The sequence below is a fragment of the Lissotriton vulgaris genome, chromosome 9, assembly GCF_964263255.1.
Source record: "Lissotriton vulgaris chromosome 9, aLisVul1.2, whole genome shotgun sequence".
Taxonomy (NCBI): Eukaryota; Metazoa; Chordata; class Amphibia; order Caudata; family Salamandridae; genus Lissotriton; species Lissotriton vulgaris.
The window spans coordinates 521303887-521375975 of record NC_141697.1 but is presented as its reverse complement, the minus strand read 5'-3'; positions in this window follow the sequence as shown (position 1 = coordinate 521375975).

Below are 72089 nucleotides of genomic sequence, written 5' to 3'. Positions count from 1 at the left end.
TTGACCCCCTAGGTTTTCAGAGCGTGGCTGAGGAGGCTTATATGTGCGGAAAAAAAACCTTTTTTTTAAAAAATTCCGCGAGGTTAGCTTTCGGTTAGCGAACCGGGTAGCGCTCCGGGGAGCGAATTTTGTGGAAAATTAGTGAAAAAAGTTAGAGAAAAATAATAATTGTGAGTGATCAGATGTAGGGTAGCTCTGAGAAGAGCTTTTGGGTTTATGGTACATTTAGGTACTTATAAGTAGGTACCAATGCACAGTCTTAAATTCAGAATGAAAATTCTGTTGCCCTCATCTGAGAAGTGAACTCCATCTCCTCTGTAGATATCTTGCATGTAGTAACGCAAGTTATTGTTGTACAGAGAGCCCATTCCATGGTCTCTCATGTAAGCTGAAACAGATTTGTTTACATGCTTCCTCGCTTTCTCAATTTGTGGACAAAATTGGTTGGACCACCTCCATTTCTGTCTTTGGCATATATTGGAATATACCAAGGCAGTTTGAGGAAAAAGTGCCATTAATTGCTCAAAGGTGTCCTTTAAAAGCATTTCCAGACCTACCCCTGTCAAAGTGCCCAAATCATTACCTCCACAGTGCACTATTAACAGGTCAGGTTTTGGCAAATGCATAAAGGTTTTCACCAATGGTATCAATTGGTGACATTTTAATCCTCTTTGGCCCAACCACTTAATTTCCACATCTTGTAAATTGAGGTTAGGTAAATTTCTGCTCTCAGCATACCTTTGAGCCCAGTGGATGTAACTATGTCCAACAATCCAGACCTTAAACATGGTGGGAGAAGGTTGTTCTGCAGTCAGATGAAGTGTGGTAATGAAAGGGCAGTTGAAACAGTAGGAGTTTCTAAAGAAAAAAAACTGTGGATTTACAATGCTAATGATTCATTAGCAGTGATTGGTGCATTTCCATTTCTGAAAACAGAAAGTTAGGGTGCATGGATGTGTTCTTTGAAAGATGTAATTTGAATGGTCAAGGAAGAAACATTTAATGAAAGATTGCACTGGATACGCAGGTGCACTGAGAGTTCAGAGTTCAATTGAAACATTGTTGTGTGAATTTGCAAACATGAGAGGTCTTCCAGGAGGTGGTTGCTATGGAAACAAGGCAGACAGGGCAGAGGGGGGAAGGGTTTTGATTTGAAAAAAGTGAGGGAAGAGGTATGATTGGCTAATATGAGAGATATGTGAAAAGAATATCTGTATTTCTGTGCTTTCAATAGCTGCAGCCTTTGGAGTGCATCCTTTTTCTTCTGCTGAAGACAATTTGGTGTATTTCTCAGACTGTTTTCAAAACTCAAAAAATATTTGCTAAGGTGAGAAAAGATTTATTTAATTTAGATAGAGAATAGTATGATTTAAGGAGAAAATGATGAAGAAAGCTGTGTTTTTAAAATGTGGTTTTGTCTCTAGTGATATACTAATAGAATTAGTTTCATAGAGAAATTGTAATTGCATATTTGGTGTAACATTCTGGCATGCAGTAACACAAGTTATTGTGGTACATGGAGCCCATTTTATGGTCTGTTATGTAAGCTGAAACAGAGATGTTGCTTTTAAAAACGATTTAAGAAATCAATTTCATTTCTGGATATGTACTGCTAGAGCTTCATAGGTTGTTTTGAGCCATATTTATAAGGTATTTGAGTGTCTAAGATGTTATGTTTTCCTTTTAAAATGTAAAGTGGGGCAAGTGTCTTGTAAATACGCTCCCACTTGTGCTTGGCAAATTTAGATTTTGATTATGGGAGTTACCTAGCCATGTTAATAGTGTCCCAAAAATGGTGCTAGTGAATTGCAGAAAACACTTTCATGTGTCTCAAGGACATTTTTAGTCATTTCTTCATGAATGCAGGTATACAATTGATTTATATGCTGTGTTTAAAAACGAATTTTGAAATCAATTACATTTCAGGATATGTTCTGTTAGAGCTTCATAGGTTGTTTGGGGTCATATTTAGAAGGCATTTTAGTGTCTTTGATGTTATTTTTCCCTTTTTAAATGGAAAGTGTTCCTCATGGGGCCCTGAGCAGTTCTTAGCCATGTTATTTAATAGGAAGTGGATAACATGGCTAAGAGCATTTGCTGGAAAGTGCATGAATATTGCTGACTTTTCTGCGATGTTATTTTTCCCTTTTTAAATGGAAAGTGTTCCTCTTGGGGCAAGTGTCTTGTAAATACGCTCCCACTTGCGCTTGGCAAATATAGATTTTGATTATGGGAGTTACGTAGCCATGTTAATAGTGTCCCAAAAATGGTGCTAGGGCATTCCAGAAAACACTTTCATGTGTCTCAAGGACATTTTTAGTCATTTCTCCATGAATGCAGGTATACAATTGATTTATATGCTGTGTTTAAAAACGAATTTTGAAATCAATTACATTTCAGGATATGTACTGTTAGAGCTTCTTAGGTTGTTTGGGGTCATATTTAGAAGGCATTTTAGTGTCTTTGATGTTATTTTTCCCTTTTTAAATGGAAAGCGTTCCTCATGGGGCCCTGAGCAGTTCTTAGCCATGTTATTTAATAGGAAGTGGATAACATGGCTAAGAGCATGTGCTGGAAAATGCATGAATATCGCCGACTTTTCTGCGATATTCATGCATTGCGGCCGTTTTTTTCACATTTGCAAGCACTTCTTAGCCATGTTATCCAATGGGAGGTGGATAACAAGGCTAAGAGCATTTGCTTCAAAGGTTGTTTGGGGTTATACACCATTTTTGGGAAATTAGTAACATGCCTATCTAACTCCCATAATCAAAATCTAAATTTGCCAACCGCAGGTGGGAGCATATTTACAATAAATTTGCACCAGGAAGAACGTAAAATAGCATACTAGATACTCAAATGCCTTATAAATATGACCCAAAACATCTTATGAAGCACTAGTAGTGCATATTTCCAGAAATGTATTGGTTTTCATTTAATGATTTACTTCATTGGTAGGCCTTCACATGTTTTTTTATTTTGATATTTTTCAGTGAAAATCTTATCTGCAACCATGTGTTGGCCTCACCTCAAATAAACAAAACAGGTGATGGACTGAATGTGGATCAATGACACACATTTACCCCAGTCTAAAGATCAGGGCCTAAACAAATCTTTAGATAGGCTACATCTTATCGTCATCCTGAATTAATGATTTAAAATATTAGGGAGTGATTTATGAGTGTTGTATGCCTTTTTTGTACCATTGAGTGTCATTTTTGTGATGCAGTGCTGGTGGAAAACATTTGCTATGTTAAATAATTAGTACGGCATTAAGTTTTAGATGACTGTTATTTATTTACTGTTTGGTAATAGTGGTTAATAACATTTTATATTATATTTTTCCACAGATTCAACTGCAGATTCTTTTATAGTTTGGAAAATGCCTTCCAAAAGTCGAATACGAAAGGCTAGAAAACGTCAAAGACAGCAGGATGATGTTTTATTGCAGCAGTCCTCTTCCCCAAATACTTGTCAAAACACCAAGAAAGGTCCGGGTAAGAGCACGAAATCATTCTTAAGAAATATTTGTAGTAAAAAAAGTTTTGCTCAAAAAAATGTTTCAGTTCACAAAAAGAAAAGTAATTTAAATGGAAAGGAGAGACCCATCACAAATGTTACTGGTAGAGGAAGAGATAACTCTGTGCATGATAGTAGAAGGAAACAACAGTTTAGGGACATTCGAAATCGAATGTTCCGTAATAGGATATTAGTTAATTTATTGAAAAGTATTAAAAAGAAAGGCCAACAGAAAGCGGCATTTTATAAGAAGAAGAAAAATGTAGAGAAAATTATTGATCATGCTTTTGAAATTAAGCGAAAGTTGTTTATTTTGGTAATCAATAGAATTAGGAAACTAAGCAAGGTAATTTCTGATTTCAAAACAAAAAGTAGATGGAAGAGAGTAGTAAATCGTACTAACTTTTGTGAAGTTTTTTCCGGAGAATGGATGCATAGTTCAAGTTCTGAGGCATTTTTTAATGAGGAGACTTATTTTCAGGATAATGATTTGGTGCATGCAGTTGACATCAGTGGTCGAGCTTATGAAGTGAAGGATGGTTGTCCAGTTGAAAAAGAACAACTTGTGACAACAGAGACAGAAGAGGCGCTAAGTGATGAGGTTTTAGGAAGACGTCCTAAGGGTCCTGTGTACATTTGGAAGTGTAGTTCTATTTGCAGTGTGCGACAGGTTTCCATCAATTTGCTTTGTGATTTTATACGGACATTTAATAAGAAAAGTTTGAAGCAGAAAATGAAGTTGTTGCAAGATTTAGATCCTTGCAGAGTGAGACAAATGACAGGTTTGCGTGGTCATTCACTGGCTTGTCTTTCCAGGAGAGTATGCCAGAGTGTTTTTCATCATTTCAGGATGCTAGCAGTGCATCATAATAAAGTGAGAAAATTAGTGAGAATGTTGTATTATGCTAAGAGTCCAGCAATTATGCTTAAACAATTATGTGCTGCTCTTTTGCATGGTTCTGAAATAGATGTGAAGAATATTTGTGAAGAAATTGAGTTTTGTTACTTTGGTAGTAAAGATGAGAATGTTCAAATTGACCCTGAAGTAGAGGGTAATGTGGAAGATAATGTACAGGTTTCCAGTACAGATAATTTTCAGAAGGAAATTGCCACGTTTCAGATGAAATCAAGTGAGAGGCCTAATTTCACTTGTGTATGTTGTCGACGCACTTATTATAAGAATCAGACTAAGGTAGTGGATTTATATGCAAAAAGTGAAAGGGAAAATAATAGTGAATGGAAGGATTTTGCCACATACTTGATGGTAGAAAATTATTTTGATTTGGGATCGGATCAACGTGTGTGTACTTATTGTTGTAATAAATTAAACCAAAACCAGATGCCTGCTAGGGCAGTTCATAATAATCTGGAATTGGTTGAGATTCCTTCTGAATTGAAGGATTTAAATACTTATGAATCTATTTTGATTCAAAGTATCCATCCCTTTCAGGCTATTGTAAGAATGGAGCCAAAGACAGGGAAGTTGCCTCCAGCAGATTTACAGAGAGGATTAAAGGGAAGAGTTGTTTATTTGCCTCTAGATTTGAAGAAAAACATGAACACAATTGGAATAGAAAAAGTGGAAGAGGAACCTCTGGTTATCTTGGTTAATGGGGTTCCGACAAAGAATAAGAAAATATGGCAAGATTTAGTGGATGTTAGGAAAGTCAAAAAGGCAACAGTGTATTTGAAGAAAAATAATAAGTACTATAAGAATGTATATGTTGCAGAAGAGGAAGTAAGTGATGAAGAGGATAGCGATTTGTGTGCTGGCCAAATTGAGAAAGTAGAGGCCTCTAAAAGTGAAGAAATATATGAACATTATAGTGTTCATCCTTTGCATTCCAAGGAAGTCATGGAGAATGCTCTTGAGTTGTTTCAAATGAAACAAGCCAAAGGGAGTCCCATTAGTGTTTGGGAGGAAAGTTTGGAAGCTCGGTGTTTCCCACAGCTATTTCCCACAGGTCAAGGAGGAAGATATGATGAGCGACCTCATCAAATTCCTGCGTCTGAATACCGGACTTTACGATTGTATGCAGCAGATCCTAGGTTTCGGCAATGCATTCCCTATTTGTTTCATCTCCTGTTTGAAAGCGATCTGTCTGGACTGTCATATGCAGTGAACCACATCTTAAAAAGTGGTATACAGATGCGAAACATCTCGGCAAGTGACTTTATGCATAAAGTCAATGTCCAAGACAGTATTTTGGATTCTCACTTAATTAATCTCATGGCGTGTCAGCGTGGTACTAATGAGTACTGGTACCGTCGTCATGGTGATTTAAAATGTATGCTGAGGAACTTAGGAACTCCAACATGGTTCCTCACTCTGAGCTGTGCCGAGTATGGCTGGGAAGACTTACTTGAATTTCTACGAGAGGCAAATGGAAATATTGAAAACATTGAATTCAAGACACCTGGAGAACTGTGTTCTTTGGATCCAGTGAATGTATGCAGGTACTTCAATCATAGATTTGAAGCTATGATGTCTTTCATCACAAATAAAAAGAATCCACCTCTTGGAGAGGTGTTGGATTTCTTCTGGAGAAAGGAGTACCAAGCAAGAGGTGCTCCTCATATACATATGTTGTTGTGGATCAAGGATGCACCTAAATTTGGAACAGATCCGGATGACTTAGTGATGAATTTCATCGAACAGTATTCTACGTGTGCTGTTCCAAATGCAACGGAGAAGAAAAGTCTAAGAGAACAAGTTCTACGTTTCCAAAGCCATCGTTGTGGAAAGTACTGTTGTCGTAAATTCAGAAACAAGGACAAGTTCTACACCAAATGTCGTTTCAACTTTCCACGACCGGTGATTTCTAAAGGAAGAGTGAACAGTTTGATGTCTTCGCTGCGACATAATGTGACGAGGAAATCACCCAAGAATACATACAATTTGAAAAGGAACGAAGAGTCCAAGTACATCAATGACTACAACCCAGTGATTTTGTCCATGTGGAATGCTAACATGGATATACAGTTTGTGGCTGACAACTGTATGGCTGTGGCTCGGTATGTGACATCTTACATCACCAAAAAAGAAAAGACCGAACTGAAGGATATGTGGGAGGACATTTCTCATGAAAAGAGCCTCAGCAAGAAGTTGTACAGTTTCAGTCTGAAGATGTTGTCGCATCGAGAAATCGGAGCTTACGAATGTTCTGACCGGTTGTCTTCAGCAAGTCTCTATGCCAAATCCAGGAGTCTCGTTTGGGCGAGTCTTGGTCTTGCTGCAACGCGAAATCGAGTTCTAAAACCTGTCCGGGAAATTGAGTATTTGGCAGAAAAGGAACCAAACAGTACCGACATTTTGAAGACCAACATGTTGGATACATATTATCCAAATCGAAGCAGTCACCTTGAGAATGTTTGTCTATATGAGGTTCTCCAAAATTATATATTCAAGAGGAACATCAAAGAAGATATTGAGAAAGGAGTGTATGCTGTAATTGGAAGTGAGGGATGCCTGGTCAAGCAAAGAAAATGCCAATTAGTAAACCATCGAAAATTGAGTGGTGAATCTCCAGAAAAAAAGGAGTTTTTTTATTTAGCACTTTTGCAACTTTTCAAGCCTTGGCGTGCAGAAGAGGAACTGCTTGGAGATTTCCTCTGTTACGAAGACTCTTTCAATGCAGCCAAGGAGTCCATAGAATGTCCTGCTTTTTCTAAATATCAAGAAATGCTAACTTTGGAAATTGAGCAGGAAGCAACGATTGCAGCCGAGATTGCCAGAGACAGTTCTCAGGACAGTCAGAGTTCTGTTTCATTGAGTCAAGATCCACTTGGAGGACCTATTATCGAAAATGAAGCTGCCACTGCTATGAATGAAGTGGAAAGAGCCATGGCACATGCTCAGGAGGATTCAGTTAACTTAGAAGACTTGGAAAAACAACTCAACGTTGAGCAGAGGAAAATATATGATGAAGTTACCACGGAAATTGAGCATGGATTAAGTCATGAGAAGAACAAGTGCTCATGTACATTGTTGAAGCCTGTCCGACTGTACGTGAGTGGAGAAGCGGGAACTGGAAAAAGTTTCCTCATTAAAGCAATCTCTTGTTATTTGCAGGAAAGGACTGAGTCATCGCTGTCTTGTGTTTTCACCGCTCCTACTGGACGGGCAGCACATAACATTAAAGGTATTACTTTGCATCGTCTACTGATGCTGCCGGTGGAGCATGACAACAAATTACAATACAACAAGTTATCTGGAGATGCTTGCTGTGAAGTTTCAAGAATCTTGAGGAAAATGAAACTACTTATCATTGACGAAGTAAGCATGGTTTCCAATGTCATGCTTGCCTTTGTGCATTTGAGAATGCAAGAAGTACTTAAAACTGAATATGATGTGTTATTTGGTGGGAAACACATCATTGTTTTCGGAGATCTTCTGCAGCTGACACCAGTAAAAGGTCAACCTGTGTTCAAAATACTCACGCATGAAGATACCAGGAAGTGCCTAGGGAGCATTGGCAACGTCAATATATGGTTAAACTTCAATTATGCAGAACTGCATCAAAATATGCGTCAGGCAAAGGATGAAGATTACAAGAATATTCTACAAGATATTAGAATTGGAAAAGTGACCGAGCATGGGAAAGAAGCTTTAAATGCACGATTACTGTCAAATTTATATCCCAAACAAGAGATTGTGCCTGAGAATATTTTTCAGAAAATTACTGAGAAGAAATCCGGGATATGTCTCATGCCAACTCTTGCAGAATGTGCCATCTTCAACAACAAAATGTTGAATTTAGAAAAGCAAGAGATTGTGAAACTTGAAGCTATCGACAAATTAGAGCATATGGGATCAACAATTATTTTGTCAGACAATTTGAAATCAAAATTGGATTCATTAGAGAAGACTATATCTAAAACAGCGGGTTTTGAAAAGACTTTGAATGTGTGTTTAAATTGCCGAATTATTTTGAGAAGGAATTTACATGTAGAAAGAGGTCTGGTAAATGGATCAATGGGTAATGTTGTTGATTTTGAGAAATACAGAAATAGAGATGGAATAGAATTTTTAAGAATTAAATTTGATGGCATTGAGGAAGTACAGCAAATTGGTCGTTGTTCTGCTAGGTTTTTGCTTGTTAAAGATTTATATGTTCGCCGTAAACAGTTTCCTGTTTGCTTGGCATATGCGGTGACAATCCATAAATCGCAAGGTTTAAGTGTAGACTGTGCATTGGTGAATATTGGCAGTTCTGTGTTCAAGGAGGGTATGGCATATGTGGCATTGTCACGAGTTAGAACTTTATCGGGATTGTACTTGATTGACTGTGATGTCACAAACATTTGTGCGGATCTAGATTGTGTTAAGGAATACAATAGGTTAAGAAGAGAGTATGCGCCACATTTGCCTCAATATCCTTTGTTTGAGAAACGTGTGGTAGGCCGCAAACGTAGAAATAGCAGTAATAGTAGGGAGGTTGTTGCAAAAAGACTAAAAGTCAATGAACCGAAAATTGTTAGCAGAAAGAAAGTGGATTCTGTTGAAGATGTTGTCGGTTTTCAATTTGAAAACAGTTCTGGTGTCAACTGCTATGCAAATGTAGTGGTTAATGTTCTCTTTTCACTAGAGAGTTTAAAAGAACAGATTCTGTTGAATTCTGAACAAATTTTATGCTGTTTGTTGAATTCTGTTTTCGAGAAATGTAGCACTGATCGAACAAAAGTAGAAAGTGTGTCTGAAGTTCGTTATCTGTTAGATGAATGTTCAGGTCAAACAGACTTCTCTGAAAATAATCAGCAAGATTGTCAGGAGTTTTTAATGTATATGCTTGATATATTGCAAGTTGAGGGTGTAGATGTAGATCACCTGTTTGGGCTTTCTTATCAATGGCAGCATGACTGCGAGAACTGTATGGTATCAAGTACTACTAGTGTAGACTCAGAAAGATTTATATATTTAACTTTGCCAGACAGTAAATCAGTCTCCTTTAATAAGCTAGTAAATGCAGCGGATCACAACATGGAGTGTAGCCAATGTAAATGTGATATGATGTCAACATTATTTATACGTAGATATGGCCAGTATGTCATTTTAATGATCCAACGTTGTAGGCCTGATGGATCAAAATTGTCAACTTTAATAAAAAATTTTGTGGCTTCTCAGCTGTCAATATCAGGGAGGACTTTTGTTACTGTAGCAATTATCTATCACGATGGTCCATCAACAACATCAGGACATTATACAGCTTACTTAAAGTCTGGAAACGGCTGGTCATTCTGTAATGATTCCGTTGTAACGTTCAAAAAAAAATTGCCGTTTGACCTTAAAAATTCTTACCTGGTGTTTTTAAAACCAAAATTTTAAGTAGAGGGAATGTAAGTCTGCAATGCTGTCTAGATTAAAAATCCAACTATATAAACCTAATGCAAGTAAGTCTGCTTCATAGTAAGCAGTATCAGTGTCATAGGAAAAGGAGAACATGAGTGACAAAGAAGAGTAAGTTATTAGTAGTCCAGGATTGTGAAAATAATCTCAAATATTTTATTTTTGAAAGTTGCGAAAATAGAAAATGTCGGGATTTGATTGGAAGAATAACAAGACTTGCGAATCGCGGCAACATGATTTGGCCTAGTGGAAACATGTGATATAATGAGAGAAGTCTTTTTTTCTATGTAACATATTTTACGTATCGATGGAGGTTTTCTTTCAGAAAGTGGCGGGCTGAAAATATTTGTAGCACAACAGAGTGGATGCTGTTCATAGGAGATCGTTCGACGTCATTGAAAGTAAGTTAATTTTAAGGAGTTTTGAAATCAGATTTCGAAGGTTGTATGGGTTTTTTAAACACAGTCATTTTGATTGTGTTTTTTTTTCCCCGCTGTTACATGATGAATACCTTCAAGTCACTGATTTAAGTGAAATTTGATACATTCTGAGAACAGCAAAAAGAAACCATTTAACATGTATAATTAATGTTATGCTTTTTGTCCTTATGATATACATTTAGAAATGTGAGGTACATATGGGTAAGCTCAGTTCTGTAAATATCAATTTTAATGCTTTCAGTGCTGTACTTCTGGGTAGTGTTTTTTAAAAAAAAAGAAAAGAGGCCTCACCTCAAAGAAAGCTCTTGAAAGCACACATCTTATTTGCATCCTAAATCAAGCATTTACAATGTTAGACACAATTTTATGATGGCTTTACATCTTTTTTGCGCTGCTATTGCATCACTATTGTGAGACATTAGCAGTGCAAGAAAAACATCATGTTCCAAAATAGGCCTCAGTTCATCAACATCAAGATACAGTTTCTTTAGAATATATATCTTTAGGATTGTGTAGGGGACGTAGAGAAGCAGAGACTTCTGTAAATGTCAAAGTTGTTGAAAAACTGTTTGTTTTTGAACCTTTTCCCTTGTCTTTTCTAATTTTTAAATACATGTTTTAATATTTTTGGAAATGTTTGTTCTTTTTTTTACAGATTGAAAGTATGAAAAAATATTTTAAAAAAAGGTAACAAGAATTATAAGGTAAATGTTTTCTACTCTTTTTACCCGCAATGCACTGCTGATGATGTCATTGACAGTATCTCTCATTTACTCTCTATAGCTGTCTTTCTTTTTACATTATTCTCTGTTTACTTCCCTTATACTAACTCTTCTTTTTTTAAAAAAAATATTTTTTTAGTTCGCTTAAAGTTCGCGAACCGGTCAGCGAACTTGAAGCGAACCAAAAGAAATAGAGCTTGCCAGAGTGATAAACATTCTAGCAATTTTGATTGAAAGGGGAGGTAGTTCTGAAAATAACTGTTTTTTTTTGTTTTTGTTGTTTTATTTATTTTATTTTTTTTTGAACATTTTTTGATTTTTTTGTATTTTTAGAACTGTTTTATGTTTTTTTTGTGTTTTTTATGGAGGGGAGACAACAAAAAACAGGCATTGAAAACGGCTCAACTGGAGCAAAAAAAAAAATTACTTCTTGGGTGCATTAGGGCATTTATGATTTTCGAACGCCATGTTCATCAGGTTGACGCTCATGTTGCCATATGACAGCATAGCACCACAGTATATACAACTTAACTTCATATGCTGGAAGTTGGGTTGAATGTTTGGCACAGTTTCTTGTGCCTCTCTTCCCGTCAATGACATTGTGGAGGTCGATCTGGCCACAGGAGTTGTCGTGGGATTGTCTTGAAGGTCCCTTAACTCAGCCCGGCTGTAGTTTAAGGGATGCCACCTGCTCATGTGTCGATGCATCGTATAGTTGCCCATACTGTATTTCTTATCTGTGCCTCTCGACAATCTGTAATCACAGATGAGGCAGGTGGCATATTTAGCATTCACCTTCTTTGATCCAGGAGGGATGGAGAAAAACTGCCAGATGAAACTTGTTTTTCGCTTTGAAACCCGGGGCAACTCTTCGACAAATTGTTGTTCCTCTCTGTCCTCTTCTTCTTCTTCCTCCTCTTCCTCCTCTCTGTTAGTGATAAATTGACTAGGTGGTCCTCTCTTCTTATGAGGAGGTGGAGGTGGTGGTGGGGTTCCACCAGCTGCAGCAAGTACAGAAGCCATTGTTCAATTCTAGCAAAATGGTCTTTCTCTCACCAAGATGAAAGTCAGAGTGAGGAAATAAGGAGGGGTTTACATGATTTGGGGAAAGCAAAAGTTCTGAACCAATGAAAAGTGTTATTTTTAGGTCACATGACCTAGTCATACATCATTTGGAAACCAAAAGTGAAATGAACCAATGAAAAGTTTGATAAACAAGTCACATGACCTGTTCCGCTTACGTTACGCGGCGCGCGCCGCGTCCCAGATCGCTTCCGGTTCGCGGTCCCGAGCACTTCCGGGAGCGCTAACGCGGCGCGTCATTAGACGCATTACGCGATAACGTGATACGTCGCGCTTCCGCGACGCGTCACAGTTCCGCTAACGTAACGTTGACCGGTTCGCGGACTAGATCGCGGCATCAAGATGAGCTAACGGAAAGCTTCCCGGTTCGCGAACTAGAAGCGAAGAAAAAAAAAATTATCAATAAACATCTAAATATATTTTGGGATTTAAAGAAGAATACATTTTACAGCTACAGATGTTAGCTTTTAAAAAACCAATGAAATTCACAGAAAAAACCATAGGTTATAGACCATATATAGTTAGAAATTTGCATTTAAAAAACCATTGAAATTCAATGAAAAAACCATAGGTTATAGACCATATATAGTTAGGGATTTGCATTTACAAAACCTTATTTTACTCGCATAAAACCATTGAAATTCCATATATAGTTAGTTGCGCTAACTATATATCGCGCACCCGCAATCCACTGCTGATGATGTCACATATTACATCATTCATGACATGGTCAGTGACATCACTGATGACATCACTGATGACAACATCCAGTGACTGTATGTTTCTGTAAAGTGTAAATATGTCTTACATATTGAAGAATGAGTGGATGTATAAGTGTTTGGATGAAGGATTTAGTAGGTGCATGACTGACTGTATGAGTGAGTGATTAAATATGTCTCACTGAGTGCATGGGTTAGTGACTAAACTGTCTTAATTTGTGCATTATTATGTCTGTTGTTCTGTAAACTGCTGCATGTGTTGATAAGTAGCTATATGAGTAACTATATGGGTTATTGATTGGTAGCCCAGGTATTTGTATGGGAGACTGAGTGTGTGTGTGGGTGGCTGGGAGGTGTATGACTCTGTGCATAGATGTGTGAGCAGTTGATTCACTAGATGTATGGTTTCAAAAGTGCATGTGGAAACAGCTGTATGGGCGGTTGACTGTGTGCATGAGTGTACTGGTGAGTGAATGGATATCTCAGTGCTACATGTCAAAGTAAGTACATATGTAAAACACAGTACATGTGAGAGTTGACATATATAAATAACTGTGCATAAGAGCCAGTGAATGTGTGAGTGGCTGTATGGATCATTGTGAACTTGTATCAGGGATTGTATAAGAGAGTAAATATGTGTTAGTATATGTTTGAATAAGCAACCTTTGTATAACTGTATAGTTGAGGAAATGGAGGTGTGATTGATTCTTTGCATGACTGACTAGGTGTGTGAGTAACTCCATGGATGAGTGACAGTCTGTGAGTGTCTGTTTACACTGATTGTATCTAAGGTTATATTAGAGTCTGAAGAGGTTCATCGTATTATCATATGAATGATATCATCAGTGATGTGATCAGTAATGTCAAATGAGATGTCATCAGTGATGTCATCAGTGATGTCATTTGAGATGTCATCAGTGATGTCATTTGAGATGTCATCAGTGATGTCATCAGTGATGTCATTTGTGATGTCATCAGTGATGTCACTGACCATGTCATGAATGATGTAATATGTGACATCATCAGCAGTGGATTGCGGGTGCGCGATATATAGTTAGCGCAACTAACTATATATGGAATTTCAATGGTTTTATGCGAGTAAAATAAGGTTTTGTAAATGCAAATCCCTAACTATATATGGTCTATAACCTATGGTTTTTTCATTGAATATAGATATAGATATATATATATATTCACTGAAAAAACCATAGGTTTTAGGCCATATATAGTTAGGGGTTAGCATTTACAAAACCTTAATTTACTCGCACAAAACCATAGAAATTCGCATATATAGTTAGATGCAATAACTATATATCGCGCACCCGCAATCCACTGCTGATGATGTCACATATTACATCATTAATGACATGGTCAGTGACATCACTGATGACATCACTGATGTGCGAGTAAATTAAGGTTTTGTAAATGCTAACCCCTAACTATATATGGCCTAAAACCTATGGTTTTTTCAGTGAATTTCAATGGTTTTTTAATAGCAAATATCAAAAGCTGTCAAATGTGAAGTACGTGATAGGTAAAAACATTTTCGTATTTATGCACGCTGATGTACTTTGAACGCTGCCCCCCCCCCCCTTTTCTCTTAGCAGTACTCTCTCTTTGCAGATAGTGAAGGGTAGTTAACGCAGGCCTTTGCCCCCGTTCTAATCCGTCGTGTCTGCTTCTCTCTCCATTTGATTGATTGTTATCCAAGCATTTACTGTTTTAGAATTGGTTCTCTTTGGTTCATTCTCTATTTACAAACAAGCACAGAGTCGCAATACTCTGTTTAGTCTTTGCAGATAGTGAAAAATCGTTTTAAAAAACAAAAGGAATCGAGCGAAATCAGTAGGCCACTAATGGGATCTCTTTTTGACCTAGCTAAAATAGAAACATTAAAAACAACCCCTCATGAGAAATACGAAACTAGTGAGATGAACTGAGCTCCACACGATGATGGCTGCAAGACAGCTCGGCTCCGCCACCCACCCCACCCAAAATAACGACAAACCCTATGCAAATATTATAAATATATACAACACACCAGCAAAGTAACAAGGTAAAACATTTTATTAAATAACTATTTACATAACTATTTTATACTTTTAGTTGCCCGATCCGGCTAGCTCAATCGATCGAGCATGAGACTCATGCACTCTGATCTCCTTTGCCTCAGTCGAGCATCAATAGTAAAATTGAGTGTTCGTTCATGGTTTTGGTCCCTGAGTTGCTTCGATGTCACTGCCTTGCACAAATGGCATAAGTCCTGGATGTTGGGTGCCATAGTTCAGAGTTCTGAGCAGCGCTTGTAACACTGTCTAAAGCTTATTTGCACCTGCTGCAGCTTCACTATTCTCAAAGTAAGTGGGGCCGTTTGTGGACCTGACTGCATTTGAAAACAATGTGATACGGTACCTCCCTAAACCGCTTGACGGAGGCCCCCGAGGGGCGGTGTCATGGAACGGACTCGGAGAAGACGCTTGGCTCCGACCCCCTCCTCAAGTCTTATAGCCCTGGTGTAGCCTGAGATCGCACCCGACATAGGCGGCCGGCTCCCGGGGTCAAGCTGTCTTTGACGTTTTGTAGCCTTTCGAATTCTATCCTTAGACGGCATTGTCTAATTCCCAAATAATCTGCAGTTGAATCTGTGGTGAAATATAATAAAAAATGTTATTAACCACTATTACCAAACAGTAAATCAATAACAGTAAGAACTAGATTCGACAATGCTATAAAAAAAAAAAGTATGCACAAGGGTGCAGGGGGTATCACTTTGACACCCTCTGACACCCTCAAAACAGGCACAGGTGCCATGTGGCAAGCAAACCAGCCCTAAGGGCAGGTCTGCCTTTCACATGACATAGGTGTGCGAGCACACATGTGCATGCACACCGGAATCGGTATTTTACCATGAAGTTTGATTTCATGCTAAAATACCGATTCGTTAAGGTCTTTGGGACTCAGAAGACTCCCCCCTACATAACAAATTATCAGAATCGATAAAATTACAGATTCGGTATTTTACCGAACAAATAATTTTTCCGATTCTATAAATGTAGATTTACCTACACGTGGCCTTGGATTTAAGCCCCTACATACCGATTTGCCATTTAACGATCGGAAACGGCCGAAAACGACCGTAACCGGTCGGTAAATGGCCTGAAACGACCACCTACATCTGGCCCTAAGTGTGCATGCATTTGATTTCAAACAAAGTTTTAAAACATTTTATGTAAAACAATAATACACCTAGTGCCAGATGTAGGTAAATCACATTTACCGATTTTGAAATACCGAATATAACCGAATTTTACCGATTCGGTATTTCAAAATCGGTAAATGGGATGTAAGTACCAACATCTGATTTATTACCGATTCCTTAAAAATTCGGTATTTACCGATTCGGTAAATACCGAATCGGTATTTGCTATTGAATCCTATGGGCCTTGAAGCCCATAGGATTCAATTCAAATACCGATTCAGTATTTACCGAATCGGTAAATACCGAATTTGTCAAGGGTGCAGGGGGTATCACTTTGACACCATCTAGCACCCCCAAAACGGGCATGTGTGCAATGTGGCACACAGACATGCCCTAAGGACAAGTCTGTCTGTCACATGGCATATGTGTACATGCACAGATGTGCATGTACACAGGAATCGGTATTTTACCATGGATTTGTATTCCATGGTAAAATACCGATTCTGAAAGCCATGTGCCACTGGAAAATTGCCTACCTACATTTCAATCTTGCATTTTCGGTAAAATTACTGAATCGGTAAAATTACCGATTCGATAAAATTACCGAAAAGGCAACATTTAAGGGCAAATTAATTAATTTTACACATGGGGGCGTATTTACAAGGGCCTTACACTACAAGGAAAATGACTTCAAATGACCAGACACACATGGGGACGTATTTACAAGGCCCTTGAACCCGGGGGAAGTGACTTGAAATTGCTAAGCACACATAGGAGAGTATCTACAATGCCCGTGCAACACTTATGCATCATTTTTTACATGTACACCGTAACATTAACAACACAATTACATCATATATCTGTTCCGCAAAAGCGACACATTGCAGGAGTCACATCATTTTACCATCCAAAACAATTTCACCTTTTGGTGACTCTTCCATTCTGAACATTGTCCCACAATCCGTTTGACCTGAAACGATTACACAAATAAAACATTTGTGACTTTTAAATTTCCGGAGAAGTATAATTCACCAATACCTTAAGAAACATGGAAGTGGTGAAAAAAGCCAAGCTTGACGTTACGGCTGCCACGAGGTAGCTAGGCTCCGCCACCCCCCCCCCACTGCTCCAAGCATGTCTGTCCCACCCCCGCCACGCCCATTAACGGTAACATGAAATAGATACAAATCAGCAGATACCTACCCCCATTCCGGAAACTCCCGAAGTGCAACAGGGCCACGGTTACGCCCATCTGGAAGATGAGGCCTCGACACGTGCAGGGCAGCCGTGGGGTGGATGGCCCGAAATGTACTGGTCTCCCGATTCCCTTCTTCTGCCGCCTTGCAAGCCACGGCGGGGGATGTCTTGCCTCTGCCTCCGACCCCCCCCCTCTTATCGCCTGGTCCGTACATCATGAATATCAACGCCAGGTGTCGGCGTGGGGGGCGCTGGGAGGGAGATGCGGCGCGAACGAGCCTCTCCCACCCCCCCAGGTGGGGGCCCCTCAGCTGCACCCCCAACGCTCCACTCACCCAACAAAAGGGTCGTCGCATAAGGTGGACCAGGAGAGGAGCCGAGGCCGACGGTATCTTCTTCTTTTTTCAATATTGGCTGGGACCACACTGGGGGGGGATGTCTTGCACATGCCACCGACCCCCCCCCTCTCCCCTCGTATCTCCTGGTCTGGCCCCGGCTTGATATGAGCTCCCCGTTCGGTCCTGAAGCGGCGCCCTGCAGGCCACGGGGGGGGTGTCTTGCCTCTGCCTCCGACCCCCCCCTCTTATCGCCTGGTCCGGACATCACGAATATCAACGCCAGGTGTCGGCGTGGGGTGCGCTGGGAGGGAGAGGCGGCGCGAACGAGCCTCTCCCACCCCCACAGGTGGGGGCCCCTCAGCTGCACCCCCAATGCTCCACTCACCCAACAAAAGGGTTCCTCCACTCTTGCGATGCAGCGGCGCTCCACTGACCCGACAAAAGGTCTCGTCCACTATTGCGAGGCAATGATGCTCCGCTCACCCAGCGGCGGTCTCGTCCACTGTTGCGGTGCAACGACGCTTCTAGTTTCCTGCGTCCAGAAACGTTCTCCTCAACTTTGAAGATTCTATAAGAGCCACGGGGGCCCCCGACCCCCGATGGGGAATGACTGCCATGATCACCCACGGAACGACCACGACGTAGCCACGGAACGTTGGCGCGCTCATGCCGGCGCCGGCCTCAGTCTTGAAATGACCAAAATCCTGCAAGACTACCAACTTGATCAGTTCCGGTGGGACACCAGTATGACCCGGTAGGAGAGATTGTTTCCTCCCACCCCACTTTCACTGATGGTTCATTTCACCAGTCCCCTCTGCTACCCTTCAACGAAAACTTTTGGACTGCCAAAAGAGGTCCCAGTCCAACCACGAGTTGGTGGAGACATTTTGACTATACTTAGACCTTCCTGACCTCACCCAAAATGGCGCCGGTACAAATGAAACTCTCAACTCCTTGTTGTGCCCCGATTGCTCAGCCTTGATATCATGAGATATGTATGCAGTTTTTAGCACATGAATTGATATGGGATAAGACTTATTATATGTTCGGACAATGAATTGATCCAGGATGGGCATTGATTATACTTTCGAACAATGAATTGACATGGGACAGGTACTGATTACACTTTCGAACAATGAATTGATATTAACTTCTAATGCATCATTGATTACTGTATTTATTATTGAAGGTTCAAAGTGTCGACACTTTTGGTACTTGCTCACAATGAATTATCAATATGATTTTGTTGCACTTGACGCACTTTTTACTATGAAATCAACGACCACTTACTCTGTTATGTTTTCCACAAATAAATACTCCCCCCATTTTCAGTTCCAGCCTGCTCCGTGGCCGGCCCACGGGGTTGTAAACCCGTATTTGGGCACCAACATTTTTATTAAAGGTTTTTGAAAAAGCAAACGTAGTTGTAACGCGTAGATTGGTAAGTTTCGAAGAAATGGCCACTGTTTCCGAGTTTTAAAAAAAAAAAAAAAAAAGCAGGTGAAATGAAGCAGCTCAATTAGTTAAGGGTTAAAAAGTATAGTACGCAGAAACATTGAAAATATGAATGGTCCAGGTTTGTTGTGTGTTTTTCATTTTTCTACAGCATAAAGCAATCGATAAAGATCCTGGTATTTAGCCTCTACTTTATATGCTACCTGTATCAGGGAAGTTGTTTTAAATGCCCCTAAGCCACCCCGAATTAATGTAACCTGGCCCCCCTAGTACGAACGAAAACGACCCCGTACCACTGTAGGTTATCTCTCTTCCTCAAAAATGACAAAAATTACTTTCTAGAACGTTTTGGACATTGATGATTTTCATATGATCTATTTATTAAAGTAATACTCATCTCTCCGCATGAAATTAATTTTCCACATGCTACACAAGTCAATCTCATCTGCCTAAAGTTCTTTTACAGATTTGGGACCGTTTCCCTTGCCTCTGACTCACTTATTGCTAAGTCATTGGTGGATGTTTTTGCCGGTCAGGGATTATCCACCAAATCTCGAAGTTGTGCTTTAGAATAATTAAGAGAGTGCCACCTCTACATGTGCCGATGCATGGTATGATTACCATAGCTATATTTTTTTTCGGTCCCTCTCGAGAGTTTTTTTTTTTACAGATGAGGCAGGTAACGAACCTGGCATTAACTTTCTTTTCATGAGAAGGAAAAGAAAAAAATTGCCAGATAAAATTCACTTTCACATGGGACGTTCTTGGCATTTCTTTCAGAAACTTTTACATCACTGTGTCATTTCTTTGTCTATCCTGGTTAAAGCAATGTCATGTAAATAGTTGTTTAAAAAGTTTTTTTTAATGTGTTTACTTTGTTGGAGCGTTGTATATATTTATAAGTTATTAAAGTGTTATAATCCTACAACTTTGTTGGAGTGCTATATATTTTTAATGTGACACATAATTGTGAAGACTTTGATGTACAAAAAGGCATCCCTGGAATCTTCCGCTTCAGGCTCGGACCCACACACCCTCACAGTGAGAATCCCCTCCCCAAGCACAATACAGGATGGTTATCAGATAGTAGGAGCGCGTGTGGTGTGACGGATCTCATCGGGTGGGGGCCTTGATCTACTGTAACTCCTTTGAAGAGGGGTGATTCTCTACAGCTGGGGCCATAAACTACATCTGCAGGGCTAGGTGATAGCCTGGGACCGGCCTGGACAATCGGACACAGAGGAAGAGGAGTGTCAGAGGGTGCGGTAGTGAATAGGGTGAAAGGGAGGTGTCGGGCGGGGACAGGGTGTGATTCTCAGGGAAGAGCAGCGCAAATGGGGGGAGGTTTATGGCCCATGCATGAGAGAGAGAGCGGGGGTGACCAGTGCGTGGGGGAGATGCTTGCAAGGGTGGGGAGCCATGCTGAGGATCGGCGGCGTTCAGAGAGTGGGTCTGGTCAAGGCATCTAAAATGGCTGCCGTGCTCAACAAAAGTGTGGCATTGCAAAAAAGGCAAGATGGCACAGACAATGTTTATCAATAAGGATTAATTTATAACAATTATTTTTAACAAAATATTTACTCGCAGTGACAAAATGGCGGTCAACAGCTCCTGATTTCCATCGAATCGAACGTTAACAGAAGTCAAGCGGCAAAAAAAAAAAACGCTCACGCACAGCCGCTGGAAGACATGTATCAACATATATGAGCCTCCTCAGCCACCCTCAGAAAACATAAGGGGTCAGGATACGTCTCCCGTACTCCCTTATACCTAGTAATTTAATTAAATCGAAACACAAAATGGCGAATTCACGTTTCGCTACCAGTTTGCGACCCGGTTCGCGAACCGAGAAGCGCTTCTACCGCGAAAAATCGAATTTTTATTATTTGCCCCACGGGACCCTTTAATAACCCCAACATCATTCCTAGGGGGTCAAGAAGGATATACCTTGCCCCCTTTCATTAAATTCCCCCTTTGTTTTTCTCCTCCTCTTGTCTCTCATTCCTACCGAGAGACAAGATGGCGGCCGCAACAGACTGTTTAGAATGTTGACAGACACCGGAGAGCCACTCAGCTTCGCTACGCAAAGCTCCGTTACGCGAAAAGTACGCGATCTGGTGCGCTATCTAGGACGCTGTCACAGATATATCTGTTTTTTTAAACGTTAATTTCTCAAAATCCACTGGAGCACATATATTGAGACCCAGCAAAGGCACATCGGGCTAACAGTCCCTATAATTTTGCCAAGTTTCGTGTAAATCCATTCAGCCGTTCGAGCTAAAAGTGAGGCCAAAGGCCCTATGGAACAATGAATGGGAAAAACGCGTTTTGGGACCCCCCTTTTTTCTCGGCCCCCCCTTGACGGAACCCCCCCAAATTTTCAGGGGCTGCTCAGAAACAAGATGTGCCATTTTCCTGAAAATTTCAGCCGATTCCGTCCTCAAACCCCAAAGTTATTAGACATAGAATTTTCAAAAGTTCCATAGAGAAAAAATCCTAACTATATATACCTACTGGCGACCGCCAGTAGGTAATGTATATATATATATATATATATATATATATATATATATATATATATATATATATATATATATATATATATATATATATATATATATATATATATATATATATATATATTCACTGAAAAAACCATAGGTTATAGACCATATATAGTTAGGAATTCGCATTTACAAAACCTTATTTTACTCACACAAAACCATTGAAATTCCATATATAGTTAGTTGCACTAACTATATATCGCGCACCCGCAATCCACTGCTGATGATGTCACATATTACATCATTCATGACATGGTCAGTGACATCACTGATGACATCACTGATGACATCTCAAATGACATCACTGATGACATCTCAAATGACATCACTGATGACATCACTGATGACATCTCATTTGACATTACTGATCACATCACTGATGATATCATTCATGTGATAATACGATGGACCTCTTCAGACTCTAATATAACCTTAGATACAATCAGTGTAAACAGACACTCACAGACTGTCACTTATCCATGGAGTTACTCACACACCTAGTCAGTCATGCAAATAATCAATCACACCTCCATTTCCTCAACTATACAGTTATACAAACTTTACTTATTCAAACATATACTAACACATATTTACTCTCTTATACAATCCCTGATACAAGTTCACAATGATCCATACAGCCACTCACACATTCACTGGCTCTTATGCACAGTTATTTATATATGTCAACTCTCACATGTACTGTGTTTTACATATGTACTTACTTTGACATGTAGCACTGAGATATCCATTCACTCACCAATACACTCATGCACACAGTCAACCGCCCATACAGCTGTTTCCACATGCACTTTTGAAACCATACATCTAGTGAATAAACTTCTCACACATCTATGCACAGAGTCATACACCTCCCAGCCACCCACACACACACTCAGTCTCCCATACAAATACTTGGGCAACCAATCAATAACCCATATAGTTACTCATATAGCTACTTATCAACACATGCAACAGTTTACAGAACAACAGACATAATGATGCACAAATTAAGACAGTTTAGTCACTAACCCATGCACTCAGTGAGACACATTTAATCACTCACTCATACAGTCAGTCATGCACCTACTAAATCCTTCATCCAGACACTTATACATCCACTCATTCTTCAATATGTAAGACATATTTTAACTTTACAGAAACATACAGTCACTGGATGTTGTCATCAGTGATGTCATTTGAGATGTCATCAGTGATGTCATCAGTGATGTCACTGACCATGTCATGAATGATGTAATATGTGACATCATCAGCAGTGGATTGCGGGTGCGCGATATATAGTTAGTGCAACTAACTATATATGGAATTTCAATGGTTTTGTGTGAGTAAAATAAGGTTTTGTAAATGCGAATTCCTAACTATATATGGTCTATAACCTATGTTTTTTTCAGTGAATTTTCAAGGTTTTGTAAATGCTAATTCCTAACTATATATGGTCTATAACCTATGGTTTTTTCAGTGAATTTTCAAGGTTTTGTAAATGCTAATTCCTAACTATATATGGTCTATAGCCTATGGTTTTTTCAGTGAATATATATATATACATACATATATAAACATATATCATCTGTATATCTATATAAATACAAACATAAATGCATGCATACATATACTTATATGCATACAGATGCATGTTATTTACATGAAAGTTGAAAAAACACTAATAAAAGCAAAGCTAAAAAGCCACCTCATTACAAACAGAATGGCTTTGACGAGGGCGAGATCTATTGCATTTTCAATGCTTGTTTACTTTGGTTCCATCAAGAAGGCATTCAGATGTGTCACACATTTGCCATAAATTCTGAATGTTAGCACTCTAGTTGCACATTAGATCACTGTAGTAAAGCTACTGCTCACCAGGGACGTCTGCTGCTGGTATTCAAAGTGCATGTTTCAGTCTGCATGTCAGAATTTTTTTAATGAAATAGAAGAGGATTTGAGAAGTCACTCAAAATGATCCCTAATTTTTCTTTCTGAAGCACTAATCATACTTTCTATGGCAAAATTAACCCCCTCATGTTGTTCCTTTTTAAATTGAGTGTTTTCAGACTTACCACTTCATTCCAATCAAGATGGCTTCTGGTGTGCCATACTTTTGTCATAAGTAAGACTGTTAGCGCTCTAGTTGTTCTTTAGAACACTCTGGGACATTCTGTCATTGGGCTATACTTGGGGTACATCTGGGTGATATTTGGGCTACATTTAGGCTCTTTTGTCTCTGGTGGCCATCTTGGGAGACTGTATGTCAGAATTTTTTAATGAAATTGAAGAGGGTTTGAGAAGTCACTCAAAATGTGCCCTAATTTTTCTTTCTGCAGCACTAATCATAATTCATATGGCAAAATATACCCCCTCATTTTGTTCCTTTTTAAATTAAATGTTTTAAGAGTTACCACTTTATTCCAATCAAGATGGCTTCAGGTGGGCCATACCTTTGTAATAAGTAGGACTGTTAGCGCTCTAGCTGTTCTTTAGAACACTCTGGGACATTCTGCCATTGGGCTATACTTGGGCTACATCTGGGTGATATTTGGGCTACATTTGGGCTCTTTTGTCTCTGGTGGCCATTTTGGGAGACTGCATGTCAGAATTTTTTAATGAAATAGAAGAGGATTTGAAAAGTCACTCAAAATGTGCCCTAATTTTTCTTTCTGCAGCACTAATAATACCTTCTATTGCATAATATACCCCCTCATTTTGTTCCTTTTTAAATTAAATGTTTTAAGAGTTACCACTTTATTCCCATCACGATGGCTCCAGGTGTGCTATACCTTTGTAATAAGTAGGACTGTTAGCGCTCTAGTTGTTCTTTAGAACACTCTGGGACATTCTGTCATTGGGCTATACTTGGGCTACATCTGGGTGATATTTGGGCTACATTTGGGCTCTTTTGTCTCTGGTGGCCATTTTGGGAGACTGCATGTCAGAATGTTTTAATGAAATAGAAAAGGATTTGAGAAGTCACTCAAAATGTGCCCTAATTTTTCATTCTGCAGCACTAATCATACTTTCTATGGCAAAATATACCCCCTCATGTTGTTTCTTTTTAAATTAAATGTTTTAAGAGTTACCACTTTATTCCAATCAAGATGTCTTCAGGTGTGCCATACCTTTGTAATAAGTAGGACTGTTAGCGCTCTAGTTGTTCTTTAGAACACTCTAGGAGGCTGCAGTAGAACACAAAGGAATCAACTGACAGTCTCTGTCTTTGTTGGATGTACATGTTTTACTGAGAATGTCAGACTTCATTTTCACATGACTGAGAAAGATAATGTGAATTTACAGAAAATATGCTTTCAGTTTAGCTTATAGATCCCCTTCCAAACCACTGTGGGAAAATCATGAGATATTAGTTTTCTTTCAAACAATATTCATGATATCACAGCAGAAGGTTTTTTCACATGGTAAAATCACCTTAGAACCCACCACAATTCCTAAAACGAGTATGGTACCATCAACAAATGATTTATAATGTAACTAAAGTCCTAAAACCCTCTATTAACTACAATGCTTTTTAATGAGGTGCTATCATGTATATTGGTCCCAAGATGGCTGCCAACACTTCTTGGATGAAGTGCTGACAGCCAATCAGATCAGATGTGTGGTTAGGCTCCGCCCAGATATATATCTTTTTTTGAACCTAAATTACTCAAAATCCACTGGAGCACATATATTGAGACCTAGCAAAGGCACATCAGGCTAACAGTCCCTACAATTTTGCCAAGTTTCGTGCAAATCCATTCAGCCGTTCGAGCTAAAAGTGAGGCCAACCGCCCTATGGAAATTAACATGGGAAAAACGCGTTTTGGGACCCCCCTTTTTTCTCGGCCCCCCCTTGATGAAACCCCCCCAAATTTTCAGGGGCTGCTCAGAAACAAAATGTTCCATTTTCCTGAAAATTTCAGCCAATTCCGTCCACAAACGCCAAAGTTATTAGACATAGAATTTTCTAAAAATCCCATAGAGAAAAAATCCTAACTATATATACCTACTGGCGACCGCCAGTAGGTAATATATATATATATATATTACCTACTGGCGGTCACCAGTAGGTAGTTATAGTTAGGATTTTTTTCAATGTTAATTCTCAAAATTCTATTTGGAATAACTTTGGCACCGGTTGACGAATCTGCCTGAAAATTTCCTGAAAATGGCCTCGCGGCGCCCCGGTCCTTCCCTGAAAGTTTGGGGGGGATTCGTCAAGCGGGGGCCGAGATAAAAGGGGGTCCCAAAACGCGTTTTCTCCATGTTAATTTCCATAGGGCGGTCGATTTCACTTTTAGCCCGAACGGCTGAATGGAGTTTCACCAAATTTGGCAAAATTGTAGGGACTGGTAGCCTTATGTGCCTTTGCTATGTCTCGAGATATGTGCTCCTGTAGATTTTGAGTAATTTAGGTTAAAAAAAATATATATATCTATAGCCGCGCCCCGGTACGCGCCCCGGGGAGCGCTCCGGGCGCGTCACGTGAGGTGCGCACGGAAAGCTGATTGGTTCTCGGGTGTCTGTAAACATTCGAAACAGTCCGTAGCGGCCGCCATCTTGTGTCTCGGTAAAATCGAGACACAAGTGGTGGCTAAAACAAAGGGGGAAATGACCATAAGGCGTCAGGGATAGACCCCCTCTGACCCCCTAGGTTTGATGTGGGGGCAATAAAAGGGACCAGCGGGGCATTTAAAATATATATATTTTTTTGTTTTGCGCGGGGGGAGCGCTCGGTGCGCTCCCCGGTGCGCGTACCGGGGAGCGCACTATGAGGAAAAAAGAATGACAGAGTTTTAAAAAAAGAAAGCCATATTTTAGAAATTGGAGGTAGTTCTAAAAATAACTTTTTTTTTCTTCTTTTTGTTGTTTTATATTTTTTTTGTGTTTTTTGAACATTTTGTACTTTTTTGTCTTTTCAAAACAGTTTTATATTTTTTTTGTATTTTTTTAAGGGGAGAAACAAAAAAAAGGGAATTGAAACTGGCTCAACTGGAGCAAAAAAACAAAAAACCCAAAAAATGAGTTCTTTTTTGGGCACTTGTGGTTGTCACCTGCAAGGACGATTAGCTTTACGCTCTGTTCACCATAGGCGATAAGCTTGCCACATGCAGTACAAGTTATTTTAAAATCAGCAAATCTTGGCTGAATACAAGGCATCATCTCTGATGTTTCTGGTCCTGATGAAGAGGGTTTGTTTCTTTGGGAGGTGGTCCTTGAAGAATGGGGAGGTTACTGGCCAGTTCCCTGAGCTCTGCACGAGAATAGTTGTTAGGGTGCTTTCTGGTCATATGACGAATCCTGGTATAGTTACCAAATGAATATTTTTTGTTTGGGTTGCCCCTTGAAAGTTCTTCATTGCAGATTAGGCAAGTTACCTTGGCCGCATTTACTTTTTTCTTCCCCTCTGGGATTGAAAAAAACTCCATACAATGTGTGGCTTGGGCTTGTATGGGGTATTTTCTTCAGGAAGCCATCTTCTCCTCCCCTCATCCTCTTCCTCTTCCTCCTCCTCCTCTTCTTGACCACCAATATAAACTGGAGCTGGTCCTGTTGGTGGTGGTGGTGGTGGTGGTGGGGCAGATGCACCAGCTGCTGCTGCTACTGAAGCCATTATTAAGATCAAAAAGGTACAGAGATGTACAAACAGGTCTTCCTCAGTCAAAGGACAAAGTCAGAATAAGGAAAAAAGGTGGGGTCTTTCATCATTTGGAAAAAAAAAACTGTCCTGAACCAATGAGAAGTGTTATTTTCAGGGGCTTCATCATTATGAAACCAAAACTGTTATGAACCAATGAAAAGTGTTATTTTCAGGTCACATGACCGACGCGCTTACGCTACGCGCCCCGGGGCGCACCCGTGGGCGCGCTCCGGGTCGCGTAGCGTGAGCGCTTTGGATGTTTACGTTGCGCGATCGTATTCGCTCGAGTACTTCCGGGTGCGCTTACGCCGTGCGTATCACGCGGACGCGGCTACGCGATACGTCACGATCATGTTTTCGTTTGCGATATTGGCGCTCACGGGACGCTCTCCGGAGCGCGCCCCGGGGCGCTTTTTAGAAGTACGCTTTTTGGGGCGCTCCCCGGGGCGCGCTCTGGGAGCGCTCCAAAAATAAAAAATAAAAAATTTTTAAAAAATGGGATAATTGTAGGGACAGGTAGCCCTATTCTGAAGTTCTGAAGTGGTTTTTAAAAAAATTAACTTTAGAAAAATATGTATTGTGCTACATTGGGCTTAATATATGTTAGAGCCAAAATGTAGCCCAAATGTAGCCCAATGCAGCCCAATGTAGCCCAAAGATGGCCACCAGAGACAAAAAAAAATATATCCCAAATATCAGCCAGATGTAGCCAAACTGTAGCCCAATGACAGAATGTATCAGAGTGTTCTAAACAACTAGAGCGCTAACAGTCTTACTTATAAAGTGAGATTTAAAGTTAGGAATTAGTATAAAAAAAAACCTATAAAATTCACTGAATAAACCATAGGTTAAATACCAGTTATAGTTAGGAATTAGCATTTAAAAAACCTATGAAATTCACTGAAAAAACCATAGGTTTCACACCAGTTATAGTTAGGAATTAGCATTTAAAAAACCTATTAAATTCACTAAAAAAACCATAGGTTTCACATCAGTTATAGTTAGCTGGAAATTTTACTGTCATAAAACCATTGAAATTCCACGTTATAGTTAGTTGGACTCACTATAACTTGCGCGTGTAATGCACTGCTGATGACGTCACATATTACATCACTCATGACATGGTCAGTGACATCACTCATGACATCACTGATGACACCATCCAGTGAATGTGTGTCTTTCTGAAAAATACATAACTATAACTGGTGTGAAACCTATGGTTTTTTCAGTGAATTTCATAGGTTTTTTAAATGCTAATTCCTAACTATAACTGGTATTTAACCTATGGTTTTTTCAGTGAATATATATATATGTATAAAATTCTAATTATCATTATTATAATTTAAAATAAAAGTTGCATTATTTTTCTAAAATTAACATATTTGAACAAATTAACAAAAAATTACTTATACACATTCATTTATTCACTTAAAAAAATTCAAATGAATATATTTATAAAACCATTTATAAATAAAGAAATTATTATTAACCTATCCATCGCAATTAAAGTACTATGAACTCAAAAATAATTCTCAAACAATATATTTGTAATAAAGCACAATGTAAACATAGAGATGATAATTATTGAAGAAAAAGTAACTTCAAATATATTTTTAATTGATAAAAATATAAATAATATATACAAATATGTAACAAAAATTAATCTTTAAAAAGCAAAAATTAACAACTATGTTACATTATTCTAAAACAATTACAATAGAAAATCCATTAAACAATACTTTTTTTTAAAATAATAAATAACTCTGAAATTAATGTGCTAACAATAAATCTGAACAATTCCAGGTAAAGTAATATAAACAATATATTTGTAATTTACATTGAAGAATAAAGAATAACGTAATAACAAAATTATTAATTCTATTAAAAAAAGCTAAAATAGTCTTTTAATTTATTTAAACATAAATAGTATGTAACCAATATTTAACAATTTTTTTTGTAAAAGCACAAAAATAACAGCTGTAGTATGTCATTTTAGGAACAAAAAACAATAGAAAATATATGAAAAAAACATATTTTAAAAGAAAGCGTAAATAAATGTGCTAACAGAGGGCCTGATTCACAGAACTAACATAAGACAAAATCCCAAACTTGCCACCATTTTCAGAAGGCACTTACTCATTTTGGTATTCACAGAAGGCACTTACTCATTTCGGTATTCACAGAAGGCACTTACTCATTTCGGTATTCACAGAAGTTAGGAGTCTTAACTTTAGGACTCCTAAATGCCTTCTGTGAATACCGAAAGTCTTAAAGTTAGGATTTTATCAATTTAGGCCTAGTAAAGTTAGGACTCCTAACTTTAGGACTCTAAATGCCTTCTGTGAATACCAAAAGTCTTAAAGTTAGGATTTTTCTCAGTTTAGGAGTAGTAAAGTTTAGGACTCCTAAACTGAGAAAATCCTAACTTAAAGACTTTCGGTGCTCACAGAAGGCATTTAGGAGTCCTAAAGTTAGGACTCCTAACTTCTGTGAATACCGAAATGAGTAAGTGTCTTCAGTGAATACCAAAATGAGTAAGTGCCTTCTGTGAATACCAAAATGGTAGTAAGTTTAGGATTTTGTCTCAAGTTAGTTCTGTGAATCGGGCCTAATAACTGTGAAAGATTCCAGGTAAAGTAATATGTAGTAACTGAACTCCAATACAATTTTTTTTCTTTTTTAATCAAATAAATTATTCTAACTAAAGTCCTACAAAAAGAGGACACAATGTAAACATGGAAGGATTAAAATGTCCTAATATTTTAAAAACAATTTTCTGCTTAATGGGACCCCCTTGGAGTTGGTCGAGGCATTCGACTATTTAGGGGTCCGGCTAAATAGCCGAATGACCTGGAAGGATCACTTAGCGAAAATGCTATTGGGCCACAAAAGAGTGTCGGGGTGATCTTACGAGAGTACCGGGCATCAATTAGCAAACCAGTGTCCCCGGTAATGGCCATCTACGATGGCCAGATACTCCCGGCTGCATTGTACGGCTCCGAATTATGGGGGTTCGACAATGTAGATGAGCTAACCTTAACAGAAAATAAGTTTTTTAGAGATGTGGTGGCACTCCCTGTTTCCACCCCGCTTATCCCCCTGCGGTTAGATCTTGGTAGACGTGCCCTAAAGGATATAGTGAGGCTGCGACCATTGCTTTTTTGGGTCCGCCTGAGAAGGACTAAGGAGTTGGCCAAATATGCTGAAGTACTGGACGAGCTAATTTTACTCGACTCTGGGTGTAAAATTGGCTGGTTGAAAAATTTGAGGCTATTGGTCTCCCAATTGGGTTTGAGAGATATTTGGGAGTCTCAAGCGCCCCCGCCCAAAATGGTGATCAAGAAATTATATTGGGACTGGGTTCAGGCTGAAGCATCACGTGGTATAACAGGGGGTTCACTTACAGAGTCCTTTCTGGAGTGTAAGAGTGTAAGGAAACTTGAACCCTTCCTTGACTTGATAACTAAGCCTCTAGACAGGGCCCTCTTTTTAAAATTAAGGTACGGTACCCTCCCGGTACGCGAATTTACTTCAAAATGGTCCAACCAGGGCGGCCCCATGCGATCTTGTCCTGGCTGTGCGGCCCCTAAAGAGTCCGTGGCCCATCTTCTTTTTGCCTGCCCCGCGTATAAAGTAGCGCGGAAAAACTGGTTGAAACCAGTATGTAAAGGTTTGGGGATGAGGTGCCATCGCTCAGCCTTACGAGTGATTACATCGGATCTATCATCTACCCCATTGATATGCGGGGTGGCAAAGTTTTTAGGTAGTGCCTGGATTATTAGATCAAGATCTCTGGGAATGATTGCAAGGCCTTTACCTATCTAGAGTGGAGTTGTTTGAAGCTGCTAATTCTGAGTGCCTGGAGTATTTTATTGTCTGTGGTTTTATTAATTATGTCTGTGCTCAGTCGTATTTTTAAGTATGGTCAACCCTTGTTGTTGCTAGTATAATTTGATGAAATGTATTTTTACATGTATATTGTTGTCTTTTATGGTGATCAATTTACCGAATAAAGATTTATACCTAATATAATTCTTAAATGAAAATAATATATCCTGAGCTAAACAAGTACATCAATAAAAGCAAACAAATTCCAAAAGATGAATAATCTTCATATCTTCTTTTATTATTGATGTTGGTCTTCAAAAGACACACTAGCCGCCGCCAACATGTGTTTCGTCTTGGTGTGATTAACCATAGACTTCTTCAGGGCTATAGCTAGGATTCGTACGTTAGGATCACGCAGACCTCTCCTTAGTTCATGAGAGCATTAAAAAATAATTAGTTCTCCGAAGGCTCCTAATTCAGTGTAGAACGCCCCCCTGCATACATTATACCTGGTGCAGGTATAATGTAGCGCAGGGATTTACAAAGTGACGCATCTACCTCGATGCGTCACTTTGTATATTTGGTGCAACAAGGCACATTTTTTACGCTGATGGTGCGTCACAAAAAGTGACGCACCAGCGGCGTAAAAGTGATGCACAGTCTCATACATGAGGCCCCAGCAGTCCTTGTATAGAAGCAAATTGGCCATTACTCCTACCAGGTTAATGACTAGTCGGCTAACTACATTAAAATCCTGTTGGTCAGTCTCCAACTGATTTAGGAGCACTTCATTGCTGATCACATTCATACATATTTGCATAATGAAACATAAACATAAGTTGCATTGTGCAGGACACCACACGTGCTGCACCTCCTTCTTTCTGACTGCCTCCTACCCACACATAGGCGCGTCAATAGAAATCATGTTTATTTCATTCTCCGAAACAAGGGGCATCCTACCTTGGCTGCTTGAGATGTCCCAGTCCACTTCTGGCACAATAGAACAGAATTGACCTATGTGTGTACATAAGACAGTGAGATAGGCTTAAGATCCTAGATCGGACAAGGTAGCGAGATTTAGAGTGCGAGAGGAGAAATTCTAAATCAAAGTGAGTAGCAGAGAAGGATAATGCAGGCTGACTGAGGGACATACACACACCCTACGTGAAGGAGTCTTCAGGTGAGGCTTGGTGTAAGATAGAGAAAAGAGAGGCACTGGGTATTTAATTAAGAAGTGTGTAAGGGGGAGAAAAAGTGTTGATTTCTTTGCTACAGACATTGGGTGAAACTGAGAGGGTGGCACCACATAACAGCTAATATTCATAGCCCATACTACCGACCCAACTCTCAATGCTATTCCCACCCATAAATTGTACAAACACTTATTCACACACGCATAAAAGTTTTTAACTAATGTAATGGTTGTGCATTAGAACAGGCTTACTCACACACATATTTTTGGATGAGTAAATCTCAGTATAGGCAAGAAAAATAGAATATGTTGCTCCTACTGAGGAAATCCCTAAATATGAACTCACTTACTACTTTACAGGAATATTGAGATAGTAAAGGAAGACTCCTAATCCACAGTTAGTGCTGGCCTGCTTTATCATGGGTGGCTTCTCATTCACAAATATGACTACTAACCGGCATGTATGAACTATCGTGTATCATTACAAATCCTGCAAACAGATGTTTTCAACCATGGCATAGCTACCAGTTAAATAAAAGGTGATATCCCACTGAGGAATATACCAATAGCCATGTTTAGTTTAACTCCATCCCTGCACTTTTCCAGAAGATAACATTTTGAACAAGCTCCCTAAAACGTTTTTCTGGTTGAGCCTTTGGGTGGTATTCACCTACCCGAATGGGGGGAAGACACCAATGATGAATAATGCCACTACTAAATTTGGGTGAGGTGTCTTCACTTAATATCTAAATATTCCTATAAAGTGAGTTCATATTTAGGGATAAGCCCTGTAGGAGCCCCGGTACTATTTTGTGTGTATACTTTTCTGAAAGGGGGATCATACAATGCCTAAAAAACCTCATCTCGCTGTCCAATTGTGTATAGATGAGTAAATCTCTTAGGAGAGTAGAGGGCATTCAAGGACAGGAATGCCTTTGATTTTGAAAACACCCAAACATATTTATTTGAGTCTATTCGCATATTTTTTTCGTCTCCAACACACCATATAAATGGCCAAAGATGTCAAGGGCTGGAATAAATCTTTTTAAATGTTGGGAATAGGCAGGGAACACCCACACAACTTGGAACAATGTTTTCCCTGTGGAGATAAAAAAGTGTTGAAGTATTCCTGAACCCATGCAAGACATCCTCGTGTGTTTATTTGTCTGCTGTGTATAATGAACCATTTAGAATGTTTTTGCACAAACATAAATCGAAATATACAAAGTTTTTTCAGGAATACTTTTGGATGTCTCCGACTGTCACAGGTTTCAAGAAGAACGCTTGGAAAACACTGAAAGTTCAAAAAACATAAACTTACAGTGAAATAAATATTTTCACTGAGTATAAGTTTACCCATATTTAAAGACTTAAGGATGAGATGTATCATTATTTGACCAGCACAGCAAAACAGCTTGCTCTGCTGCACTGCGTCCAATGGAGAGGGTGGGAATGCATCATATTTACCAAGATATGCCGCATTCATGCTCTCTCACTGCGCTGGCATACAATGTGCTGCTTCGTGCCAATGCAGGCACCCTTGTGCCATGGTTCCAAGGATGCCCGCATTGCAGGCAGCATTGTTATTGTGAAAGACACCTTCCTGCATGAAAACAATCCTTGTCGGATGTTTGTTCTTTCATAAGCACCGATTACGAGTCTGGGTGACCACGGACCGCCAGACTCGTGGGGGGGCGGTGGCAGTGGTCTCCTGACCAGCGTATTGTGATAACAGCGGTTGGACCACAATTGCCCCACCGCAGCCGCCATGGAACTGCCATTCCCCGGCAGTGTTGTGGCGATCAGGAGGCATCAATATGCCTGGTGGGACCGCTACGGTCCTGACAAGCACATCAGGAGTCTCTTCTTCACCATGGTTTTCATGGCGGGTCATCCTCCATGAAATCCCTGGCAGAGAGAAAATGAAGGGGGCCCAGTAGGCCCCCTTGTGCCTCCTCACCTGGGGTGCATGCAGAGTGGCACAACATGCCCCCCTGTGTGCATGCACCCCAGTTCCTGCATGGCATGGATTTTTCAGTCCATGCTGTGCACAAACTTTTTTGGGCATTCCCATTGATGTGCCCATTTTTAGAGGCAACATCGTGGGAACGCCAAATAAAAGCCTGCCAGACAGGAGGAAATTCTAATCTGGTCACTACCATGGTTTTGGTGGTGTGGGGGCGGGGAAGACCTGGGCCCCACCACCAAAGCAGTAACCAGGCCCTAAGTTTGCTGAAAAATGCAGCACACTTAGAAAGAGGAAACACAGAGGAGAAATAAAAATATTTCTCCTTGTTGCACCTCTATCGGGAATGCGTACACTTTTGATGCATTCCTGGTTTGCTATTCTTGGTCAGTGGAGTAACAAAGGCCCCTGTAGCCCCTGTGGGGTGGGGGGGCCCCAAGCTCCAGGGGGGTCCCCTCAGCACAGTACCCAGGCGTGACAGCTCCTGACTGAGTCTAGAGGGGGGGGGCACCTCAAGTTTCATTACGCTAGTGGTCTTGAAAAATCTGGGAATGTGTCAAAAGGCCTGGGTAGATGCATTGGTACACTCGTGTAACACCGTCCCGGCGCAGAGTAACGCAAAGTAGGGGCTTGTACTGCCTTGTGTTACTCCGGATTTACAAAATAACACAGAGCCACCCAAGGTGGCCTTGCATGGCTATTTAAATCTGTCTGATTTAAGGATTGTGTTGGCTTGCAAAGCCTTGCATGACGCAAGGGCAACACAATCCTTTAATGAATCTAGGCAAACGTCCTTAGTGAGGTGCTGAGCATATTATATAATATTGTTAGTGAAAAGTGTGTGATTAGAGCTGCCAGATTAGTAGAAAGTGTGTGCAAATGATACAGAGAGCAAGTAGCATTTGAAATAATGTGTGGTACTTCCTCAGCCATAAGTGTTTAGGATTTCTTTAAATTGAAAAGCAAGAAAGTTGCTCTAAGAGAAGTTTGGAGAGGTACAATTTTATATTTTAGCCGAGATTGTAATTTAGTGCAAACAACAGGAAAAAGCGATTTTAAATAAATGTAGTATTCAGTGGATATGCAACTGGAGATGTATACATAGTATAAGAGGGGGTGCATAGTTTTTCTTTCAGTGGGACAGCAATCTCTGTCTCATGGATTGGAGCCCTCTGAGCAGTCTTGCTCGAGAACTATGAAAGCAGGTTTTGCTTTACAGCTAGTGTGAAAGTCAAAGATTATATTTACAGAAACAACCTCAGCTTTTCTTAGCAACTTTACCCCTATCTCCAGCTTTATAGTTTCTTACAGTTACTGGAGGTGCAGGTAGAAACTGACATACAGTGGAGAGGCAATGAGAACGAGTAATACATTTGCATTGTTTAATACTGCTCTGAGTGAAAATAAATCATTTATCTGATAATTAATGTGCCTATGGGCAAATTGATAATTTATTAGCATATTATTTTTACATGAATTTAGGTTATTTGATTCACTAGAAAAGGATGTGTTGTGTCATCATCGCCCTACTGTTCTGAGGGTTATGGACTTGAATTAAAAAACAATAGGAAAAGGAAGAGAGGGTGCTGTAGGGTTTGTGCATGGTAGTGGTTGATGGTGATGAAGCTGCAGGTGAAAGTTTAGGACAGGCGGACTAGTGTTTGACACCTCCATGCCTCCCCTTTGACACAGAAACAAGTACGTGCCTTTATAGGCCTCAATTCCTATTGCAGACAATGGATCCCTAACTTCTCGGTCATTGTCAAACCTCTTTTAGCTCTCACTACTAAAGATATGCCAGAAAGAGGTTTTCCATGGACAACTGAACATGTGGCTGTCTTTCAGACACTCAAAGATGCCTTACGTACAGTTCCAGTGTTAGGCACCCCAGACTATGGCAAACTATTTTTTATTTTTGTCCATGAGACACATGGTTGCGCTTGCGCGGTCTTAACTCGGATTTTTGGAGACAAACATCGCCCTTGTGCTTATTTATCGGCTACACTTGACCCAGTAGCCCGAGCTCTCCCTGGATGTTTACGCGCAACTGCTGCTGCTGCATTTATGATCCGCCAGAGCGCAGGTATTGTTATGTCTTCACCCTTGACCTTAATGGTCCCACATGCAGTAGATACCTTGCTCAACAACACCAAGACACAACACCTTACCAGTGCACGACTTACATGTTATGAGCTCACTCTTTTTGCCAGTCACATTGACATTAGGAGATGTAATATTCTAAACCCAGCTACACTACTCCCCACTGAGATACAAGGGAAAAATTCTGATCCTCATGACTGCATATTACGGACTGAAGAAGAGACAAAGGGTTGTGTGGACCTACAAGACACCCCCCTAACAGACGCTGAGGGAACACTATACATAGATGGTTCATGTCTTAAAAGATCGGATGAAACTACATCTGCTGCATATGCCCTCACCACTCTTGTTACAGTAGTTGAGACAGCACGAATTCCACAGGCATCGGCCCAAGTGGCTGACTTTATTGCCTTGACACTATCTTGTGAAATCAGTAAAAACATGACTGTTAATATCTATACGGACAGTCAATACGCCTTTGGGGTGACTCACAATTTTGGCAGACTCTGGAAATAAATACAATTTTCTCACCTCACATGGTACTAGAATACAGTATGGCCCCCTCATACACAGAATTCTAGATGCCTTGACATTACCTATGAAAGTTGCAGTGATTAACTGTAAAGCCCACCAGAAAGTGACTGATGATGTAGGGGAAGGCAATGCCCTTGCAGACCAAACAGCAAGACAGACTGCTCTAAGTAAATCAGATGAAATGTGTGTGAAAGGACCATCCAGATGGGTGGTGGAAGGAGGAATGTTGGAAAATACTAGTCAGAGTGTGGTTGAGATTCAATCTCATGCCACTGCAAAATAACTGCACACATGGGAGGAACATCTGGCAGAGAAAGAGATAGAGGGATGTTGGGTGCGTATATCTGAAGGAAGGCAATGAATGTTACCAGACAGTCAAAGGTTCAAAGGTTCAAAATAAGCTTTATTCGATATTCAAATAAATATCATATAAGCATACATTGTTATACAAATTTATAAAACATTAAAAAACAAGAGAGATTTCAGTTTAAAAAGTCATCCAGTACTTGGTAACAGGTTAAAAACATTAATACGGGGACTATTAAAAAGAACAAGAGACCACAGTTAGGAACAGAACTGGTTGTTTTCTCCGATATCAGTCTAAAGTATTCCTAAATTTTATCAATAATTTTAAAAACTGCTCCATTTTAGTTAATACCTCCCTGTCTTCAAGTTCCTGTAGACGCTCGAAGGCAAGTTTACACGACCTGAGATTCCATCTCTTGAGTAGGGGTAATAATAAAGCTTTTCTCAATAACCCATAGTATTTACAAAAAAGAATGGTATGGATGTTAGTTTGTTGAGATATATTATCGCAGGGGCAGGAGCAAAGAGTCCGAGACCAATCGTTACATGTTGGAAATGTTACATATCTGAAGAAAGTACCCAGTCTAAATCTGGTGAGCAGCATCCTTGAATAGCATGAAAAATCTGTTGAAAGGTAAAGCTGAAGGCCCTTGTGTGGTGTCACCCTTTGATATGCCAAAATAGTATCACAGTGCTTTTGTTTGTTCCATCTGGCTGTTTCCAGGTGGGCCATTAGCGTCTTTCTTAAACCTTTTCGTGAGATATCTTCTAATGATGAAGGATCTGTAAACCATTCTGGGCGCCCAATTTCAAGAAAGAACTTTTTCACGTAGACCAACCAGTTTGATAGCGAATGTTTGGCCCCTTCCAGATTTAAAATGTCTTGTATCACCTCTCTATTAAAATCAGTCTCGGGGGTGGTCCAAATTTTGTGCCAAAGAAGGGGAGGTTCAGATTTTATAACATCTGATATATACGGTAGATCCAATTCGATGTGCATCTGGTACACCGAAGTTGCTTTTGAGGAGGCCAGGAGATACCTAACAAATTGGTTTTCCACAATTTGTATCGGCGAGAGGTTTTTGTCTATTCCCCAAAGGCCTGCCCCATACGTAGCAGTGCTGACACATTTTGCTTTATATACGGTTAATAATTGTTTCACCGGTCTTCCCCCTATTTTACTTGCGAAGTCACGGAGCCCGCCAATGGCACTCAAAAAAAGCAAGTTTCCTCTTGTCTATTGCCGCTTTCCAGGAAAAAATTTTATGTAGGCAGATACCCAAGTAAGTGAATGCCTCAACTGTTTCCAGTTTTTGGCCCTCGATGAAGATAGGGCATGGGGTTTTTTTATGACCTTTATTGCTTAGCATGGAATAAGATTTACCTATGTTCACTTTGAGGCCCCTGTCCTTCATGAAATCCGTGAACGCTGAAACTGCCTTTTGTAAACCCATTCTGGTCTGGGAGAGAATTGCGGCGTCGTCTGCATATAGCAGGATTGGAATCGGTTGTCCTCCTATTTTAGGGAAATCACACTCGAAGTTTTTGAGATGCTCGCCAATCGCATTTATATAGAGGGAGAAGAGAAGAGGTGCCAGGATGCACCCCTGTCTGACACCTCTATTGATATTAAAACGTGGCGAACACTCTCCCCTCAGTCCAAATCTGACTCTGGCTCCGGCTTCTCTGTACAGAGCCTTAATGAATAGTAGGATTGATTGATCTATCCCAAATTGATGTAATGTGTCCCATAGTTGGTCATGCTGAACGCAGTCAAATGCTGAGGTAAGGTCAATGTACGTTATGTACAGACTGCGTTTTTTGATGTCGATGTATTTGGACTTGATTAGATGTAGATTGAGGACCTGTTCGATTGTACCTCTACCTGTCCGGAAGCCATATTGTAGTTTCGACAATATGTTTTTTTCCTCCAGCCAGGTGGTTAGTCTTTTCAGAATTATTCGTCCGACAATTTTCATCAGAGTATCGAGGAGGGATATAGGCCGGTAGCATGATGGCGAGTGTCTGTCTCCTTTTTTGAAAATTGGGATTACTATTGCCTCTCCCCATGTTGGAAGGAGATCAACGGTGTTTATCAAGTTTAGGACAGAGGTCAAAAGAGGTGCCCAAAACTCCAATTCCGCCTTATAGACGTCTGCAGGAATTGCATCCGGACCAGGTGCCTTCCCTGCTGGACTTTCTGTGATGGCTAGTTCTACCTCCTCAAGTGAAAAAGGAATTATACGGGGACTCTCTTGCGATGGATTTAAATTTGGTAAGGAGCGGCATTCTAATTCCAAATTATTCGTACATATGGGATTCGAATATAGCTTCTGGAAGTGTTCCACCCACGTCTCTCCACTTATTGCCATATCCAAGTTCCTTTCAGGCATTTTCACCCATGGTAAGGGGGAATTGATAAGTCTCCAGAAGGCTGACATATCACCCATTTCTGATGTTGTGACCAAGTTCTGCCATGCTTCCTGTTTGAGTGCCCTTTTTCTATTTTTTATGGCTAAGCGGTATTGAGTTCTTGCCAGGCGTATTTCTATTTGGGGTTTGGGTATGACATGCAACAAGTTTTTTAAATATTTCAGAGCCTTCGAGCAATTTGTGTCAAACCATCCTTTATATACAATGGGACCTGGTTTAAACTGTCTCGTCAGAAGTTCTTTCAGAGTGTCCTGAATTTTAATGAAGGCTTTACAGATGTCATCAGGGTTGTTATTGATAGAAAGACAGGTATGGATCTCCTCCCTCCTCTTGTCGACTAGGTTTTTGAGAAGGTTATTTGGATTGATTTTAGTCCATTTAACACAATATCCATTTGTAGCTCCCATTGTAATATGTTGTTGATAGTTAACCTTGTGTGGGTTTTGATTTTTTATAGACCCCGGTAGCTCGATGGACATGGACAAAGGATAATGGTCACTGTATAGGTGGTCGAGGGTGTTCCAGTCTTGTATTAACGGTGCGTGTGTTTTTGAGAATAGAATGAAATCTATGGTGGTATTCAAGCCTCTGCCGTGAAAGGTTGATTTATGAGGGCGTGGGGTGTGAAGAAGCTCATTTACAAAACGTAAGTTAAATGATGTCGCAAAATTGTTGAAAAGATCCCCTGATATTGTGTGCAGGAAATGGTTAAAAGTAGCGTAACCAGAGTCTGAATCATATGTCACGAAGATGTCACAATCATCTCTAACAATGTTTGGGCAAATATGACAATTTAGATCGCCGAGAAATGCTATTGCACACTCTCCGCCAGATGATTCTTTAATCTTTTGCAACGCTTGTTGGAGATTTTCCATGTCAGCCCCCAATTGTTCTACCGTGAGGTTATTGTAGAAGTTGACAATTAATAATGACAGTGACGGGGCGATATCCATTACAATTACCTGGAAAGAGTCTCTGAGTATTGTTTTCCTAATCCTATGACCAATTGCTACGCTAATATAAGAGCATAACCCCCCTTTATGTCTACCCTGTTTACTCATGGCAGCCGGAGAGTGGAATGTCTGAAATCCTTGGAGGTGGATAGGAGAAATCGCCCAGGTTTCCTGGAAACACAAGATGGAGTACTGGTTCACAACCTTTAGCCAGTCCGGTAGTGTAGTTTTTGAGGAAAGTCCTGCCAAGTTCCATGAGAGGAATTGCAAATTGAGCGTGTTATTTCGGTCTGCCTTATGGGTGGAGATTAAGTTGTCAGATGCTTTTAAGGCAAGACGGGATAGTCTTCTGGCATTGCCCCTTTCGGAAATTATTACTCTGTTTCTAGAGCCGTTTTCAGTGGGGTTTTTATTGGTCCCATCTACTGGATCGTCCTTTATGGCATGGGTGTGGACAATAATATGGTCACGAGTCCCACTATCATGGTTTACTTCCTTGTCTTGATGGAGTCATTCTACGTCGTCCAGCCCGTAGAGTGTCTCAAAGTAGTTATGACAAGGTAAGTTCCATGTCGGATTAACGAAAGGGTGGGGTTGGAAGAACCCCTCTGGGTAATGCCTTGATGTTGGCTGATGCATGTAGTCATTAAAAGGAAAAAATGACTGTTCTCTTATTCCATTCCTTCGGTTGCAATTCCTGTAATGCGCAGATGTGGGATTATCGTAGTAAGCTTTAGGTTGATGTGATTTAAGGTGCATTAAAGCCTCAGGGTAAAAATAGGCTAGGGGTTTTGGCGAAATTGGACCCCTGTTAAAACCAGAGAACCAATCTATGATGTGCGTAATGACCCTTAGATCTTTGAAGGTAACAATTACTACATCCCCTTCAATATCTTTGGGACGAATTCCGATCCAGTGAGTTCTTTTAACCATTATTATGTCGCCATTTATGTGAGGGGGTAGGGGCCTGTTTTCTCTAAGCCAAAAAATCACCTTACTTTTTAGGCTATGATGGTTTTCATAACCTCCTGTGGAAGGTAATGGTGCCACTCCCGTCAGGACGATAACGTTTTGTGCTGCGGCAGGGGGTAAGTCAACATATCTTTTGGGTGCACGTTTTTCCTGTGGGACAGCAGACAACGTTTTTTCAGGGGTAGGTTGTGCCTTGCCCATTTTTGCTGAGGCTATGAGGGAATTAATTTGTGTTAAGTGAGAATCAGAAGACACTTTTGAAGGGGGAACTGGATTATGAATGGTTACTGTCTTTTTTATTGGGGCTGGGGAGTGGGTTTTTTGCTGATTTGAAGCCGTAAGTTGCTTGTTAGATTTCTGTGGTTTGGTCATTTTTTCTATTTTTGGATTTGTACCCCCAGCAACCGATGTTGTGGGCTTTACATTGGGGGTTGTAAGTTTTGATTCATGAATGGTTTTGTCTCCAGCTGTTAAGTTTGAGACGGCGTTTGCTGCCCCCTTTGCTGGTTGTTTTTGGGCCAGAGTTTCTGAGAGAGTGTCAAGTTGGGTGGCTATTCTTTTCACTCTCTCGTGTATGGGAATTAGCAATGCCCTAACAAGATGTTCCATGGCGTCCACAAAATCTTTAATTGTAGGAGGGACGCAGGAAGTAAAGGTTTCCCGTGGTGATCTGACTGTTCCTTCTGCAATTTGTAGTAGTTCTTTGGTAAGTAATTCTTTAGCCGATTTTTGGGTTTTAGGAATACTTTTCATGGCGGCTTTTTTGCGTCGTTTTTTTGGAGGAGATCTAATAATAACCTGTTTCTTATTGGGCTGATTTTTAGGATATGAAGCTTTGTCTATCTTTAATACAACTGGTAAAGGTTGAAACATGGTTACCTTTTGAGTGGCCAATGAAGGAGGGATTTCTATTATGTCAGGAGGAACGAACTCTGCAATCTTTGGCAAATTTGGCGTTACCAAATCAATGAGATCAGAGGGTGCAGAGATTGTATTGTTAGCGGATTTTAATGGGGATGGGAGAGAGGATCCCTTTTTTGGTGAAAAATAGGATCGGAACACTGAGGGGACATTGTCCGTGTTCATTAGATCCTCATCTATGTTTTTTAAGGTCGAATTAAGAGGAAGGGGCTCAGGGGTAAGAGGCGGATCTGGTGCTTGCATGATGTTTTTTAGTAGCTCTATGGATTGACGCCGTGCAATTCAACGCTCTGCCAGGGCCAGGTCTCTATCAATTTCACCTGTTGCCTTGAAGAAGAATTTATCCAAAGGTCCAAGGATAGGGGTCTCTTCTGCAGGTAGTTGCACTTCAGATCCTGATTTAGGCATGATCCTGGCTACAAAGGGATATGGCCCAGCCCGGCCTTATCTGTCCTTTGAGGGCCGTAGAGGGCCCGCCCTTTGCCCGGGCTTCGCCCCGGCCGTCCCGCTCGCGTCCCGCGACGCTGAGGGCTTTCCGATTTGTAGTGCCCCTCCCGGCGCGTATACCGCGTCGGGGAACGCGCCGCCGCAGAGCCTGACGGGATTTGCAGTCCCGAGGCGGCGGCGCGGCTGGTGGCGGGAAATTCAAGTCCTTGGCTGGTCCGCGTTTGTTTCTGTGAGCGCTCTCGCAATCAGGCGCTGTCAGGTTGGCCGCTGCTTGTTTTCCTTTGATAGTGCCTCCCCCCCGCTCCACCGAGGGCTTTCCGATTTGTAGTGCCCCTCCCGGCGCGTATACCGCGTCGGGGAACGCGCCGCCGCAGAGCCTGACGGGATTTGCAGTCCCGAGGCGGCGGCGCGGCTGGTGGCGGATAATTCAAGTCCTTGGCTGGTCCGCGTTTGTTTCTGTGAGCGCTCTCGCAATCAGGCGCTGTCAGGTTGGCCGCTGCTTGTTTTCCTTTGATAGTGCCTCCCCCCCGCTCCACCGAGGGCTTTCCGATTTGTAGTGCCCCTCCCGGCGCGTATACCGCGTCGGGGAACGCGCCGCCGCAGAGCCTGACGGGATTTGCAGTCCCGAGGCGGCGGCGCGGCTGGTGGCGGGAAATTCAAGTCCTTGGCTGGTCCGCGTTTGTTTCTGTGAGCGCTCTCGCAATCAGGCGCTGTCAGGTTGGCCGCTGCTCGTTTTCCTTTGATAGTGCCTCCCCCCCGCTCCACCGAGGGCTTTCCGATTTGTAGTGCCCCTCCCGGCGCGTATACCGCGTCGGGGAACGCGCCGCCGCAGAGCCTGACGGGATTTGCACTCCCGAGGCGGCGGCGCGGCTGGTGGCGGGAAATTCAAGTCCTTGGCTGGTCCGCGTTTGTTTCTGTGAGCGCTCTCGCAATCAGGCGCTGTCAGGTTGGCCGCTGCTCGTTTTCCTTTGATAGTGCCTCCCCCCAGACAGTCATATCCCCCCAGTTGTCCTATGGCCCATGGCCCTGCCCATTTCAGTGGAATATGCAAGTTACTAGAGCCAACATGGTATAAAGAAAAAATACCCCTGTATGCTGACCGGGTGGTTAAGTCATGTATGATCTGCCTTATGCGCAATCCAGGAAAAGGTACAGTTATCCCCGCTGGTGGCTTCTCCCCACCTGCGTTCCCTTTTGAGGCCATCCAGATGGATTATATCCACATGGACAGGTGTGCGAATTTGAAATATGTCCTTGTAGTGGTCTGTGCCTTCAGCAGATGGGTGGAGGACTACCCCACCAAGGATTGCACAGCTATTACCACGGCCAAAGTTTTGTTGAAAGAATACTTTCCCCGATTTGTGTTGCCCCATTTGATTTGGAGCGACAATGGCCAACATTTTACAGCCAATGTGGTCCAGTTTGTGTGTTCTGGGCTTGGTGTCTGACAAAAGTTTCATGCTGCTAATCAACCCCAGTCAGCCGGATTGATGGAGAAATACAATGGGGTACTTAAGTTAAAATTGGCCAAAATAGTGGTGGAAACAGGTGTTACCTGGGTAGATGCCCTACCCCTTGCTCTCCTGCCAGTAAGGACGACTGCCCACTCAAGGATAGGAATTTCTCCCTACGAATTGGTATTCGGTAGACCAGCTAATGTATGGGGCATTACAATGCCAAAGAAATTGTCTGATGTTGAGTTCCCAGTATCGACTGACTACCTGTAACAGTTACCGATTCTTTTCGTACTCTTTATCATCAGGTACACTCTGCTATTCCCAGCAAGAGCGAAGGTCCAGGTCACACCATTCAACCAGGTGACTGGGTGGTGAATTTTCAGCGCACCAAGTGTCTGGAGCCCCGCTGGTCGCACCCCCGACAGGTTCTTCTGGCAACCCGCACTGCTGTAAAAGTTGAAGTGAGAAAGAACTGGACACATGCTACCCATTGTAAAAGGGTGCCTCTCTCCCTCCCATAAGACTAATGGGTGAAAGAAGGACTGCCGGATTGGGACACAGAAGTAGTACCGACCTTTGTTCCTTTCAGTGATGCTCAGCTTCATTACACCACTATGGAAACCGAAACTAATCGACTCTTAGGGGGTTCAGTCATCCCTCTTCTGCAGGATCGGAGGAAGGAATAAGAAGCTCTCTTTCCAGACCACTCCATAACTTCTTCCACTCGCTAAAACTTGAGACCAAGGAAAGGGGCTGGCCCTTGACTCTGTCTGGTATCTAATAGGCTGTAGGGCTGTGATATCTCCGGCTGAGACCGGTGCTGGTATGCTGGACCAATGGGAAGTCCGTAGGACTCTTGTTATCCACATCCAGTGAAGCACCCACCAATCATAGACAGCGGCTAGTGACAACTGACTGAGCAAAATGGCAGCGATCCGAGGGTCTGAAGCATACAAGAAATATATCAAAATTCTGAACAATAAATGCTTCCTTTCCACGATAGTTATACTTTTTGCTCTCCTCATCCTGCTGGTTGTGGAATGGTTTTTGCTGCTGACCTCTCCCCCAGCTCCTCTGGCTATGACACAGGCACCTGCAGAACATCTCCAGGCCACTTTGTCACCCCATGAACTACTACGACGCCTGGAATTCATGAACAATACTTTTGTACAATGATTGCACCAGCATCAGCTTGTGATTAATACTTCGAACTGTTGGGTATGTGGGCTCATGCCGCACTCTATGACACACACTGTCCCCTATTTCGTCTATCCATTTTCTGTTTTTGGGTCCTGTCTGGCTTGGAGGATGCTCGTCACCAATGCATATACGATCAATCGAACAACGAGCTCCATCATTGGCAATTTTTATGACACTTTCACTCGAAACAGAACAGGCAATATCAGTAATCCTTTCTGCCCTACTATAACATCTGACATCTTGAACATCTCTCGTGCTGAACGCAATGAGATGGTTGTGTTCAACACCTCAAGTAGAATAATCTTCTCCCGCTTTCGGTCCAGACACAAAGTTCCCACCAAATTGCAGGCTTTCACTGTGATCAACACGCATGGCCAGGAATGCATGAAAGGACTGGGGACCTCGTCAGACTGGCACTGCAATATTTGACGGGCTCCCATAAGGGGGCTCTTTACCGGAGATCTTTTGTGGGTGAGAGGGCTCTAGTAGGGGTGTAGACGTGATAAGTGAGTGAGTTTAAAAAAGGTTAATTAATCCACAAAACACATTTTATTGAGGTGGTTAACTACCTTATCTTAAAAGCAGTGAGGTGAAAGTACACTCTGGTCCAATGATCCAGAAGTGTAGGTTCTACCTAATGGTTAACATGTTTCATGCTCTCTATGCAATTCGTCAGGACCAAGAAAAACTCAATATAACAGTGCTACACGCTGTGGTAGGGCAGTGTTAACTTCCACAGGGGATATTGGTGTAAAGTGCTTCCACGTCCAGGGTCACCAGTAGAACAACCCCCTCCCTACCCTCGATGGTGTCAATGAATCCCACAACAGGCGACCCTTAATGCAGTAGAATCTGCTCCGCTCAAAGAAGATTGGTCCTCCCCTACGCCAGTGTCTTTTATTATGGAATGTGCTTCTATTGCTCTCAAAGAGAACTTCTTTGAATAGGAGACCCTCTTGTACCACCAAATACAGGGCACATCACTAGGCAGTACTTTTTCCCCGAGCCTAGCCTGTATCTACATGGCTGCCTTTGAAGAGACGATCATTTGGAAAGTGAACAACCCCTACAGAGATAACCTGACCATCTGGCGCAGGAATATCTATGGAAGGGGTATCACAACACCTGTGTTGCCTTCTGTAACTTGACCAATACACAGAACACCTTCCTGAAGTTCCCGAGCACGATCTCAGACACCAGTATTCCCTTCCTTGACCTCAGGATCTGGCTATCTGAGAGTGGCATCACCACTAATCTACATAGGAAGGACACTGACAGGAATAGTCTCCTCCTGTACAACAGCCACCACCCCAAATCCTTGAGGGATAATCTCCCATTTAGGCAGTTCCTCAGAATCAGGAGGAACTGTTCCATTATGTCAGACTACAAAAAAGAGGCTCTGACATTACAGCAGAAACTACAGGATAGGGGGTACCCTTCGAGACATATCCGCAACTCCTATAAACGGGCAATGAACAATTCCCGAGAAGCACTACTTGAGACTAGGACCAAGGAACAGACTGACACACTGACCTCTGTCACCTCCTTTACCAGGAATTCCTCATTCCTGAAGAAAAACATCAATATGCATTGGGGTATCGTCAACTCTGGGGGACTTACCATCTCCCGCCCGAGGTTTGCCTTTAAACGTACATCAAACCTAAAAGATGCCCTGATACACACAAGACCAAAGAAAAAGCCAGTGAATGCACAAAGAACCCTATGGGCCTTCCCCCTGTTACTGGCCACTACCCCTGCGGTGGCTGTGTTGCGTGTAACCTAACCTGTCTCAGTAAAGAGATCAAACTCACAGACACTTTCACCTGGCACAGCAAATCACACACGAACTGCAACACACCAAAGTGTATCTACTTACTAACATGCCCCTGCGAGAAAAGATATGTGGGATGACCATGAGACAGGTAAAGCTAAGGATCAAAGAGCACAGGAGTAACATCAGGTGCCAAAAAACCAACACAAGGCTCTATACCCACTACAAGGAAAAGAACCACTCTGCAGACAGCCGTAGGTGGACTGTACTGGAAGCCCATCAGAATATCACACACCAAGCGCTCTTCAGAATAGAGCAAAGATGGGTTCACCGTCTCTCTACAGATGTGGTCGGTCTGAATGACTCTATCCCCTGGAGTTCTCTGACCAAAATGCACTAACCCCATTTGCTTTAGACTCACTAGAGGACAGGTCTACTGAGCCAAGGGATACGACATCCTGCCCCCAGGATGTCAAAAGTTGTATACATAATTAAGTAGAACTCGACAGTGAAGTCTGACGGAGCAGTTATCTAGTCCCCACCTGCTGCTTCCGCAAAGACCGATTCACTTTACATTCCCATGCCCACACTGCATGACACTGATTGGCCTGCTCACACATATGCATGCAGTGGTTTTCTCGATATATAAAAAGATGTTTTGCACCTTGTACAGTGGTCGCCGTGTGTTTACAGCCTCCACCACACTTATAACGGGCTGTGTGACAGGAACATCCTCAGCTAATACCGAATCCTTTTTGCTGTATTAGCTCACGCACTGTATTGACAAACTCCCTGGATACGAGCGTGACTATAGATATCCTGCACCCTGCATAATGGCCGCCTGGTTGGAACAGCCTTCTCTATTTGTGTACATCATAGCTATGCGGGCATTCACAGGCGCACATGTTTGTCAATATCATTAGATGTGTTATATCCTGTCCGATGGTCGTTATGTGGTAATAACCTCCCCCACATCTATAATCTGGCTGTGTGACAATAACAACCTTGGCTAGCACAGAATCCTTTATGCATAATTTACACATGCACTGTTTTGCCAAACACCCCTGTTTGGTTCCTTTTTATTGATTCACATTGTGGGACACGGGCTTTACTATTGATATCCTGCACCTTGTTAAAATGGCCACCAGGTTGGAGCAGCCTTCTCGATTTACCTATAGCGTGGCTATGCGGCAGTCGCGAGTGTTCCACCACGCATGCGCCGCCTGCTAGAGACCAGCGGCACGTGATAGGGGCATTTACTTATCGGGTCGGTTGCTGAGTTTTAAAAGCAACAATGGCGGCGCCCTTGTGGCTACGGCTTCTCCAGTATCCCCCAACTCCGTGTGGGTAGGTCTCGGTGTGGCGTCCGCACTGCGGGCAGGTGAGTGATCTCGGCAGCTCCACTGATCCTTTGCTTTTGCACCCCTATGTGGTAAGTTTAGAATGGTACTTTGGTATCCTGGGTTGGACAACTGCCCCCCACCACCCACCCATTGGAAAGAGCCCGTTTGCTGGAGGTTTTGCAAGATCACTTCCCCCGCCTCTTGTCTCCCTGTACAGCCGGGCTTTATTGTGTGGGTCGAGTATGGTCCCTGGATTAACGTCCCGAGCCTCCATCACACTGGGACCCTGCTGTCTGCGGACTGGGGTGGTATTCTGAGCCTCCGGTAGTGACGGGACACTGCTAGTTGCAGTCTCCCTACCCCTTTTACCGGCCAGATACTACCCCGGTCTGCTTTCCAGCCATCTATGACCCCCGTGGACCAGTTGTAGCCACACATCTAAAAGCATTGATGCTGGTAGCCTGAGAGCGGGTTTCCGGATCGATCGAAGCTTACTCGTGCATATGGTGACCTCCCCCTGGGTCGGGCAGTGCTACTGGCCCCTGTTATACATTATGCATGATACTGTCGCCTCATGTCTGTTATGTGTCTCCCCTTCTCTTCCCTCTCTAGCTTAGGGTACCAACCAACTAAGTTCCTTGACACGTGAGAAGACTGATGACGTAATTAGTAGCTCTTAATAGGGTGAGATTGCATAATCCCACATACTTGAATTGCTTACTGAGCTGTTTTGGCCACTTCTTGTCCTGTTACATAGCTCACTGTGTGCAATATGACTTAGTTTCCACACACGCAACTCCTTTTACAGTAACCTCATGATTGTCAGACATGTATATAGTCCTGCTATACAGAGCCTAAGTTGTGGCTTTTTAACAACCCCCTCCCTACTTTCTAGTTCATTTTGACCTTCAATTTTAATTTTAAATTCATTCCCCTTGCAGCCTTGCCAGCCGGTGGCATGTTTTGTTTGAATAATGAACCACAATCTAGAAATTCGGTGTTGCCAATAACTGGGATATCTCCCCCACTTTTTGTCTCCTTTTCTAGATATCATTAGGATTGAGCAGGACCCCCGGGCCTGCACAATAGTATCCTGTGGAAGGTAACACTGCCCTACCACAGCGTGTAGCACTGTTATATTGAATTTTTCTTGGTCCTGACGAATTGCATAGAGAGCATGAAACATGTTGACCATTAGGTAGAACCTACACTGCTGGATCATTGGACCAGAGTGTACTTTCACCTCACTGCTTTTAAGATAAGGTAGTTAACCATCGCAATAAAATTTGTTTTGTGGATTAATTAACCTTTTTTAAACTCACTCACTTATCACGTGTACACCCCTACTACAGCCCTCACACCCACATGCACCAACTGGCAGGAACAAAAGATCTCCGGCAAAGAGCCCCTTTATGGGAGCCCGTCAGACATTTCAGCGCCAGTCTGACGAGGAGCAAAATCCAGATGATGAAGCATGACACCTAGCTTGCTGGGTGTGTGAGAGTTTTAGTTCCGAAAGGGGGATTCCCCTTGACCCCTTAGCACCTCAATTAGTATCGGTTTGTTTATTCCTTTAATCTTCTTCCCCTGGGGAACAGTGTATCCGTCTTTTGATGATATAGCTCTAGGGCCTATACACTGGACCCCGTTAAAAATAGCCGTCTTGGTTCCTCCCTTTGTTGAATAGTTCAAGGAAATTGGTCAGGTGTGTGTTATTTGGCCTTTCTTCTTCCCCCAACCTTTACTGCTGTTGGGACACATCACTTGACCAATCCCCATCTCCACCATCGTATGCCTAGGGGAGTAATTGAAGCCGATGACACTGCAGGACAGGAGACGGGGGACTTCTTCAAAGGTTTCCTGCAGTTCTTGGGGCCTATGGTCAACAGCCGCAACATACGACACCTTACCCGAGTGGTGAAAGCAACCATTAATGAAACAGCCGGGGTATTGGGCAACATCACCGCAGAGCTTCAGGCGGACCGCCTGATGACACTACAACATCTGTTCCATAGCCCATGCTATTGTAATAAAGGTGGTTCTCTCTGCAGATGAAGGTTTCCGGGTCCACTTTAATATATAAGGAGGGTAAGAGTAGACTCGGGTGATTCCCGCACCGCCAAGCCCCCACTCCTCCTTGAGGTGAGCTTTTCTTGGTTCTACAACACCAGGGATTCTTTTTTCATAGTTCAGGGGTGGGGGGCTGGCCAAAATGGTCATGCCAATGTCCCCGAAAAAATACCACAGTCTTTCTGCCCCCTCAGGAGGCAGATGGAGGCAAAGCCCCAGATCTGCCCCAAGGGGGGGGGCAGAAAGCCCACTCGGCACTAGGGACTTTTGCTTTGTTATTTATATGTAGAGATGGGGGCTGCCCAGAATGGGCATGCCAATGTCTCCAACCCCAAAGAAATTTGCCACAGTCTTTCTACCCCCTGGGAGGCATATGAGTGCAATGGCTGTAAGCCCCCTAGGCACCAGGGATTTTGTTTTTTTATATGTAGGAGTGGGGGCTGCCCAGAATGGGCATGCCAATGTCTCCCACATGCAAACACACATGAGACAGTCTTTCTGTCACCCCTGGTGGGCAGATGGGTAGATCGGAGTAATTACCCCTGATCTGTCCCCTCCGGAGGGGCAGAAAGCCCACTAGACAATAGGGATTTATTTTCTTATTTTCATAAAAGAGGGGTAGGGGCTGTCCACAATGGGCTCAGCCATTCCCCCACCCCACGTAAATGGGCACTGAAGACTTTCTGCTTCTCCTAGGGGGTAGGTGAGGCAATAGCCACATATCAGACCCTGGACGGGGCAGAAAGCCTTCTAGGCACCAGGGACTATTTTTTGTTTTATTAGTGTAGGAGTGGGAGCTACCCAGAATGGGCATGCAAATGCCTCCACCCATACAAATGGGCACCATCTGTCTACCCCCGGAGCAATATGGGAGTAATAGCCCCTGATTTGCCCCCGAGAGGGGGGGGGGGGCAGGAAGGACAATTTTAGTTTCTTAGTGTAGAGCTGGGGGCTTCCCAGAATAGTCATGCAATGCCTCTACGACCACCCCCCCCAAAAAAAGAAAATAGCCACAGTCTTTTTGTCCCCCCATGGGGGCATATTGGTGCAATAGCTCCTGATCTGTCCCCACCCCCAGGGTGGCAGAAAACCCACTATGCATTGACCTTTATTTTTTTGCAATGTGCCTAGCTGTGGATTTTGGACCCTAGCTCAGCCGGTACCTAAGGAAACCTAGCAAACCTGTACTTGTTTACAAACTAGACACCCAGTAGAAACCAGAATGGGGTGACTTGTGTGGCTCTCACTAGGTTTTGTTACCCAAAATCCCTTGCAAACCCCAAACTTTGTAAAAAGAAAGACATTTTCCACACTTTTATTTATTTATTACAAGCTTTATTCGGTCTTTAAGTTTAAAACCATAAAAGCAGCAGAAAGAAATACATACATGTATATAAGACTCAACAGTTCATTGCAAGGTTAAGAAAGAAAAAAACGGCTATCTTTTGCAAACTAAAGTCAATCTAGTGCAGAATAAAAGCGCATGGTACACAGAGACCCCTTTCACCAAATGTTATAGTTCAATACTCTGGGGCCAGGATAAAAGTCAAACAAGTCCCAAATACAAATAGGGCCATCTCCAATTTTGGGCTGAGAAAATCTTAAATAGGGGACAATGTTCCTGTGTTTGAATTTAATTAATATCAGGTATCCCGGAATGTCTTTGGGCAACATACCTAGCCACCCCACCCTCCTGACGCTCAGGATTCCGCCATCTAGATCAGGTGGCAGCGGTCTATTGTTATTGAGCCAGAAGATGGCTTTATTCAGCAGGTCCTGGCTTGTTTCGAGTTTGCCCTGACTAAGCTCTGGGACCCCGAAGAGAACAGTCACGTAGGGGGCGGCTTCAGGGGGTAAGTTAATTCGATGCCTTCTTTCTTGAGGAATCCTAGGAGCTATTAAAGAGACACGAGTGGGCTTAGAAGTAACATTACGGCCACTTGGAATGGGTTTGCTAACAGAGGAATCAATTGTTCGTGCTTTCCTGTGTTCAATGGACTTAGGCTTCTCAAGGTTGGTAGAGAGTGTAGAACATAAGGGAGTAGCAGTATTTACAGTTGATGGATTAATCCTTTTTACTATTTTTTCAACACTGGACAACCTGTCTCCCAGATCCTCAATTTTTGTGACCAGGGGTGATAGAGCCGCGTTCAACAATCGCTCAATATGGGCCAGTAGGGTCGATTGTAGGGGGGAAACAGAGTCATTTGATGTAGTCCCCGCCTTATACGGCGTTGATACAGTTGGGTTGGCGGGGGATAATGAGGGGCTACAGCACATTTGGTCAACATTTGCTGGAATCTCCTCGATGTTCCTTTTGGTGGTTGAGCCCCGGGGCAGTGTGTTAGCTTGAGAAAAGATTATTTCAGGAGATAAAGGTACATCCTGGGGAGTGCAGTTTATGAGGTCAGTATCTCTGCCCAATGTGGGGGGAGTTGATATGTTAGGGGCATAATTTGTGCCACACAAGGCATTCAGCTCCTCCCAGATAGACATAATAATTGGACTACAAAAACCCGAAAACTACACTAGGCAGTTCAAAGACAATAAAAAGCAAAGGGTTAGTTGTCTCTGTACCTCCTTCTTTGATGGGGCCAAGTGGGGTGGCCCGTCCCGTCCTCCTCAGGTCCTCAGAGGGCTACAGAGGGCCCGCCCTTTGCCCGGGCTTAGTCCGGCGTCCCGCTCGCGTCCCGCGAAGCGGAGCGGAGCTCCCCTTTTAGGCGCCTCCTGGCGCTTCCCTGAGTCAGGAAGCAGCGCCGCCGCTAGGGCCGCCGGGAGATGTAGTCCCGGAGCGGCGGCGCTGTGGGCTGCACAATTGGACTCCTGGCGGTGGCGGCAATATTGGGGTCCTGCTCTTCTCTCCCCTCCTCCTGGCCGGTAAGTGGAAGATGCCCCCGCGCTCCGCTGAGCGGAGCTCCCCTTTTAGGCGCCTCCTGGCGCTTCCCTGGTGAGTCAGGAAGCAGCGCCGCCGCTAGGGCCGCCGGGAGATGTAGTCCCGGAGCGGCGGCGCTGTGGGCTGCACAATTGGACTCCTGGCGGTGGCGGCAATATTGGGGTCCTGCTCTTCTCTCCCCTCCTCCTGGCCGGTAAGTGGAAGATGCCCCCGCGCTCCGCCGAGCGGAGCTCCCCTTTTAGGTGCCTCCTGGTGCTTCCCTGGTGAGTCAGGAAGCAGCGCCGCTGGGAGATGTAGTCCCGGAGCGGCGGCGCTGTGGGCTGCACAATTGGACTCCTGGCGGTGGCGGCAATATTGGGGTCCTGCTCTTCTCTCCCCTCCTCGTGGCCGGTAAGTGGTAAGTGGAAGATGCCCCCACACATTTCTGTGATGAAAAGTTCTGGAATCTGCAGGGAGCCACAAACTTCCACTCATCTAGCAATCCCCCAAGTCTCCCAATATAAATGGTACCTCACTTCTGTGGTTAGGCCTAGCGCCCATGACAGGAAACAGCCCTAAAAGTACTGTGGAGACTTCAAAATTAGCAATCACTAAAATACTTGGTTTTGCGAGCGATTCATCTGCATTTTTGGTACTGGGCTCGGTGAGCATCTCGGAAAACCTACCAAACCCAGACATTTCTGAAAACTAGACAATCCGGGGAAGTTCAGAGTGGTGTGGCTTGCATAGATCCCCCAATGTTACCCTACCCAGATTCCCCTGCAAACCTCAAATTTAGCTGAAAATAATCCATTTTCCTTACATTTCTGCCTCGGATCACCGCACCAGCATACATGTTCTACTACCCAGCATTCCCCTTGGTATCCCAATAAAAATGATATCTCACTTATGTGGGCGTCTTATGCAGAGTCAGCTTTGCACCTGTCAAAAAAAAGACAGACTTATTCATATTGTTATTGTTTGGTCACTACATCCCATATCAACTGTATCATGTTTGATGAAAAGATCATATATATCAATATGATTATGTGTGTGTAGAATGTGTATGGTTTTGAATGAAAGTGGTAAGAATGTTGTATATATGTGCTAGTCTCTGTAGGAAATGTTTCAATCTCTTCTGTTCCTAATATATGTTTTTACTATGATCAAAAAATAAGACAAAAATAATGAATAAATACATATTTTGTATTTTTCTAATTCTATAGTGTCACTATTGTTCTTTCCCTTATTATAGTTTAAGGGATTTAAAGACTTGAAGTAGCCCTAGAATGTTTACATGGGTGTCTTATGTATAGTCAGCCTAAAAACACATATAAAAATATAGCACTTAGAGCTCGCTATCACCTCAAAACCTATGTTTTTGGCCTTTCCCACCCGAAGGCCCTTGGCCCACCCACAAAAGTGAGGTATCATTTTACTCGGGAGACAGAAGGAAATGCTGGGTGGTGGGTCATTTGTGCCAGCACAGTAATCCCTGACAAAAATGTGAGGGAAATTTGATTTTTTTAGCTAAATTTAAGGTTTGCAGGGGGTTACGTGTAAGAAAATGTTGGGGGATCCACGCAAGCCACTCTTCCCTAGACTCCCCCAGGTACCTAGTTTTCAGAAATGTCTGGTATTGTTAGGTTTCCCTAGATAGCCTCCAATACCCGGACCTAAAATGCAGGTGCCTTCCCTTGCATAACCTATTCAAACTAAGGACTAGGCGAAGCTAATCCATATATTTTTTCTTTGGTTTGTGTAGTATGTAGGTCCATACATACATGTAAAGATGTAACCGAGGCAGATGTAGATGAGTTGTGAAGTAGGTTTATTCAGCCATAGTTAGGATAACAAGAAGTATAACTCTGGAACAAGCAGCCCCACCAGGAGCAGCCTCCTAGCTACTCAGCCCATACTCCAACTGCCAACCCTCATACCAGTCGCCCAAGCATTCCATCCATGTCAATCGCACTCACATTCTAACCTGGAATACTCACACTGGCTGAGTAGCTAGATGCAGAGAAGTGCAGTAACATAAATCCTAAACCCAGAATACTACACATCCTCTCCCTCTCGAATTGGAAAACAAAAGAGAACCAGAGAGCGAAGAAGAAAACTATCCACAATCAAAGTATACAATCGTAATATTTATCCGTAAACCCAGGGATGAGAAGGACTTCACACCACGAGAGGGTAAACAGACAAAAGCCAAGAAAGAAGGAAGAAAGAGACAGTAAACACTATCGTCCTCCTTTAATACTGAAGAAAAATGAAATATGAGAGACAAACTCACAAACAACAAGTGAGCAAGACCTAACATGAAGAAAACGTCTTCACAAAGGTAGACTGTGGCAACCAAAAGCCACTCCTCAAGAGAGGAACTAAGAAGACATGGGACTAACCCATAAGCGAAGGTGTAACGAGGGACAAACCCAAGAAAACACATGCAGCACGGGAAGGTGCAGCACAATGTGGCAAACCAATTCCACACCTCATAAGAGGAACACTGAAAAATATGGGCCTACCCATGAATGAAGGTGTAACAGAGGACATACCTAAGAACACACGCAGCACAAGATAGTGCAGCACAATGTGGCAAAATTTGCCTCCTTACTGCCGGCCTACTATGTAATGTATTGTCGTTTCTGCTGTTTACTGTGTGTATGTAAAGTGCTCTGATACCTACGGGTCAAGCTAGCGCTATATAAAACCTTAAAAATAAAATGTGTTTCACTAGTGCTGCGTTGACTGGAGTGTGAATATTTTTGCGCAATCAGGTGCGAAAATAAGCTTGGTAATTATTTCTGTCAAACATTTTAAAAAGAATAAGAGAACATTGTGACACAGAGTGTTGGACACCTTCTACTCTTTCCAGTATTGATTAAGATTGTTTATTATGCTTCAGTAGGTGTGCATTGTTGCTGACCATATACAAGTATTGATAGATACGTTCCAAATATAAGAGCGGTATGTGCAATTAACTTGCTTCAGTACATTAACTGAATTGTTTTGCATTGCTACCAATTTCCCAGAATTAGGTCAAGAGGAGTAAATCTATTTTGTTTTAAGGTTTGGCTGGAAATATATAGGCACTTGTAGACTTATTTACAGTAAACCACAGAACATAACGAAATAACATACAAAGAGAAACATAACACAGCTAAAACATAACAGGATATAATAAAACAATACAGACAAAACCCAAACACATCGCATTACAATATCTTCTGACAAAATTACAGCAACACAAAAAACACCATAAAAAATCACCACCACAACAAGATTCCACACAACAATCATTCACAAACATTCTTGTAACATAACACTACCTTCAGAAATCAGTGATCATAATAACTTGGTACAGGGTGTTTAAACCAAGCAGTGCCTTAACTTCTGACAAATAAGTAGCGCCAATTAAAAATGCTGGGTGATTGGGCCCTAGATGTCTTATTTTTTTATTTAAAGGAGGAAATTCCAATTTAGTGAGGCATGAGACACACCTATTCACAGAAAAGATTTGTCAACTGGACCCAAAATGTTAACCCCCTCCAACCGCAACTGGATAAACCTCGGTGGTGGAACACAATTCCCACATGTTTCCTTTCGAGGCTACGGCTGCCTGTGTATCTCTGTTTAAACTGTGTGTAATTACTGTGAGAAATTCAAGTCTGAAGAATGCCTCGTGTCCCCAGAAGTGCCTCTTCTGCACATTCCTCGGTTCAACTCCAAATCACCGGCCCATTAACTCTTAGACCAGCACTCCATCTTCTAAGATAAGATGGCCAGATGGGTCCCTGGCCCACAGGATGTGCAGCTCATGCAGGGTTTTTTTTTTCGCAATAATGGACACAAAAAGAGCATCACGTGAGCTCGACACTGAAGTGGGCAGGACTGCCCCTTCTAAAATGCATGCCCGGGAAAAAATACACCTGACCTGTAGAGAATATTTGTAAATTATTTTGGAGATATTTGACTATCTATGGAGTTTCATGTGTCAAGTACCTTTGTAAAATGAATTATTTTCATACAATACTTTGATTAAGTATCAATAGGAATGATCCTGTATTCCATTGGATGATGATTCGTGGGGTCACTCCACCCTGTCCTAATGTGTTTTGTTTAACATTTAGGGGCCCATTAGGATGGCATCCCAACGTAAAGCTGGACCACCCGCCATAAGGGCGGCGATCCCGTGGGGGCCATTAGGATGCGCCCGCCACACTGGCGGGCGCATCCCGCATTTTTAACATTGCGGCGGGCGGTGCTGAAAGCACCGCCCTCCGCAGTGCTAAAAATGCACATTGTGCACTTCAATGCACAATGGGACAGCACTGTGCGGTGCCTGTCACGTTGTACAGTGAAGTGCAGGGGGGTACCCCCCATGTGCACCCCCACCCCCGCAACGGACCCCCACAAGACATTCCTGCATGCCTTTCCATGGCGGCGTTGCCGCCACGGAAAAGCATGTCCCCGCCTTCACCCTAATATGGAGGGCGGTGTCTAACAGACACCGCCACCATATGAAACCCTTTTCTGCCCGGTCAACTCCATGACCGGACGGAAAAGTGGTGGTCCCCCCCCCCCGCCATAGTAATATGGCGGGGGGAAATGGGTGGCGGGCGGGAAAGGATGTCGGGCGGATCGCCACTGCCCGCATGGCGGTGGCGATCCGCCCGACATCCTAATGGGGCCCTTAGTGTTGATGTTATGCGTATTGGTTGAATAGTTTCGACAGATTAATTGATTAAACTATAGATACTAATTACAAGATAGAACATACAATGTGCCTGATAACCTTTTTGCTTTAAAAGATGCTTAAACAATTCTTGTTCTAAATAGTTTTAAGAGATATTATAGCGTCTGTTGAGGGAGTTGTGCCCGGAGCTGTAAAATGACAAAGTAACAAGCTGGTAAAAAAATACAGCAAGGGGGACAGCAAGATTTCAAGCATTTGGTACAACTAGAGGGATGATTGTATATGTGTCTGCATGTATTTAATTTTTCAAGCACCTTGGGGAAAAAACGCTGAATATAGCGTGAGCTAGCTCTACATAAAAAAATCAAGCTAGCAGATTTCTACAGAAAGCAAAATTGTGGAAAGAGGACTGGAAGAGGGCATTTTTGATGGAACAACATACAAAGGGTCTGATTGTCAGTGCCCCTGGATCCCCAATGAACCGGGGCTTATAAATTCTCAGATTTCCAGTGGCGGCTCGCAGAGGTAACACTGTGGGGCAGTGGGGCGGGGCTGGGTGGGGGAGGTAGTGGAGTCCGACTTACGACAGCAAAGGTGAACGTAAATAAATAAATATCTGCCCTAGTATGTCGGACTCCACTGCCCCCCCACCCAGCCCCATCCCGCCTCACTGCCCTACAATGTTACTTCTGCAAGCCGCCACTGCAGATTTCACTGCTGACAGTAGCTGAAATCTTTGGGTGGAAAACGATTCCTATATATGTTTTCAAAAAAACTTGTAATTAAATATGCCTCCGTTATCAGTAACTCTAAAGGGTTTCAGGGAAATAACAGGCAGAAATATGGCGAGTTTGGAACGACATACAATACATTCATTAGATAATTGATGGACAGTAGATAGATTCCCAGGGCCTAATCACACCTTGTTTGCACCTGAGTAGGAGCGAGATGGGATTTTGAACCTGGGCATCCAAGCAAAGAAACTGAGACATTAATGTTGGGAGAGAAATGAAAGACCACAAATCCTTTCAAATAGCATTCATACGCAGGCATGCTAGGAGCACGTAGGTAGGTCAAAAGTCCTGTCCAGCAGCATAATCTTTTGGAGCATTACATGAAGCCTTCCAAGGATGATTAAATAAAGATAGGAGCAACCTACAGTTCAGAAAAAAACTATCTTCTGACTTTGAGATAAAAACACATTAAACTTGTGTATAGCCTTGGTCTGCCGCATCCATGGTGAGGAAGGATGGTGGCATCTTTCTGACAGAAGAACTCCTGCCTGTGCTGGCAATGAACTGAGATTTGTTAGGCTGTCCTGAATGAGTCTGTTTCGATATTTTTCAAAGATTGCACATATTGCACTTGTGCCTATATTTGCCTCTACAAACCACTGAGCTAGTGGTGCCAATGTACTTCAAAGGGTGAAATTGTTGTGTGCAAGCTCTATTCTCCATTTTAAGCTCAGATATGCACATCAAGTGGCAACATAATCAATCAATCAATCATAACACTTGTATAGCGCGCTACACACCCGGAAGGGTCTCAAGGCGCTTGGGGGAAGGGGGCCGCTACTGCTCGAACAGCCAGGTCTTGAGTTGTCTCCTGAAGGCGAGGTGGTCCTGGGTCAGCCGAAGGTGGATGGGGAGGGAGTTCCAAGTCTTGGCCGCCAGGTAGGAGAAGGATCTGCCTCTGGCAGTGGCTCTTCGGATGCGTGGTACGGCGGCGAGGGCGAGGCTGGTGGACCGTAGCTGGCGGGTGGGCGTGTGAAAGGTCAGGCGGTCGTTGAGGTACTTGGGGCCCAGGTTGTGGAGAGACTTGTGTGCGTGGATGAGGAGCCTGAACGTGATCCTCTTGTTGACGGGGAGCCAGTGCAGGTTCCTCAGGTGGCTGGAGATGTGGCTGCGTCGAGGGATGTCCAGGATGAGTCGGGCGGAGGCGGTCTGGATGCGTTGGAGTCTTTTCTGTAGCCTGGCTGTGGTTCCGGCGTAGAGGGTGTTTCCGTAGTCCAGACGGCTGGTGACGAGGGCCTGGGTGACCGTCTTCCTAGTTTCGATCGGGATCCATCGGAGGATCTTGCGGAGCATGCGGAGGGTGTGAAAGCATGAAGAGGAGACGGTGTTGACTTGTCTGGTCATCGACAGGGAGGAGTCCAGGATGAAGCCCAGGTTGCATGCGTGGTCTGTTGGCTTGGGGGCGGTGCCCAGGGCTGGGGGCCACCAGGAGTCGTCCCAGGTGGAGGGTGATGTTCCTAGGATGAGGACTTCCGTCTTGTCTGAGTTCAGTTTCAGGCGGCTGTTCTTCATCCACTCGGCGACGTCTTTCATCCCTTTGTGGAGGCTGGTTCTGGCGGTGTCGGGGTCTCTGGTGAGGGAGAGGATCAGCTGGGTGTCGTCGGCGTAGGAGATGATGTTGAGGTTGTGTTGGCGTGCGATGGCTGCGAGAGGTCTCATGTAGACGTTGAAGAGGGTGGGGCTGAGTGATGATTCTTGCGGGATGCCGCAGATGACTTCGGTGGCCTCGGAACGAAACGGGGGGAGGCGGACTCTCTGTGTTCTTCCAGCGAGGAACGAAATGATCCACTTCAATGCCTTCTCTTGGATGCCGGTGTTGCTGAGGCGTTGGACTAGTGTGCGGTGGCAGACAGTGTCGAATGCGGCGGAGAGGTCCAGGAGGATGAGTGCTGCTGTTTCCCCATTGTCGAGAAGGGCTCGGATGTCGTCGGTGGCTGCGATGAGGGCGGTCTTGGTGCTGTGGTTGGCTCTGAAACCGGACTGCGAGGGGTCGAGGGATCCATTCGTCTCGAGGAAGGCGGCAAGTTGTCTGTTGGCGATCTTCTCGATGACTTTGGCCGGAAAAGGGAGGAGCGAGATGGGGCAGAAGTTTTTGAGGTCGGTGGGGTCCGCTGTTGGTTTCTTCAGTAGGGCGCTGAGCTCGGCATGCTTCCAGCTCTCCGGGAAGGTGGCGGTGTCGAAGGAGGTGTTGATGACGTCTCGGAGTTGGGGTGCGATGGTGGAGGTGGCCTTGTTGAAGACGTGGTGGGGGCAGGGGTCAGTCGGAGATCCAGAGTGGATGGTGTTCATCGTGCGGGCTGTGTCTTCCGTGGTCACTGCGGTCCAGGTGCGGAGGGTGGCGGTGGGGTGCGTTGGTTCGACGGTTGGGTGCGAGGATGGTGCGCCGAAGCTGTTGTGGATGTCGGCAATCTTGCGGTGGAAGAACGAGGCGAGGGAGTTGCAGAGATCTTGTGATGGGGTGATGTCGTTGTTGCCGGTGCTGGGGTTGGAGAACTCCTTGTCGATGCTGAAGAGTTCCTTGCTGTCGCGGACGTTGTTGTCCAGTCGATCCTTCAGTGATTTCTTCTTGGTGGCGCGGATGAGCTGGTGGTGCTTGCGGGTGGCGTGTTTGAGGGCGGTCATGTTGTCAGTGGTCTTGTCGAGGAGCCAGGCTTTCTCGAGGGTGCGGCAGGTCTTCTTGGAGTCCTTGAGTTCGTCGGTGAACCTGGGTTTGGTGGGAGGGTTCTTCAGTGGTGCGAGGTCGTTGGCGCAGACGGTCAGCCACTGCGTGAAGTTGCGGGCTGCTTCGTTGGGGTCCGGTGTGCTGGCAGGTGGGTTCTGGCTGAGGGAGGTGGTGAGTTGGTCGGCGGTGATCTTGCTCCAGCTTCTGTGAGGAGCCTGCTGTGGGTGGTGGTGGGTAGTGGTTTTTCTGAAGCTGAAGTGGACGCAGCTGTGGTCTGTCCAGTGAAGTCCAGTGGAGTGGCTGAAGGCGATGTGCTTGCTGGATGAGAAGACGGGATCCAGCGTGTGGCCGGTGTAGTGGGTGGGGGTGTTGACCAGTTGCTTGAGTCCGAGGTTGGCGAGGTTGCCCAGCAGTGTGACGGTGTTGCGGTCCTTGTTGTTCTCCAGGTGGAAGTTGAGGTCCCCTAGGAGGATGTAGTCGGCGAAGGGGAGGGCGTGTGGGCTGATGAAGTCCGTGATGTCTTCGCTGAATTGTGTGCGTGGTCCCGGGGGTCTGTAGATGAGGGTGCCTCTGAGGGTCGTCTTTGGGTCGGTGTGAATCTGGAAGTTGAGGTGTTCGGCGGTGGTGTAGGTGTCGTCGGCGTCGGTCGTGATGCGGATGGTGTTCTTGTGGACGATGGCGATTCCTCCTCCGGTCTGGTTGACGCTGTCCCTCCTGATGATCTTGTATCCGTCCGGGATGGCGATGTCGGGGGCTGAGGAGGCGTTCATCCATGTTTCAGTGAGGAACGCGACATCTGGTGATGTTGTGTCGAGCAGGTTCCAGAGTTCGACGGCGTGTCTGTGGACGGAGCGGGAGTTGAGCAGGATGCACTTGAGGTCGCTGCTGGTGTTTGACTTGGCGAGCGCGGTGCATGTTCGGAGGCAGGTGAACTTGCAGGTTGTGCAGGTGAAGGGTCCGTGGAAGCGTTTCGGGGCAGCCCGGCAGCAGGTGGGGTTCCGGCCGGTATTGAGTGCGTTGAGGGCCGCGGCGTCGTAGGTTTGGTGGGTCGGTGGGGGCCAGAGGTCCTGGCGCTGGGCGCGGGCCAGGCGCGGACGGGCGCAGACGGGCTTACCTTCGGCGCACAATCGGCGCTCCCGCTGCGTGTCAACGCTGCACGTTTGCCACTCTGCCATATTTGGAGAGTGGGGGGGAGGAGCGAGGGAGGAGCAGCTGGGAGGCGGGAGCGGGGCGGCGAATGGGAAGGGCGACCGAGGGAAGGGGGTGGGGCTGCAGGGGGGCAGCGGCAGGGAGCGGGGAGGTGGTGGGAAACGCGGCAGGGCACAACAAGGGGCCAACAGAGGGAGATAAATACACTAAATAGTAACAAGGAGCAAAAAAATACAACAGGGGCAAACAGGGGGAGATTTACACAAAAATTAAACAAGTACCAGAATTTACACAGGGATAAAACAGGGATAGAACAACGCTGCGCAAACAGGACAAAAGCGGCAGTAGCAGTCGAGGGCCAGGAGCACAGCTGCGGGCAGCGGAGGCACTCTGCGGGAACGGGGGGCAGCCTGTGCTCACTCTCGGGAAGTGTGCGCGGTGCGTGGGGTGACCGGCCCAGAGGGTCACTGGGAACAACCAGTGGAAATTCAAGGAGGGAGGTAGAGGTTGGAAATAAGTATGGAATTACAAAAAGAAACTTGAGGATGATGAAGGAGTTCCCTTGGTGCCTGAAGTTTTGGCATGTAACACTCTGGGGCCGTTTACGATACGGCCCGTAAAGGCTCCAACATGCGGTTTAGGGCCTTTAGGGCCGTATTGTAATGGGCTGGTCAGATTCCTTTCTGCCCGCCTCATTTTGAGGAATCTGACTGGTCATTTTGGCTGGCTTCCAATGGCCTGTCCTCGGAGAGCCCCTCCGCTAGTCGGATTACAGCCTGTAATCTGAAGGGCAGCTCTCATAGCCCGTGAGATCACAATGCACAGTTTCGAACATGGTTTTCATGCCAATTTGTCCAACATGGAAACCATGTCAAGGGGCCCCCAGCATGGACCCATTTGGTGCATGGCCTCTGGTTAGAGGTGCCCCCGTGTTGATCCCTGCACCTTGTGGCGGGCACCTTGAGGTGCTTGCCCCGGGGTGCAGGGATGAACCATACCTCTCATTTCACTATTGGAGCATGCATTATGGCCTTTCTAGGGCCATAATGCTTGCTCTCATAGTGAAATATAGGACTGCAACCAAACAGTGTTCGGTCGCATCCTAATGGGGCAGTCGGGACCGATGACATGGTGTCGGTCAGTCCCATGACCGAGTCGTGTCGGGCGGAATCACTTTCCCCGACATCGTAATGAGCCCAACTGTGTTGTATTGAAAAGTCTGAGATGCCAAAACCCTCTGCAAGTACCATCAGTTGCAGGGAGATCTCAGCATTAGGATGCAACATCACCAGTCTTTGTCAGATGGTCGGTTTTCCCTAAATTGGAGGGAAATGATTAGGAGCACCTGATGAGACAGATGAAAAAAGTGCTCCATTGGTTCAGAGTGGGAGAGGAAAGGCTGATTCATTTGAGGAGGTACATGATTACAAGCACCAATCAGTTCTATGGATAGGTAGTAAAGTTTAAGAATGCCACTGGACTATAATTCGGGATCCAACCATTAATGCTTAATGCAGAAATCAACAGTATAGACAAGGGAATGCAGTAACAACACAGTCTTAAAGTTGTTTACTTTTTTACTGGGGTTAAGATTTTTCGATGAAAGCAGAAATTCAACAGAAGATGAGAGCTAATGTCTGGAAGAGGGAGGCAATTGGAAGAAGATTCCAGACAATAGGTTATGAAGCGAGACATATCTGCAGTAAATTAGGTGTAGTCAGAAAGAAAAGACTAGTTGTTCTGAATGTGGCGGTACCAGTTTCTAAAAGAATGAGCTTAGAGACAGAGGAGAGTAATGACACCTAAATATGCGGGATTGTGGATTTACTAATGTACCGTTACAAGGACTCACTAGTAAGCTAGTAAGGAGCTAGGCTAGATTAAAGGTGACTCACAGAGGACCACAACATTACTGGACACAAGGAGTGGTTGGAGTTCATTGGTTCCTTTGATATTTGTGTTATCACAAGAATCATGTGGGGTTGAGCCTTTGGTGTTCGAAGAAACTGGCATTTAAATAAGGACAGGGTACACTCACAGGTGGTTTATTGCTAATGAAAGCACACTACTGGCGCTGCAGAAAATATGATTGAAATGCAGCAGCTGCTTTACCACTCTCGGATTGGTAATATAGGTGGAGTCCTCTTCTCATTTCAGTTTAGATTAGGAGGCCTTAGTTAAGAGTTATCGGACAGGGTACTCCACCAAGAGCACGGCACTTCAAGAAATTGGGTTATTAGTGAGGGAGATAAGTACCCACCTCAAGTAATAATCACAACCCTTGTCAGTGTTAACCACTAGAGTCACTAAATTAACCAGAGCTCAATCCCCTGGTGGTTATGGTATAGTTCAGACAGGCTTAACTAAGAGGTAATGTGCAAAGTATTTATATATTTCTACAATGGCAAAAAAATCAAAATGCAGACCAATAACAATTCCAAAATAATTTAGAAACATAGAGTACATTTCAATTTAACAGATGACATCAAAATGACAATGAAAATGAAAACAATAAGGGGAACTGGAGATATGAATGTTTAAATGTTTAAGTAAAAACAGCACCAAGAAGCACAAAGAGATAGTCAATGGGTGCAGTAGAACAGGACCTAGGCACAACATGATGCTGACCAAGAGAGAGCATGGTTTAGATATACTAAGCAGGTTATTCCTGCGCAACGATTTTGCTTACTGACTTTAATCCTTTAAAACCAAATCCACCACAAGAGTACACCTCTAAAGCTCCCCAGGCCCTCTGGGGAGGCTTTTTAAGGCTCACAGGATGGCAGGCAGAGTCCAGTCCAAGTCCAGTCCTGGGCCTACCACTGTAGGTATTATCAAGATGGTTAAAGACCTCAGTCACACTAAACTTGGGCTCTGGTGTGAGTAGAGAGTGTACTGTAGTAATCCTAGAATCCTCCCACATTGAACACTAACATTCAATTTTAGGCAATCTTTTACCCCCATCAAACTCAGACACTGAAGTCTGGTAGAACCAAGCAGAGCTTTCAGCACCAAGACATTGGATTCACAAAAATGATTTCGCAAATTTGTATCAGTCCTTTGAAGTGAGCCCAGAATGGTATGTGCACACCTAGCAGACCTGTCAAAAAGTTTTTAACAGTACACCATAATTTTATAATGCGATTTCAGCAAGAGGCCATGATGCCCACACAGCAAATCTTAAGTACTGTTATCACATCTGCCGCGCCAGCAGCTCTCCTGAAGGTATTGAGATCTTTGCCTGTGTTGACGAGATCTCTAAATAGGGCAGGCAGTAACCAATCAAGGCAGTGGAGTAGACCCTTCTGCTGACCAAGCTGAATGCAGTAAAGTACACCATGCTTAAAATAAGGCCCTAAATTGAGGTAAGCAGGTATTAATTGATTAATTTATTTATTTGTATGCCTTTTGTTCAACCTTTCCTGAATGTAGACTTGTTTAACTAACCTGTTTCATTCTGACCATTAGATAGCTCAGGTCTAAAGAGTATAACAAACAAAACAAGATTTCCAAGGTAAGCGTGGTCTGTTTTATGTGAGTAATGCTACCAAAGTGCTACAAAGTGTAATATTGTGTGAAATGGTTAACATACATATTGAGTTGGGAATGTTTGGCACTATTATCCTCAGTATTTATGAGTGTGATTATAATAAGTGAAGAGAAACAACTACACATTATGTATGATTCATTCCGTTCATCAATTGAGCAATGTGGCACCGAAATTACTGTATTTAATGCCTTTTCATCACTAATGACACTTTCAAACACATGTACAGTGTACATTTTTATAATTATTTATCTTCATCACAATATGTAGAAAGATTTAGAGATAATATTTGACAGTTTCTCCTTCCAGGTTTCTTGCGACCTTTGATTTCATTTGGTATTAATTACGACAACCTACTCTGTGTCAGATTAATTGAGTGGCGGAATCTAGTATGGCAGACTGAGCATGCCATGTGTCAAAAGAGGCTGCTTGGCAAGGTTTCTGAGTGTTTTATTATGTATCCTTCCCTGTGAACTACTTTAGTTATGTTTCCTTTTCCACAAGATTGTGTTTTTGATGGTTCCTTGTCAGGGTGCTTGTTTGGAAAGGCTTCCTTGTTCGCTTACATTGTCTCAGTTTATGGGCCATGATTCATTGCCATGAAACTGATGGTAAGAAATGGGGTAGTTCTTTAAATCTGGGTGATATGAATGATACTGGTGAGTTATTAGGTCCGCAGTCAAACAAAGGAAGCACATGAAAGTACTCAGGTCCTTTGCCACAGTACTTGTATCATTTCCAGAACAAGGCTTTGGTGTGTTGAGCTGTCCATGGAACACTGCTTTCTAAGAAATAAGTTAAACAAATCACATAATCAACAGTCCAGTACAGAGACATGAGCATTGTGAGGTACTTGGCTCCAACTCCAAGGGAGAGTTGCGATTAAGAGTGAGCGGCAGTGCTGCGGGAAAACTGAGTGTTACGCCAGATCTTGTCCTGATGGGCAAAGTGTGTGCATGGGCATAACACAGGTCCCTGCAGTCTGCTGAGAAGTAGGGCCCCCAACCTTGAGGTGTCTCACCCATTCAATCTAAAGCTTTAAAATTTCTGTAAATTATCAAGTCTCAGGTGCCCTTCACTTGAATCTGCGGGTGGGCCCCACCATCTTATGTTATGCAACTGTGTCTCAGTAAGACACTGGGGGTTTGGAGAGATGTTCACCTTTGGAGAGCTGGTGACTGTAGAGCAGTGCAGAGGGTAACTCAGCATCAGTTCATGAGTAAACCAGGAAACTGATCACAGGGAAACACTGATCATCATTCAGGCCTCTGTCTGAGAGAGCAATGCTAGATAAAGGGCACCATGAAGAACTTCTTGTATTGTAAATGTTTAAGATGCGTTGTTTGAATGTTATTGTTTATTAGTGGTTGGTTTTACATGATGGGATGAAAGGGGATAGTTTTACAATGTTATGTTTGTATCCATCTTGATTATATTGTTTCGCTTGTTTGTACAACTATTATATACATTGTGTAAGCTTGCTTTACTCGAAATGTTTCTTTTTGCTGTTTGATGGGGTTTTTCGCCGAATAAATTATTTTGGACTAACAGTACACAGAATAAGCTGTGTGGAGACAGAAAAATAAGAAGTCAAGCAATTTGCTTAGCTTTGAAATGAATCTGGGAAAAATGCATTGCGGTCAAGTCTTTGGATCAGAAATTCCTTTGCTTTTCGACCTTCTTCAATTTATCATATCCAGGAAAATGGCTATGCTCAGTTGGATATAGGGGCAATGGTGAACAAATCTTGAGGCTCCCATTAAAAGTACCTCGGAAATAATGGGACCAAGCGCAAAAGTGTTTGCATCTGATACTTGTATCCCAGGTTGTGCAAATGTAAAACACATCCAAGGTTTTTCGGCTTAAATATGTTGGCAGGAATTTGCAGGCGACATTTTCGTGAACAAAATGATGGAAAAATAAAAAATCTCTGATACTCATTTGTGCAAACTCAGTTTTCTCATGTTAGCCTTTCATTCAGATATGTTTAACTGAAAATGGGAATATAATTTTGCTGAGCAATTAAAATACAGGGGCAGTATCGTTTTTTTCCGATATCACCAGCCCTTAAATCTAGCTAATTTGTAAGGAGGGTCAAAGGTTTGGAAATCCAAACTGAAGCCATCTCATAGAATTTTTACAGGGATGAGTTGAATTATATATATGCACGGGAGAAAGCAATACGTGAAAGAGTAGTGATATATATATATATATATATATATATATATATATATATATATATATATATATATATATATATATATATATAGTAAAATGTGTCTGCCATATAAGTTATATATGTAATGTGAACTGTTCTGCTGTTGTTGAATGCTTTTTTTGGGCCTGGCACTAGACAAGACCTTTGTGATTTTGCTAACATTATATGTATAATGTACTTACTTATAAGGACTTTCAGCCAGTCTTCTTCCACCATTGATCTATATTGTGTCTCTGAGCTCATGGGAAGTGCCTTGGCAATGTGTGCTATTTAAGAAAAAAAAATTGTTTTGCATTTAGCCATTGTTTTTTACATTGTTGTGGAGAAGATACCGGGTCACAGAAGTTGTGCAAAGACCATGAATGTGAAATGGCTTAGAGACATTAAAGCTCTATTGTTGAACTTAGGGCTGGGAGAGGCTTGGCACCAGCGGACTGTCCCTCCAAAGCTAGAACTCAAAAAACTTTATTGGTCCTGGATTACGGCCAAAAGGAACACCAACACCAACTTGTGCAGATCATCCAGGTCTTTTTTGTTGATTAAAGATGTCCCACTGCGCGAGATCTACTTAGATATTATCACAACCCCTTGGGACAGAGCCCTCTATTTTAAATTTAGAACTGGCATGCTCCCGGTAAGGGAGTTCACTTCCCGGTGGAAAGCACCATACCAAACTGTTTCCTCTTGTCCCTTTTGTCCCTCCAGGCCTGAATCCATTCCTCATATGCTCTTCGAATGCCCTGCCTACAAGACCCCTCGTGGACGGTGGATCAAACCCGTGTGCCTGGTTTTGGGCACTAGGCAGTGCTGTGTTGCCCTAAGAATTTTACAGACGGACACTCGTTCGTTATATGTATGTGCCATAGCCAAGTTCTTAGGATGGGCTTGGCGCATAAGGTCAAACTGGCTTCGCCAAATTGTTTAATTAAGGTCTGTATATACAGACCGTCTTAGTTAATCTATTACCCCACCGTATTGCAGTTAGGATTGTGCTATTGATGCATACTGTGGGTTTCTCAACTCATTATATGTGTGGGACGGTTCTCTTTTTAACAATGTGTTTTTAGCAATGTTTTTATGCTGTATGCTTTTTAAGATATTTTTTATATCGAAGTAAAGCCATTTTGACTGACTGACTGGCAAAGACCATGACAAAAATAAACAATCATTGAAAAGCCAAAAATCGTTTTGCCAACTCTTGTCTCATTTTGAATCGATGTGTTTGGAGGGGGGCTGTTATTTCTGCAGCTTAAATTTACATGAAGCAATTTATTGTGATGTTGTTATTCTGATTAAGTTACTATCTAGTATAGTGCAAATACTTTTTAGTATACCACTATTTGTGTTGAGGTGGAATTGGTGTGCATGATATCTAAAGAAAGGGAACTCTGTACATACTAATGCATACTATGGAATATGATGCCCCTAGTGCTTAAACCCATCTGTCACTCTTCAGACAGGGCACATTATGAGCAAAACACATGTCAACCGGAATATGATAGAGGCTGAGAGGCCACCAACAACATCCTGCATATGGCTACCTTCTCCAGGAGTTCCCTAGAGACGCCTTTTTACAAATAAAACAGAGCACAAGCTGTTAACCCTTTTAAATGTGAACGAAAACCCAGAAAGCTGCTACCATGTACCCGTCTTTGAGCTGAGCTATCTTAATTATAGATTTAGAAAATATAGTTACTATGAAGCGATGTTTTAAAAAAATTAAATAACAGAATATTGTCATTTAAAAAAAAAGAAACTCAAAAAGAGAGGCTCTTTAAATAGAAAAGGGATCAGCATACGATTTTATATTGAATTTTGTTGAGATCCAATGAGTTAGCTCAGATTTCATTGCAATGGAAATTCTTCCATTCATTTAAGTATAAATATTATATTAGAAACTTTAGCTCGGTTATAAATCTCATAAACGCCCACACATTTGCGGTGTGCTAAGGAAAGTCTTAAACATTTCCCCAAAATATGACACTTCTTTTCTGCTGTCTGACAGAGCTCTTCAAATACGGGAATGGTGTCCAGCGCCTTACAAAGGACTGCAAAACAGGTTTGTTCTTTGCAAGTTTCCAGTAAATACATCACTTAAATTGGATTCAGCTAAAACCGCATAAGCTGTAATAAAAAATTGCAGGCACAATAAATACACTGTATTTATATTTTTCCTGTAACATATCACAAACATGGAAACTCATAGGTTTACACGCGGCTCTATACTTAGGGAGCTGTAATAGAAATCTTCAGACACAATAAATACAAATAGTGTTTTTTTTTCGGCCTGTAACATATCAGAAACATAGACACTCATGCTTTTTTTTTACAAGCAGTGCTCTGCCCAAGGAGTTGTAATAAAAATCTTCAGGCACAATAAATACACTGTATTTATATTTTTCCTGTAACATATCACAAACATGGAAACGCATAGGTTTGCAAGCAGCGCTATAGCTTAGGGAGCTGTAATAGGAATCTTCAGGCACAATAAATACAGACAGTGTGTTTTTTTCGGCCTGTAACATATCAGAAACATATACACACGTGCCTTTTTTTTTTTTTACAAGCAGTGCTCTACCCACGAAGCGGTAATAGAAATCTTCAGGCACAATAACTACACTCTGTTTTTTTGGCCTGTAACATAGCACAAACATGGAAAGTCTCATGTTCTTATAAGCGAAGGTCTACCTAAGGAGCTGACTTACACAGATGTTTTGTGAAAACAGTACGTTTTATGGGACATTATGTACATATAAAGTATGTGTAGAACGTACAACATTTTGCTAGTTGTTATTGCTGCTGTTTATTATTGGCACTTGCATAGCGAATAATCTGCTTTTAGTTTGGCATCCAATGAACTTTCCATCATGTATATTAAATTCCAGCTCATGCATAATGAATGCATTACATATGTTACAACAGCAGCATATTTAATCCATTCGCGTGCAGCAGTGCTCGGGCTCATTTTCCCAGTCTCACTTGCACATAATATATGCAAGCCTAGCATTACAAAGCAAACATGTATCTTTAAATTATTGATGCTTGACATTTTATTTTATCCAAGGTTATTATTTTTCACTTACGCGCTACCCATTTTTACGTGCACCGTGGGCGTACTGCGCGGCAGCCAGGCGATGCTCCAAAACCAATTAAAAGGCTCTGCATGAAACACTGGGTAAAGCCTGTAAAACATGCAGCAGGACCTGAAAGAGTGTGATCCAGGTGTGGTACAGGAGATGGAAGCCAAAGGGGGCTTAGAAAAACATCTGGAGTATTTGCCAGTGTCTGTGTGTACATACATCTGTGCTGGCGCCACCTCTGACACTCTGCTGTACCTGGCACAACAGTGGTAATTCTTGGTATGTAATGTTGTTAATTCTTGGTTTATATATTGTGGGTTTACTGTTTGACCTATTGATTTATTTGTCTGAT